Source organism: Microtus pennsylvanicus, chromosome 5 (genome assembly GCF_037038515.1).
Source record: "Microtus pennsylvanicus isolate mMicPen1 chromosome 5, mMicPen1.hap1, whole genome shotgun sequence".
Lineage (NCBI taxonomy): Eukaryota > Metazoa > Chordata > Mammalia > Rodentia > Cricetidae > Microtus > Microtus pennsylvanicus.
The window spans coordinates 49,779,466-49,831,830 of record NC_134583.1 but is presented as its reverse complement, the minus strand read 5'-3'; the positions used below and the strand labels follow the sequence as shown (position 1 = coordinate 49,831,830).

Here is a 52,365-nt window from a genome sequence, read left to right as displayed (position 1 = left end):
GGGAGGTAGGGGGGTAGGAGTGGATTTGTCCAGATTCACCTTGGGCCCAGGCTGAGGCCAAATTCCTGTACTAGGCAAACTTTAGGAAGTTTCACACAGCAGACTCTGAAAACCCTGAAATGTGGAAAAAATATCCAGATTATTGTATTAGTGGGGAATCAGGATCCATTTATTTGTTAAGAAAAAGGTTTTTCGACAAGACCCCAAGCTACAGTAGTAGGAGTTGGAGCTTTATTTCTCTCTTTATTAACAGATTGAAGTCCAAATTGGGAGGGTGTGGTAGAAGCAGGAGGATCGGGAGTTCGAGCCTAACTTCAGTTTCATAGCAAGTTCAGGGCTACATGAAACGATCTAAATAAACAAATTTTAAAAATCAGAATTGGTAGGGCTGTTTCGCAAGGCCACTCAAGAGTCTAGCATCCTTCCCTCTTCTTCCTGTGAATTTCACAGCGTAACTCTTAACTGCATAGAACACAAGATCCTAGCTCTGGGGAGAGGAGAGTATGCTCTGGACAAGTAACTTTGTGTATGCAAGAGAGGTGAAACCAGCTGATCTTTTCTGCTTACACAGTCACTAACCTGCCTAGGGAGCTGGGAAATGGGTCTCCAGCTGAGTAGCCACGTGCAGGAGCAAGGGGAAGACAGCTGTGAGGAGCATTGCTAGCGGTCCTCATTGCTCAGAAAGAGGCAATTGGCCTTAGATCTGCAAGGAGACTTGAAACTTTGGGTCCAGGCTTTAGCCACTGTCACCAAGATGTACACCCCCTTGGTTGCATTTGCTGGCCTTGACACTGAATCAGCAGCCTGTCCCCCGGGTGGCTGAATCTGCTCTGTTTGGGCAAGTCTAGTGTGGGCTCTGAGTAGTGGCTGCTCATGACCCACAGCTCTGATGGGACTCAGATATCTCCGTGACTCACTACAGGAGGTGGCCCAGATACAGGGGCTCGCAGCCTGACTTGGCAGAGTCCAGACAAGCCCTGGGTAACACTGACTACGGAGAAATGGAGACTTCTAGAATGATGGCTCTTTACCAAATTTGCATCACTTAGGAGTTGGCAAGGCTTCTCAGATAGCTTGGGTGCTAGGTGAAGAGGAATTCCTTTGGTATCTTGGATCACAAGTCAAAGATGAGACGTGAAGACCCTACCAGAAAGTAGGGAAGGAAGGAATAAGTTGGGTGGGTGTGCTCTGGAGCCAGCTGTCTCCACATACCACAGCCCCTGCCTGCAGCATTGGGGAGGACTCTTTCTGAGCTTTGCGTGCTGTCGGGACTTGCGGCTGTAGCTTGGAGGGGACCACCTGTGTGTGGGTGTGTTCACTCTGATGAGTTTGTCGGGAAACTGTCTGTTCTCCAGGAGTGAGTCACAGTGCCCAGCTCCATGGACCAGCCCGTGGCAGTCCGTGCAGCGTGTGGACCAGCACCACCCTTGGGAGCATTTGGCAACATCTGGCCTCTCAGAACCAGTCCAGGATCTCTGCAGGGCTTCAGTCTTCAGTGGACATGTGAGAGGGAGGCAGAAATGGGAACGGGTGACCCCTCATTGTACAAAAGGGGAGTTTAAGTAGAGATTCTGAAGCATCAGGTCAGGCTGGAGCTCAGTTGCTGGGTATTTATAGTCTCAGAGGTGACCGTTGGGGTTCTGGTGACCTTTGGGGAAAAGGTCCTGAACAATAGAAGCTACAAAAATGAATCCATTTAGAGACTAGAGATCACCCTAGCTTTGTAGATGCCCATCATGTCTCCAGCAACTTAGACTCTTGTAGTAATCAATTCTGGGAGCAAGCTAGTTGGCTAGATAGATGAAAGAGTCGAGGGAGATAAGCGGAGGGCAAAGGTGGAGACGCATGGAGAGCGAGGTCAAGTTTAGAATCTCTGACAAGGGTTACACTGCGGAGACCTCGTCTGACATCATCTGACCCATTGCTCTCCCAAGTCAGAGGCTGAGAGGGATGATGTGCATACTTCTAGCTTAATAGTTTTCCTTTTATCCTTGTCACACAAATAATTATACAAATAACTATGTAATTAACTAGATCGTTGCGATAAGTGCTGTGAAAAAAAAAAAAGAAGGCTTCAACAGGGAGATTCAGCCTACTCTTGCAGAGACGGGGCCACCCTGATGTTAAATTCCAGACCTCAGGCGTGAGCAAGAGGGGGTCCAAACGAAGAGAGGAAGGACGTTCCAGGCCAGAGTCAGAACTTCTACAAGCCTGGAGTTGGGCAGTGCTTTGGGCAACTTGCAACAGGGTCAATAAATTTCATCATAGGAGCAAGGAGGGGGGTGTTTGTGATGGGAACATGTCAGGAATCAAGGAGAACCTGCTGAGGATGGGGGAGAGGGTTGCTTGCTCCAAAGAGCAGCAGGAAGCCACTATATGCTTGATGGCTGACAAACTCTGATTTGTATGTTAAAAACATCTCCTGGTTGTGCAGTGAGCTCAGAGTGAAAGTGAGGTACCGGTGAGCAGATCTTGCAGTCATGGGCAAGAAGTCATGGTCCCTGAACTGAGGCAATAGCAGCTACCAGGATTAAGAGTGTCAAAAATAACTTCCGGCAGGTTGAGGGCACAGCTTACCTAGCATGCGTGAAGCCCTAGGTCCAGTCCTCGGGGCTGCATAAACTGGGCCTGGTTGCATGTATCTGTAATCTCAGCACTCAGGAGATAGAGGCAGGAGAATTTGAGGATATCGTTGCTTACATAATGAATGTAAGACTAGCTTGGTCATGTCTGAAAATACCAACACAAAACAAAATAAAAGGGACTATTAGATTTATTTTTTATCAAAATGGTAAGTCCTTTAGCCATTCTAAATAACAAAAATATTCTAAGCACTCCTCCCTCCTCTGTCTTTCCTTCTTCTCACTAAGGCCCCCAAGTTTGACAGTCTGACCAGAGGTAGTCCTTGCCATCATCTCTCATGACAATGGGACATTACTCCCTGTAACTCTAGAGGCAACTCCCCACTGCAATGCATCGCAGACAAGCATTGTTATCAGTAGCTACGGTTCAGCCCATTGTTCAGGGGTATGTGGTACTTACGTGAAGAGTTAGGCTGCACAACGATGACATTAAGAAACATCTCCCTGACCTGTGGGAAGCCCAAGGACCGCCCTCCTCTATCCAGGTCTCCTAAGGTGAGCATCCAAACTGCCTAGGCTCCCCCAAAGCCGGTACGTGCCGTAGGATCAAAAACCCTTACGTGCCGTAGGATCAAAAACCCACTGCGATTGTTCTTGAGTTCCCATTCTTCCTCATGGTCTGCTATGTTCAGCTAGTCCGGATTTATCCCATGCTTTTTCAGACCCAGGCCAGCTGGCCTTGGTGAGTTTCCGATAGAACATCCCCATTGTCTCAGTGTGTCAGGGAACCCTGATTGCTCTTCGAGCAGATGAGGGAGGGTGACTTGATCGTGGGAGGGGGAGGGAAATGGGAGGCGGTGGCGGGGAGGAGGCAGAAATCCTTAATAAATAAATAAATTTAAAAAAATAAAAAGAAAAGAAAATGAATAAATATGCCATTCCCAACATCATACATTAATAAATAAGTAGTATGCCAAAAAAAAAAGAAACATCTCCATCTCCAGAAGGAAGTACACTACAGGCTACGCAATGGCACGTGAGATACTTTGGCCATGTTATGAGAATGAATGACAGCAGATACCCAAAGATAGCACTGCTTGTAGGGGCGAATGGGATACAGTGAAGAGGAAGACTCAAAAAAACGCTGGGTAGACATCACAAAGGAAGACTGTGGAACCTTGGGTATGAGAGTAACACAAGCATCTAGGACTGCCCAGGATAGGAGCAACTGGAGAACCGCCATAAACAGACGTCCATGCCTGCTTAAGCATTGCCGGGGCATAAATGATGATGACATGGCACTCTACAGCAGGCTGGGGAACAACGTTTTTAGGGTTTGTTGTTGACATGGCACTCTACAGCAGGCTGGGGAACAACGTTTTTAGGGTTTGTTGTTGACATGGCACTCTACAGCAGGCTGGGGAACAACGTTTTCAGGGTTTGTTGTTGACATGGCACTCTACGGCAGGCTGGAGGACAACGTTTTCAGGGTTTGTTTGTTGTGGGGTTTTGTTTGTTTGTGTTTTGAGTTAGGGTTTTACCTTGTAGCCCTGGCCGCACTCCCTGGCCTTGAATTCCCCATCCTCCTGTGTTTACCTCCTAAGAGCCGGGATTACAAGAAGATTACACCACACCCAGACACATTTGCCCCAGACTGTAATAGATCATGCCAGGTGCCCTGTTCAGCAGCAAAGTTTTAGTAAACAAGAACACTTTGCTCTTTTACACTTTTTCCCCCAAAGTTGATTAATTTGAATAATGAAAACTTATTTTGTTTTAACTTGCATTTTCTCAGGGGATAATGAGGGTAAGCATTTGATGGGCCCTTGAAACTCCTGCTGTGAGAACCCCTTTCATGCCTGGTGCAACTTTCTTTGGGGCTTTCCTCCTTTCTCTGCAAACTGCAGAGAGACTTTATGAAGGCTGCAATGTTTTTCTTTTATTCCCATACGTTTAGCAAGTATTTTCTCAGAAAATTACTTGTATTCTTCATTTGTTTATGTTATTGTTTGACGTAGAAGCCTTAAATTATCAGGTGCCCTTCATGGCAGTACATGCCTATAACTCCAGCAATCTGGAAGCTGAGGCACAAGGATTGCGGATTCAAGGCCAGACTGAGCTTCATTGCAAAACTGTCTCTAAAATAAGTAGCAGCCAAAAGCATATGGAATATTTTCTCCCCCTTTGTTATTCTCAACAAATTATTTGTGCTTTTACTTTTCAAATTCATTAATTTCTTTCTCTCAACATTTTTCTAACACTTTGTATTTTATTCTTAAGGTAAATATATCACTTGGTACATAAGTTTTTTTATATTTCAGGGAGCAGGAATCCCTTATTTCTAAAGATAGATGAAGCTAGGCACAACAGTGCATACTTGGGAGGTAGAGGAAGGAGAATTGGAAGTTCAAGGTTATCCTCAGTGACGATAGTGAGTTCCAGGCCAGCCTGGGTTGTATGAGAACCTGTCTCAACAATGCATAGCCTTTATTAGTATCATTTTTGAAACTAATTAAGATGTAATTCACATTTCCCATAATATACCCCTTTAAAGTACACAGTTCTTAGGAAATCATCAGAGTCTGTTTTAAGATATTTTTATGACCTCAAAAAGAACTCCATATCTTTTAGCTGTTCCCTGGCATCGCTAACCTACCTTCCTTCTCTACACCCTCACAAATTCTGGGCAGTTCTTAGGAATGGAACGACTCGTGTGGTCTGTGTGACTGCTTCCCTTCACATCCTGTTTGCAGCCCCCCTTCATCTTATGGCATCCTTATTTATGGCCAAATGGCATTTGTTTTTGGTTAATAGATATTCTATTTTCCTTCCGTCTTTTGGTTTTTGTGAATAATACTGCTGTAAACATTAATGAGCAAATATTTGAACAGACACACATGGTCAGTCCTGGGGATATAGAGTGAAGTGGAATTGCTGGACAGGTAGGGACTCTGTGTTTAACTTTTTGAGGCGCCATCAGGCTGCTTTCCAGAGTGACTGTAGCATAGTATACTCCCACTAGCCATACGGGAAGGTTCTGATATCTGTCTATGTCTTTGACGATATTCATTACTGAGGTTTTTTTTTTTTTTTTTTTTTTTTGGTTTTTCGAGACAGGGTTTCTCCGTAGCTTTTGGTTCCTGTCCTAGAACTAGCTCTTGTAGACCAGGCTGGCCTCAAACTCACAGAGATCCACCTGCCTCTGCCTCCCGAGTGCTGGGATTAAAGGCGTGTGCCACCACCGTCCGGCTTCGTTACTGAGGTTTTTAAACAAATATTTATTTTTATTTTTTCTGTGTATGAGTATTTTGCCTGCCTATAAGTACACGCAGTGCTCACAGATGCTGTAAGAAGGTGTCAGATTCCCTGGGACTGCATTTACAGACAGTTGTGAGCCACTATGTGGGTGCTGGGAGCACATCTGTACTCTTCCCTGTTGAACATTCTCTCCAGTCCTGTCTGTCTTTGATCTGGGTCTAAGATGGAGCTGACAGTCCTTTCAGGTGCTTGTTGGCTTTATTGTGCAAGTCTTCTGTGGAGAAACCTTTGCAGATGACAACACCACTGATTATTTTTTCCTCTAATGAGTGGAAACAAATGTTTTGTCATAGTTTAAATACCTTTCTGTATTTGAATCCTGAATTGGCTCTCAGGTACTCTGACTTAGTCTACTTTTCTGGCTTATACCATTAGATTAAGGGTAACTTTATATCCAGTTCATTATCGGATAACGCAAGTTCTTCACATAGGCCTTTCTTAGATATGTTTTCGTAACTAACCTCAGATATTTATTCTTTTTCAAATGCATTCCAGATTAGGACTGGTGTGATGGCTCGGGGGTGAGGTGCTTGCTACACAAGCACGAGGATCTGAGTTTAGACCTCCAGAATGCATGTAAAAAATTAGGGACACTGTGCATGTCTGTGATCCCAGCACTGGGAGGCAAAGACAGGTGGGGCTTTGGAGTTTGTTGCCCTATTAGCCTGTTGTGCGGGTGAGCTCCAGGGTCAGTGAGAGATCCTGTCTCAGAAAACAGAGTGAAGAACAACTGATGAGATTAAAGATATCGGTCTTTGGCCTATGCACACATATGCACACCCACATTCACGCTTCTGTGGGAGCATGTATAACACACACGCATATGTGTGCACGCACACACACACCTAATATATTGCACATGAAGTTTTTAGCTTTAGAGGTTTTGAATTGGAGATTCTAAGGAAAAATTGCATTACATCTATATACTAACTTAGGGAGGATTGGCTTTTTGTACTATTCCTTCCTTTCTTTCTTCCTTCCTTTCTTTCTACCATGTGACTTTCCGTATGCTCAGAACTTGTCATATGCCTCCAGTATAATCTTGTCACGTTCTCCAAAGGAGACCTTTACTTGTCATGGTGCTTCTTGCTTTTAAACAAATCCTAGATAATCGATCCCTTCGTCACAAATAATCTATCTCTTTAATTATTTTTATTTTACATTAGCATTTGGAAAACTCTACAGATTTCACGTACTTATGTATTTAGCTACCTTCTCAATTACTGAGTCAGTTATGCTGCTTTTAAACTAAATTTTATTGGGCTCTCATTATACAATGACATAACTTGTAAATAAACATGTTTTGTCCTTTTTACAAACCTACTGCTTATTCTCCTTAGTTCCCGTTCTCATCTTACTGAGTTATAGTCTCCAGAAAATGTTGACTAATAGAGCCACTCATGGGCCTGGGCTAGAGTTCAGTGGTAGCGCACTTACCCAGCATCTGCGAGTCCCTGGATTTGAACTCTGTCCTGCACGATGAGTGGATTTCTTTTATTTCCATGTCTGAATGTTTTGTTAGCAACATATGCTGAATCTGGTGATTCTTGACTTTTGTTTTTGGCTCTTTTGAAACAGACTCTAACATAGCCCAGGCTAGCTTCAAACTGTCTACGTAGCCAAGGTTGACCTTGAACTCCTGTCCTCCTACCTCAGCCTCGCTAGTGCTGGGATCATAGCATGTGCCAGCATGCTGGGTCTGATCTTCAGACATCTTTTACTGCTATGTTTTGTTCCTTTATTTGTTGATGTGGGTATTCATGTAGGTAGGTGTTCTGATGGTGATTCAGGTTTGTAGTGTGTCAATAAACCTACCTCTTTTATAGTGTGCTATTATGTTGGTACTTCCCCATCTCCAGTTGGTTAATACCTTATTTCAGACTTTATACTCCTATCAAACTGTTCTGTGTTTTTTTCCCATTCTTTTAAAAAATCAATCTTTATAAGGTTAGGGAATTAAGAAATTGCTAGCTCATAAAACAAGCCAGGAAGCTCTCCAACTTTTTATATTGCTTGGGATGGTTTAAGTAGCATTACATTGGGCTTTAAAATGTGTAAAACTTCGGATGATAAACAGGCTGAGAAAGAAATCAGAGAAACATCACCCTTCACGATAGCTACAAATAGCATAAAATATCTCGGAGTAACGCTAACCAAACAAATGGAAGACCTGTATGACAAGAACTTTAAATCGTTGAAGAAAGAAATTGAAGAAGACACCAGAAAATGGAAAGATCTCTCATGCTCTTGGGTAGGTAGAATTAACATAGTAAAAATGGCAATCTCACCCAAAGCAATCTACAGATTCAATGCAATACCCAGCAAAATTCTTCACAGACCTCGAAAGAATAATACCAACTTCATATGGAAAAGCAAAAACAAAACAAAACAAAACAAAAAACCAGGATAGCCAAAAAATCCTGTACAATAAAAGAACTTCTGGAGGCATCATAATTCCTGATTTCAAACTCTGCTACAGAGCTACAATACTGAAAACTGGCATAAAAACAGACAGGAAGACCAATGGAACCAAATGGAAGACCCAGATATCAATCCATACGTCTATGAACACCTGTTTTTTGACAAAGAAGCAAAAAATATAAAATGGAAAAAAGAAAGCATATTCAACAAATGATACTGGGATAACAATACCAACATGTAGAAAAATGCAAATAGATCCATATCTATCACCATGCACAAAACTCAAGTCTAAATGGATCAAAGACCTCAACATAAAGCCAACCACACTGGACCTCATAGAAGAGAAAGTGGGAAGTACACTTGAACGCATTAACACAGGGGACCGCTTTCTTAATATAACCCCGGCAGCACAGACACTGAGAGAAACAATTAATAAAAGGGACCGCCTGAAACTGAAAAGCTTCTGTAAAGCAAAAAACATGGTCAACAAGACAAAACAGAAGCCTACAGAATGGGAAAATATCTTCATCAACCCCACATCAGACAGAGGTCTGATCTCCAAAATATACAAAGAACTAAAGAAATTGGTCATCTAAAAAAACAAATAATCCAATAAAAAAATGGGGTACAGACCTAAACGGAGAACTCTCAACAGAGGAATCTAAAATATCTGAAAGGCACTTAAGGAAATGCTCAACATCCTTAGCCACCAGAGAAATACAAATCAAAACAATTCTGAGATTCTATATTACACCTGTAAGAATGGCCAAGATCAAAAATACTGATGACAATTTATGCTGGAGAGGTTGTGGGGTAAAGGGAACACTTCTGCATTGCCAGTGGGAGTGCAAGCTTGTACAGCTGCTTTGGATACCAGTATGGTGATTTCTCAGAAAATTAGGAAACAACCTTCCTCAAGACCCAACAATACCACTTTTGGTATATACCCAAAAGATGCTCAATCGTACCACAAGGACATGTGCTCAACTATGTTCATGGCAACACTGTCATAGCCAGAACCTGGAAACAACCTAAATGCCCCCTCAACTGAAGAATGGATAAGGAAAATGTGGTACATTTACACAATGGAGTACTATGCAGCAGAAAAAATAATGACACCTTGAAATTTGTGAGCAAATGGATGTATCTAAAAAACATCATATTGAGTGAGGTAACCCAGACCCAGGAAGACAAACATCATATATACTCACTAATCAGTGTCTTTTAAACATAAAGAAAAAAAAACCCAGCCTACAGTTCACAATCCCGGAGAACCTAACAACAATGAGGACCCTGAGAGAGATATACATGGATCTAATCTACATGAGAAGTAGAAAAAGACAAGATCTCCTGAGTAAATTGGGAGCATGGGGACCATGGGAGAGGGTTGAAGGGGACAGGAGAGGAAGGGAGGGGTGCAAAGAAAACGTGTAGCTTAATAAAAATCAATAAAGAATTTAAAAAATTATAAAAAAATAAAATATGTAAAACTTGCTGCAATACAATCTCTGCTTTGAGTTTTAAAATGTTTTAATTGTGGTAAGATATATATAAAATATTCATTGTCCCTATACTCCCCAGGTTTATATGTTAGTTGTTCATATTTATATTGTTGTGGAACTATTTTTTTGTCTTGAAAATCAGAAATGGTGTGCCTATTAAGCAATAACTAACTCCACACTGCTCTCTCCTCCCTGTCCCTGGCAGCGATCATTCTGCTATGTGTCTGAGTAGACCAGTCACCCCGTGCGCGACATATTGTGAAGTCAAATAATATTTTCCTTTTTGTTACTGGCTGATTTCACTAAGCATCACATACTAAAGGTTGTCCATGTTGGAGAATGTTCCTTCTTTTTAAGGTTGACTAATATTTCACTGTAGGGATAAACCACACTTAGTTCACCCACTTACCTCTTCGTGGGCTCTGGAACTGCTTCCACCTACTGACGAGTGTAAACAATGCTGCTGGGGAAGCTAGCTCTCAGTTCTTTGGGGGTGCATATCCAAAAGAGGAATTGCTGGAGCGCATGGAATCTTGCCATGTTTTAATGACAGAGTGTTGATTTCTTTATTAGTATCTTCTGTCTATGGGGTGAATGTGAATTTTGATTTCTATGCTTGGTTTTTATAATTTTCTTTTCTTTCTTTCTTTTTCTTTTTTTTTTCGAGACAGGGTTTCTCTGTGGCTTTGGAGCCTGTCCTGGTACTAGCTCTGTAGACCAGGCTGGTCTCGAACTCACAGAGATCCACCTGCCTCTCTGCCTCCCGAGTGCTGGGATTAAAGGCGTGCGCCACCATCACCAGTTTTTATAATTTTCTACATTGCTTGATGTCATCCATTTCCTCTGGCTTTTCACAATGAATTTCACAGGTCTAGACATACGAATGTTACAACTCTTTAACATGTTCTGTACCAGCGATGATCTCCTGCCACCCTCTACTCTCACGTGCTTGTTTGTATTTGATATTGTACATTTTTGCTTCCTTTATTTCTTAGTCAAGTTTTCCAGAAGGACTTTTTCTATTTTGTTGGTCTTTTTTTTTAATAAAAGTAGACTAGGTTTAAATTTTTCATATTAATTATTATTTTTGATATTTTCAATCACTTTCTAATTTTAATTTGCCTAAGTTCCTTATGGTTTTTATAGACTTGTTTGCACTTTTTCATCTTAAAACATTTAATTACATTTTTGGTTTTTTTTTCTTTGTTTGTTTGTTTGTTTCAAGACAGGGTTTCTCTGTAGCTTTGGAGCCTGTCCTGGAACTAGCTCTTGTAGTACAGGCTGACCTCGAACTCACAGAGATCCACCTGCCTCTGCCTCCCGAGTGCTGGGATTAAAAGTGTGCACCACCACTGCCTGGCTTAATTACATTTGTTATTGAAGGTGGAGAGATGTGCAAGCATGCATCAGTGCATATGTGCAAGCATGCATCAATGCATATGTGCAAGCATGCATCAGTGCATATGTGCAAGCATGCATCAGTGCATATGTGCAAGCATGCATCAGTGCATATGTGCAAGCATGCATCAGTGCATATGTGGAGGTCTGTGGCCACTTGCACGAGTTAGCTCGCCTTCTACCCAGTGGGAACCAGGGATTGAACTCCGGTCCTTAGGCTTGGAGGCTGGCATCTTGACTATCTGAACCATCTGGAAGGTCTTTGTCTGTTCTTTTCCTATTTCTTATATTGTCTATATAGATCATTTATTTTAGGTCTTTCTCTCCCCCCTCCATTTTCTATTTTCTTTCTGATATTAAAAGCATTTAAGGGTATAGATTTCCCCCCTGACTGCAGCTGTGTCTCATAGGTTCTGCATGGCATGCTGTTGTTGTCATTTCCATTATTAGATGATTTCTATTTTAGGTTTGATCTCATTTTTGATTCAAAAGTAACTCCAGAGCGTATGCTTTCATTTTCAAGCCGTTTATGCTTTTAGCCTTGAAGTTTGCTTTGTTTGACATTAATATTGCTGTTTTTACTCCCTCTCTGCTTGCATTTGCTTGGTATATTTTTTGCCCCTTGCTCTATTTTCAGTCTTTTTTTATCACCTTGTTTTGGGAGAATTTCTTGTAAACAGCATTTGGTTGTATTTTAATTTTTAACTTACTCAGACAATCTGTTTTGCAGTAGGGAAATTCACTCTCTCTGCATTCCCTGTAACATACATGGAACTCCATTGCCACCAGGGGAAGTGGGCAGTGGGCCTGCTTTCTTGGTATTGTTCTGGTCCATCCTGGCAGACAAAGCCTTTCCCATCCTGTCCATTGAACAAGTGAAGCATATTGGAACATAAAGACGATATAAATGCTAAGTGCCAGTCCTAAACAGTTCCAATAATTTACCCCAAATTCTGTTGCTCCAATTCTTTTTTCCAGGACATCTTCTCCACAGCGTGCAAGACCTTTTAAAAATGCTTATGTGTACAGCTCAAATGCCCTCTAGACACCACTAGATTTCAAGTTCCCAAGAGTAATTTCCTGACAATCCAAGGGTAGAGAGGTAGGATTGATGGGCTAGGAGGATCAATGCCTCCCTACAGTTAGAGCAGCTGTCTCGTTCTCTGCCAATGCCACCACGCTGCTGATCCCTCCCTCCCTCCCCCACCCCTTCTTAGTCCAGCAAGGTGACACCTTAGCTTCTAGGGACAAGTTGTTTCATAGGGGCTCCCAAAGCAGCATTATAGAGTTCCTAGTGACACAGTTTCTTCCTTTCTCTATGGTCCCTTCTTGGCCTAGCAGCATGTTTGAAACCATTGCTTTCTCCAGACTAGGCCTTGCAGCCTAGCTCAGTACATTGTTCCTCCCTCCGTTTTCAGCACCCCTCCCCATGCAATCGGAACCTTAACCCTTATGACAGGTCTACTCATGTCCCAGTCCCGGCTATGAACTAAGTTCAGTATCTTTCACCAAGATTTTGGGCCCCATATAAATGCAAGATGAGGCTAGCTGTCCTTTGTCATCAACAGGCAGTATTAGTTGGTATTCTGTAGCAGTTAGGTCTCTCTCTCTCTCTCTCTCTCTCTCTCTCTCTCTCTCTCTCTCTCTCTCTGTGTGTGTGTGTGTGTGTGTGTGTGTGTGTGTTCCCTCTCAGCTGGTCCCCTAGGTTCATACAGGTTCTTGCCACAGTCAGGATGGCTGCAAAGAGGCCAGTGCTTCATGCTAGCCCCTATGGTGGTACTTTGTATTAATATCAAAAGATGACTTTACCAAGAAGGAGTAGGTGAAGCCTATGCCAGGTATATGGCTTAGGCAGTGGTGGGCAGAGTTTCAGGTCCCAGTTGCCCCCTTCACCAGATGTTCAAGTACAAAGACCAGTTAACACCAATTTTAGGCAGTGGCTCTGCCTGGTCACGCGGAGAACTAAACATAGAGAGTCTTGCAGATTGCATTTGTAGAAGAACTTTGCTGTAGGTCTCTAGTACCAGGCCATCTCTTTGACATCCTGGGAAAACTTGGTGTTCTGCCCCTGAGCCTCCATTTTGAAAGGCACAGTCCAAAAAAGGAGAACTGAGAACTGAACGCTGACCCCAAGGCTGACCTCATTGCCCATGTCTCCACAGACTCACACATCACTCAGGAACCTCCGCCTTCATGTGCACAGCCGCTTGGGGGAATGCAGAGAACCAGGAAGGGGCGTCTGTGGAGAGGGTTATGTACGAAGAGTCACTGAGGCAGGAGTGCAAGCTGACGAGACTTCATAAACATCTAAACTGAAGCAAGGGGTGTGGTGGTGGCCAGGTGTCCCCAGAATACAAGGAGCCTAAACTGATGGATTAAGCACTTCTAAGTTTATCTGTTAAACCCTGGAGAGCCATCACAGATGGTCTGAGCTGGACCTGAGGAGATAGCTCAGTTGCTGACATTCCTGCCTCACAAACCCAAGGCTCTGCGGTCCAGGAATTGAGGAGGCAGAGACAGGAATCCCTGGGGCTCACTGGCCAGCCAATCTCTCATTGTTGAAGCCTTGTGTCAATGCAGGTGGACAGTGTTCCTGGAGGGGATATCTGAGATTTCTCTCTGGCCTCCAGATGCATGAGCCCACTCACATATGCAAATGTATGTGTGCTCAAACCTATGTACGTGTGTGTGCACACAAACACACACACCTACAGGCACACACAGACATATGGGAATACGCACAAATGCATACAGAAAAACTGTTTAAATTTTTAAATCACATTTAATTAGTTCGTTGGTGGGGCAGAGAACACATTCCATGGAGCACATATGGAGGTCAAAGAAGCACCAACAAGAATTCATTTTCTTCTTCAGCCATATGGGTGCCCAGGATCCAACCCAGGTTGCCAGTTGGCTGTAACTGCTTTTGCTTGCTGAGCCAAGTCCCTGCACCCCCCACACTCCCCTCCCCTCAAAAAGATTGTTGGAGCAGGAGAGGCACAAGGTAACACTTGGCACCAGGAAGATGACAATTCTGGAACTGTTTAGAATAGAGAGAGAAAGGAATTGGCAAACCCGCCATGGCACGGATACACCCAGGGCCCCAGCACTCCTGGTCACCTATGCAGCCAATTTGGAGGCACCCTCTGAAGGGCCTTCTTTTCATCACTAAAGTGAACATAATTTGTGCGATAATTTCAGAAACTTTCCCAGATACTTGGAGACCATTTGCAAAGATGGAGGAGGGCAGGAGGATCAGTGTGAACACCCCTCTTTCCCCCACCCCTTCATCAGAATGTGTTTTGATAAGTGGGGGCTTGAGGACAGCATAAGGGCTACTAAGCCCCCACCACCACCAATTAAATTTTTTAAGCCTCCATGGAAGGAGTGAATATTAGTTTCCTGATTTATAAAAGCCAAATGGATTAAGCTCATTCATTGCCCGAGGAAACAAAAAGGAAATCTTCAATACCTCTGTGCACATTGAGAACTTGAACAATACCAGTCTTTGGAAAGCAGAAACCTAATTTGGGGGAATCAATTACCCTCTGTGTCCCTGCCTCTGTGGGCTCCCTCCCCGGCTCCCTCAACAGAGATTTCCTGGGAGGTAAGATGGAGAGTCAGGCCACTAGAAGCACACCCTCTCTCCAGCATTGTGGCTGGGGGAAACTAGGCTGGGGCGGGTGGAGCTGCCCTGGTGTCAAGCATATGTGGAAGTGGGGGCCTTCGTCTTACAACAGAGAGTGAGGGTAGCATTAAATGGGAGAGGCAATGAGAGGGTAAAGGAGCAGGGTTGGGGGTGGGGTGGGAACGTGGGGTGCATGTAGCAAAACTCACTACAGGAGCAGGTGACTGGAGCCCGGGTAGATATTGTGGCTTCAACTGGCTCCAGGCTCACCCCTTCTGTCCTCGCTGTCCACCACCCCTGCCCCAACCTGGTTTCTCTTTCCTAGTCCGTGCTTTCCAGGTTTGCAGCTGCAATCGCGGGCTATAATGAAAAAGGAAGGGGTAAAATGACGGGGAGACAGAACCTCAAAGTCACACACAGAAGCACTCTGCATTCCTGTGCTGGGTCTCCATCCTGGGTCCGCAGTCCCAGAGCCAGAGCCACACCCACACCACTCTCACACACAGAGTCCCACACTCACAGCAGAACGTTCATAGATTGCAAAATGCATACTTCCACAGGCGATGGCACAAATGCCGCCCTCCCCACCGGTGGTAAACTCTCCGAGAGGCCCACCACCCCACTCATCCCTCACTCAGGCATGCGGTCACACACGCACACACACATGCACACAGTCCCTCACACGCACACACTCTGGCTGTGCTTTTGTGTTTTGTCAGAATTAATGAGAAAAGTTCCCGTGCCCTGCGGGTAATTAGTGTCCTTGGAGTTAAATAAGCTAATGGCGGGCACCTCTGGCCCAAGCAATTATGTTTGTGTATTGAATAATTGATTCAAAGGGGGGAAGGGCCGCTAATCAGATCTGAGCATAATGAATTGATTTAATTAACAGGGGAATCTGAGGGGCTCTGGGAAATGCAAGCTGCACTCTGCTGAGAACGGGCGCAGCAGATTGCAAGAGGGAACCCGCGTGCGCGGCTGTGAAGGCTGCTCCGGCCCGGGCTCCGGCCCTAGCTCGGTTCAGGCTCCGGCTCGCCTCGGGCCGGGTCCCAGCAGCTCAGCCCACAGGGCTGCAGCCCCGCCCGGCGCCCGCCCCCCAGAGCGCCGCGCCTTCTCTCGCTCCTCCCGCGCGCCCTGCCCACGGCTCTGCGCTCGGGGCGCCGCTCCGTCCGCCCCCGTCGGCGGCCGCGGGGCGCGGGGCCCACGCGCGACCGCGGAAAGCAGTGCAGGCGCCCGGTTGGCGACTGTCCGAGCCGCGAGTCTCTCTGCGTCCTCCTCCCGCGCCCGGCTGGAGCCGCCTGGGGACTATGGTGTTGGACCAGGAGGACGGTAGGTGCCCGGGGACGCTTGGGAGCAGCGGGAGCTCTGTCGAGGCCATCTCGACCCGAGTGGCAGAGGCCCAGACACCGGTCCCGACTTGGAGCCGGTTGTCGTTTTCCGGAAGCTGATGTGTGTGTGTGTGTGTGTGTGTGTGTGTGTGTGTGTGTGTGTGTGTGTGTGTGTGTGTGTAAGGTGCCAGGCTCTGCGTCCGGCGATGAGGAGTCGCCCCCTCCCTGCCCTGCATCCCAGAGCCTGTGAGGAGAGCATGCTCCAGCAGGGAACTTTCTTGCTCCTGCCCCCCTCCGGAGCGCACAGAGACCCAAGAGAAGTAAGCTTTCCAGTAGTACCCATCGCCAGCCAGTTTCTGGGCCTCTCTGAGTATTTTCATATTTTTCCACACCTCGGTGTAGAAGGGATCCCTCAGGGGATACTCAGAGAACTTGGCTGGTGAAGGTGCATTTTAACCAGCATGGCCCTTGGGTCTCCCGTCTCTCGCCTAGGGTCCAGGACTTCAGGGCCTACTTGATAAGTGATGCTGTCTCCCTGCAGGACTAGGAGACTGCATGCCATCAGTTCACCGAGCTACTGTAGTGAGTGTGCGGTGGACTGGCCAAGAGAAGTTTGGGATTCCCGGGGTCTCTTTCTGTTGCCAGATCCCTGGTGATCAGTTTGATTAGCAATCTCATATTCCTCTCTCTTTTTTTTTTTTTTTTGCCGCGTGGGTTGGGCTGGGAGACTCGGGACAGTTGGTAAGGTCTTGATCTGCAGCCTGGACTGGTCAAAAACTCTGTAACCGAGGATCATACACCTTTTATTAAAGAACCCTCACCCCTTAAACTGCTGTAAACTTGAGGCCTCAAAAAATCTAAGTCTACCCATGGATCTAACTAAAACCCCTTCCATCGTGGGTATCTCGTCGTCTCTGCATCATCCTCAGGGCTGAGGACAGACACACAGGCATGCCTGGAGTATGACACAGCCGGACAGGAGGCTCAGAAATTTAGGGTTGGGAGCGGCTGATTAGCAGGAAGAGGGTCTGTCTGTCTGTCTGGCTTCCTTTGGTCTCACTAGTTACTTGTCTTATCCTGCAATCTCCCTCATGGTGATCAATCATCCTGGCTTGTCCAGCGTCTTGTAGCACAGGGAACCCCTCAGTCTTAGGGCAGCCCTGGGTCCTCCTAAACCCCTAGCTGACTAGGGCCTCTTGTATGGGGGCTGGGGGTGGCTTCCATTTAGGGACAGGGTAGATTTGTCCTGGTTTGGCATAGGCATGTCTAAAGCCTAAGTGTTTGTGAATGCAGTTTCTGGAAAGGCCTCTCTAGAATCCCAAAGAGGGAGTCTGCCGACTGTGCACTTCTCCAAGATAAGTTGGTTGTGAATTCCTGTGCATTGGCTGCTTCTGTGTCTGCAAGGGAAAGGCAGGGGACCCAGACTCGGCTAACAGGCATCCTGATGGCATTGCAAATAATGGTTTACTCTGTCCTGTAACTGTTATGTGCACAGGGAAAGGGTCCTTGTCACCCTAAATACCTCTCCAGTCACCACTTGTGAGGCCGGTGTGTAACCCCAACCTGGAGATAACTTCACTGTACTGAGAGCAGGGCCCTCAGGCTCAGGCATGTTGGCTATCCTCTGAAGAGTTCTGGATTATCTGGTCTGCCTGGGCCCTTAGGCATCAAGAGGAATTGCCCCCCACCCCCAGTGCAGAAACCCTTTTCTCTGGATGTTTCTGCCAGGCATAGGGATGAACTGCTGGGACCTGTTTGGAAATATGTCAGGCAGCTAGCAACCACCCCCATTCTCTTCCAGGCATCCTTGGGGACTGAAAAAAATGGGTGTCCCCCACTGTCCTCAGAGGCATTTCTGGAAGCACTCTTGGTGTGCTGAAGTGAGAGTGATGGCTCACCACCTGTGGAATGCACGGAGTGAAAACTACCTCTCCCAGCCCCAGGGCATCTTAGGATTCCACTCAACATTGTTGGCATGTCCCTGGACCTGGAAGCTGTCGGAGAGGGGGAGGGCAGGAGGCTGAGACCCACCTATGAGCTTAAGGCTACCCTACAAGTGAAGTCACATCTGGCTTCTTCCTAGGTGTGAGCTTCAAGATTCTCTAAATCCCCAAAGACTTGCTAGGCAGCTCTGCCACTTAGTTCTGGGGTTCTCGCTTCAGATTGGGATGTCATGCTCATAGCTAGGGTATAAAGGAAGCCACCCGTGAGGACGAGCCATCTTCACATACAGCACCAATCCCCTGCTGATGTGCCCACCCTACCTGCTTTACGTCTCGGACTTAGGAAGCAGGGGTCCTGACTCCTCAGAGGGATGTCGGCCATGTGGTTCTCAGTTGGATACCTTGGAAGCTTGGGTTAGTTAAGGTTCAGACAAGAGAGTGGGAATGTGGTTCCAGCTAATTGAGTCCTGATTTGTGGGTCAGGGTCAGACCCCCAAAGCAAGAAGTGGGCCTCTGGAGACCAGGAGGAAGACCGTATGTCTCCAGATAGCGCAGAGATTTCTTCTTCACGATGCTCTCCCTGCTGGACCCTGTACTTGCTACATTGATTGGCCTCAGTTCAGAGAAGGGTGGGGGCTGCACCAGATGGGCGGCAGGGGCAGCAACAATGAAGCTCCCCCCCCCCACACACACACCTCGAGGGCACTGCTCTGGCTGCAGTGGCAGGGGAGAGATCAAGCTTGCAGTCCTGAGGGACAGCGAGTCTGAGCAAAATGATATATTTAACATCAAATATACTCAAGGACTATTAGGATTAAGTATTCAAGATGAAGGGGAACGCGAAACCCTCTGAGCTGCGGATGAGGCTTCTCATTAGAAACAGCTGCACTTCAGTTTCCTCAGAGCTTGACTTCCCTGCCTCGGAGTAAGGATGGGCTGCAGCTCCCCCATGCTCCTGTAAAGTAGGGGGGCCTCCCAGGATGGGAGGGGCAAGACTTAGCCTTCAGGCCTCTCTTGTATGAGACAGTGCCCCACCTCATATTATCCGGAGCACTAGTCTGCCTTTTCATGGCCTCTTTAGAGACAGAACAGAGGTGACTAGTTCATAAACAGGGAAACTGAGGCAAAAAGAGAAGTGACTTGCTAGCTCTGTCATTTAGTAATTGGTAACAAATGACTAGGTTCCCATCTGATGCCCCCCCCCCCCAGGAGACTGCCAGAGTGGAAGTCCTCTGCAACTGCCAGGACCCAGTTCTGAACACATCTCTCTGGAGCCCTTCTTGAAATGAAGAAAAACCATTTTCACTCCATTTTGGAGCTCTATAATATCTGGGTGGGGGGACTGCTTGGGGTTTTAAAAGTTTATGGGAGCCTGGACCAGGTTTTTCCAGGAAGCATGCTGGGAAAAGCACGGGCCTGTCTTCTTTCCTGCTTTGTGAGTGACAGAGCAAGAATTAGCTCCACAACAGAATCCTGCTTTTCTTCTCTGCTGTATCCCCGGTGCCTTAGAGTAGTGTGTGGCACATAGTAAGTGCTCAGTAAATATTTGCAGAAGGAAAAACGCCTTCAGACACCTATGCTTGCTCAGAGGGAAGCTGAAACAGGACTTGCTTTCTGCACAGAATCAGGACACTGATGGGTGGTAGGGACACGGTAGCAGAAGCCTCTGTCCCTGTAGGACTCACAGTAGGAGGTTTTGTGCCCTGCAGAGGAGTTAACTTTGCCAAACAACTACAGAATCAACTAGGAACTCTAGGCAGAGCTGGTAGAAAAGAGTCGTGAGGGAAATAGCGCTCCTGTGAGGAAGCAGAAACCAGATTTGAAGGGGCTAGGACCCGCAAGGGCCCACCAGACTGACATTGGAGACCAGGAAGTAGGGACTCTGGGACTCCAGAGTAGTCATTCGCCTAGCTGGAGCTTAGAGACCTCCAGGTGGCGCTGCAGAGCCGGGCATCCGCGCGTCTCCACTCCCCATTAACCCGGCAGGGAGGGGGTCCTCGGGAAATGTGTGCATTTATTCAGTAGCAGGAGTGCAAACCTCATACATTGAGGGAGAAAGGCAGCGGGAGTCGGCCGCCGAGATTCCCCCATCTCTTTGAATATAATTTCAGATTGAGATTCAGATTAAATCCGAGGGGAAAACACTTTATGAGGCTGAAAGCTGTGTCGTTGCCAGAGCCAGGGTTATGAGCTATCAAATGCAATTACATTAAGACAGATTATACTGGGCAAATTGAGCCATTTAGAAGGTGAGAATCAAAGAAACGGCTCTGATCCTCTCTTCCCCCTTCTCTCTCCCTCTCTCTCTAAATTGCAGTTCGTAGTTCCTTGCAATTCTGAGGCACAAAAGTAGGTGAGACTGCTTTTGTATCTGCGAAGTGCTTCACTCCTGAATGTAATTCTAGCTGAGTGCAATCTAGGTTAAGAGCCGGACAAGCGGGTAATTAGAGCCCGCTCGCTGCCGGCGGACCGGCCTCCCAGCCGAAGCGCGCCCGGAGTCGGCGCCCTTTTCCCGGCCGAGTCGAACAGCGGCTGGACACGGAGCGCCCGAGATGATGGTGCTGGACAAGGAGGACGGTAGGTGGCGGGCAGGGATCCCGATGCCCCCAACGCCCTGGTCACGGTGCGCGGGATGCCACGCACCAAGACCCAGGCACACAGACGCGGGGCCACGCCGGGTTGTGGATCCAGCCGGCAGCCCGGGGCGGAAAGACAGACCCGGGTGGGGTGGGTGAGCTCCTGGCCTAACACCCCCAGGTCCCGCGGTCCCCGGGCTGGCGGGCGGGGCGAGGCGATGCGCCGAGGGGCGCCGTGAGGCTTGGGCTGCCCTCTGGTCTCCGCGCCCTGGCGCTTGGCGCTGAGCGTTCGGTCTCTGCGGCTGCTCCTCGCTCACCGCAGCCATCACCCCCGCGCCGGCCGCGTAACTCGAGAGGCGCTGAGCGCCCAGCAAATCAGCAGCTTCGGGGAGAATCGGACTAGAGAGCTTGGGGGCGAGAGGGAGCGCGGACGACCGCGCGAAAGCCGGGATGCCTGGCAGAAAGGGGAAGGCCAGCTGGGCCCTCAGGGGGACAGCTGCCCACGGGCATGACTTGGTGCGAGGGACGTCTCCTGTGCTGGCCACTATCTCACCTCATGTCTCCTTGAATGTGAAGGCGGGAATTTGATCCAGAGGAAGAATCGTCCCGCCACGGGCCAGTAGCACTCCAGAGGGAGTGGTTTGAGGGTGGCCCGGATGTATGGTCAAGAGCCTGTGGTTTGAGGGTGGCCCGGATGTATGGTCAAGAGCCTGGGTGCATTCAGAAGGGTTTGGGAGCTGGGAGGGTCACATGGCTATAGTACGCCACTAGCAGGTAGTCTCATAGACCCCTGACGTCTTTTTAGCTGGGAGAGTGCCTTGCAGTAAGTGGCCTCAAAGGTTGGGGAATCCCAGCTGCTTTGGAGAGAAAACTCAGCACGTGCCCTGTGACCTAAGACAGGCACCAAGGTCCAGGGAGTGGCTGTCTCAGGCCCTTGGGCCCTGTAGGTAAGGCTTGTATGTTCTAGGTGCTGTAGGGAGAGCTGGGCAAGACTGTTGGCAAGACCACTGCTGCTGACATTTGGGTGGGGACTGGAAAGGCTGGGAGGAATGGGACATCCCCAGGAATCCTCCACTGGGTCTGTGCCTTCTGACCATTGAGACATTGTTGTCATGGCTACTGCTGAACCAGGGAAGTTAAGTGACTTGTTCAAGGTCATACCGGATGTTCACTTGGCTGCTGTTTCATCCAGCTATCCCAGACTAACTATACCATCTGAGGTATCAGCAGCAAAGGGCATTTGAGATGTCTGACCTGGGTGGGTGTATGCAGGGAAGACATGGGACCATAACTTCCCAAAACTGGCTCTTGGCGTGATTGAAGGAAGAGGTAAAAGAGGGGATGTAGATGGTTCTGGGCTGGCTGGAGGGAAGCATCATCTCCAGCAGATTCTCCTCCATTCACAGACGCACCCCTGGGGCTCCAGAGGGCCATCAGCACTGGGCTGGAGCTGTTCTAGATAGATTGCAAAGGAGAAGGAGAGGCCTGGGGACAGGCCAGATGGGGAAAGAAGAACCATTGGTTTGGCTGGTTTCATCAGTATTTCCTTATCCGGTGTAACTTCAGGTCGGTCATGCCCAGCTCCAGAGTTTTCTTTTTTAAAAAGAGTGCAGAGGGCCCTTCTCTAGTGTCTACAGGGACTGTCACTATGAGAGGCGTATGGAAATCAAGATGTATCTTTGACCACAGTTATTCCATATTCTTGGCTCCCCAGGCCTAAGCCAAGAACCCAAAAGACCTGAGTTTTTTGTATGTAGGAGTCCTCCGTCCAGAAAGATTGGCAAATGGTGTTTCCACCTCTCCCAAGGATCTGTGCCCTAGAGGGGGTTGGGCTCTGGGGATGTCTGCAGACCACAGAACTGCTATGCAATTGGGTATCCTGGGCATGTAATTCCTTTCGTTCCCACCAGAACTTCAGAGAGGAGCTCAGGATGTCCCTTCATCCCTGACCTGTGCAGTCCAACAATATGGTGGCCTTCACCGTTGGCACTACTGGTCTTTGAGATCCATGACAACATAAGGAAATCAAATGACTGTGGTCCTGGAGGCGGCCTTTTCACTGGGAACTGAAGAAGAGCTGTGTATAAACTTACCTGCCTCTCTGTCCTACTACCTAACTTCATATACACTTCCGCCTCCCCAGAATGTGACCACCTGGACTGTGCGGCAGATGTGGTACTCTAGGCCCGAGGGGTGTGTTCCACAGTGCTGCACCCAGCACCCATTGTCTGGCAGCAGCAGAACCTCAGGGCTCCTATTAGTCTCCCCCAACACCTTTTTTGTACCCGACAGCATCTTGTTGAGATAGTCTGGGCTCTTCTGGTTGAAGTCGGGTCTGCCAGCTGCAGAGGACCAAAGCCCTCTCTCTGCTGGGCTGCAGGGCTTTCATGTTGCACTTCTGAAAAGATAATAAAATATCAATCGTTTTGCCCTAGCAACGGGTTTAAGAGACTTTCTGAAGTATTGAATCGTCAGAAAAAAATTTTTTTTTTGCTTTTAAGCACAGTGCATTATTAATAAAGTAATCCATTAGGTCGAGCAGTGAAGGGTCACCACAGAGACAGAAAGATCTGTTTGCAAATGGTTAAACTTCGGGTTTTAAGATTAATTGCTTTCATTTGGACGCTTGCTCTTGGCCTAGCCATCTCCACTTTACTGGAACTCAGGGTCTGGGCTTTCTAAATGCTGCCGGTTCTCCCTGTCAGCGAAAGCCAGGCAAGCTCCAACTCTCCTGGAAAAGCAGCCCCTTCCCTGGCACCTGCAGCTTGGGCTGTCACCAGGCTATGGACTTTGAGTGTGGGCGGGGGAGACTGAAGTCTCAAGGGAGCAAAGAAAACTCCTGCCCTGAACCCTGCAAATCAAATTTGACCTTCACTGATGGAGAAAAGGCCCCCAAGTGGGGACACACTGAACAGTAAGAGCTTGAGCTGTAGGGGAGCCTGGGCAAGAGAGGATGCTGAGGGCACCCAGCTGGGAGTGCAGGCATGCTCCCAGATGCATGCTGGAACAGGGCTGGTCTGGGTTTAAACTACCTCTGTAAAGCCCAGCGGGATGGCTTGGGTGACCACAGGAAGCAGCAAGCACATTGTGGAACTAAACACCAGACATGACTCCCAGAACATTTTTAATAAGTAAAAAATGCTTAAGGAGGAGTGGGGCTGGGTTGAAGAAGACCAGACAGCAGCCGGGTCTTCAATTGTTAATGACTGCTAGGAACACAGCCTCGACAGCCTACTCAGTTTGTCTGAGAGGTTACTGCCAGCAGGGCCTCCTGGTCTGTCCCATCATGCCCCAGACCACAGAGAGAAGAGTGTGGCCTTGGTCTCGCTGGCCCTGGTGCTGGAGACGGGGAGCAGGCCTCAGTATTGTCACAGACCCTAGCCCATTGGTAAAAAGGCAGAGCCGGTGGGAACTACAGCCCTCTGAGAGCTAGTAAAGGCCTGGCATGGGTGGCAGGGCAGGGGCTTCACCTGGCACTCACCAGGTGCCTGGCAGGAGGGGATGTCTTCATCCACACCTGCCACAACTAGTTTCAGCCGCAGCACTCTGCTGGGAGGGAGGTGGCACGAATCCCAAGCAGCAGGACAGTCGCTGCCCTTTCCTGTACAAATTCAACCAGGCAGAGTGTCTGCAAAGATGGGGCTCCCCCACCCCTCCTGGAACGCCGGGCAGAGAGGCAGGTGTTCCACTCAGTTCCCCTGCTCTTCCATTCATTCGCCCACACAGAGGACTAAGGGGGGTGGGGTGGGGGACAGGGAAACAACATAAATTGGTCTGTCGTCCAGAATCCATGTCTCACTAATGTACCCAGATTAACTCAACTGTAAATTGTCTCCTTGGATGGCGGTGTCTTGCTAAAAGTTTCCCATATGATTCATGATTTGGATTGCTTTTAACGGCTATTGGCTAAGCAAGCCGGTGACTGTACAAGGTGATGCAATTGGCATTAGCGAGGGGAGGCACGGGAGCGTGTAATGCAGTCAATACTGCATTAACTACTGATGCCCAATTACAGGGAGCCTTTCAGGAGCATTAAGACCAAGGGAAGCTGAGATCACTAGCCGCTGCTTGCCTAAAAGCTTCACCCTTTGCGCGCCGGGCCTCAGCACGGGCCTGGCCACCTGCTTGGCCTCTGTGGCTGCAGGAGCCGCCTGCCCCCTTGCTCCCATCTCTCTGAATGTGCCCACAAACATGCTTCTATCCCATGGAAATATGTTAGAGTCTGCCTCTCACCTCTTCTGAGAACTCATCCCTCCCAGCCTCTGCCGTCCCAGAGAAATCAGACCTAGTGACAGTGCGGTCCTGCCTTCCTCAGTTTGAAGAGCCTCTCAGTATTTATGGACAGTGCTTGGAAGTGGTTTACTTTGGTCCCTCCCCCTTAGGACAGAAGGATGATTGCTGATGGGCATTGGTGGCAAGACCCTCTGTGGTCCTGGGAGAAGGACTCGAGATTCATCCTCATCTGGGCTGCCAGCTCAAGACAACCTGTGCTGGGAAATGGCCGTGGATGCATGGGCTGGGCTGTCTTTCAGCAGAAGACAGGACTGTGGTGATGTAACTGGGGAAAGGGGAGCTCATAAATGACTTGGGCCATGTTGAAAAAGTTCCAAGAAAATCAGATTCAGTGATTTGGGGCTTCCCCCCAGAACTGTGCCCCCCACATGGCAAACCTATCTCTATCTATGTAACAGGGAGGCCAAATTATTGCTTGGATCGATACGCCAGCCACAGGGCCTCCTAGTAAATTCTGATCAAGGCATTAGACAGACTGAGAGTTAGGACAGATGGTAGAGAAAGGGGTATGGGTATCCTCCCCAGTGTGCCAGGTTATTAGACCTGCTGCAGTCTCTACCATTTGCTGAGCTCTGCCAGTGCAGTGTTGTGTTCTGTGTGCCACATTCTGCCCGGTGCTGAGGCTGCTGTACCTCCGAATCCTCCAACCTCTACAATGAGAACAGCTCCACCTACCTAGATTATCACCAGAATTAAATGAGGTACTGTCTGTCAGTGCACACACTCTGCCAATAGGAAATTCCATGGCCATTTGAGGCATTGCTGCCCCTGCTAGGTTTCAGTACAGTCTGTAATAAGCCCTGGGCCCAGTCCAGTGGCCTGTTCACTAGTGAAAACTGGGCCCTCCTGGCTTTTGGTCATTGCTGGGAGACAAACTACCTTTACTTCTTACTAGTGTCTGGATTCCTGAGGCAAGTGGCTTCATGGGAAAAGCCTTCATGAACACTCTTCCTCAGTGTCTTTCTGGTTTTCATGTCCAGGTGATGTGCCCTTTGTCTTGGCCCCAAGGTATGGTGAATCTGGGCACAGATCATCAGATGAACTGGAACAACATGCCGGTCTGGGTGTCCTAGTCATGGCCTTAGACAAGTTACCGACTTCCCAGGGGACTGTCCTCAGATAAGATAAGGCTTCCTATCTGTCCTGGGCATTTGGACTGAGAAGACCCACACATGTATATGACATATAGCCCATCCTGTCTTCCTGCCTCTCTGAGATGCGTGGAGATTAAATACACTGAGGCATGTAAGAGTTTTCCCAATACCAGGCTTCCTAGCTCTTCCTAAAATGAGACCTCCTGGCAGGCCCCTACTCATGATACAACCATACCATGAAGGCAACTTGGAATGCTTGCTAGAGCGAGAGGTTTTTGTGCATTGCTTCCAACTCTGAGCTCAATGACATGACATCAACAGCTTGAAAAGGGTCATGGTGTGGATAGTTGTACCCGGCAACCTGGCAAACAGCACATCAGGTCCTTTTCCTGGGTGCTGATGGCTTAGCGTTTCTCAGCACATGTCCAAGTTGCATTTAAGTGAGATTTTGGACCTACCCCTCTCTCTTCTGCCGCTACCATCTTCCATCTCATCTACCACCTGTCTTCTGGTGCTTATTACAGCCAGACAGCTGACCTCCGCCACTCTGACATTCATTCTGCCAAAGGCTGATGGCCACCCCAACCGTCACACTAAGCCCTGTAGCAATACATCCATGCTGGCTTGTGTTCCATGGAGTCCCGGTGTTTGTCTCCATCCTTTAGCTCCTGTCGCTCCCCTTGCCCTACACGCCATTCTCCCTTAGCTGGCCATGCTCAGAGACAGTGCCTACCTAGTGATAAGCTTGCCTCTCATCGGTTGGCTTGTGTTTATGTTCTAAGGCAGAAGCCCACTGGGACTGATATAGATGGAGACAAATAAAAGCAGATGGTGAGAGAAGTGAGCAGGCTGGACCAGGTTTCAGGGGCAGATGCCTAATGTGAAGGCCTAGGAAGCCACATCATTAGCTCCTTCCTCATGTGCCTTCTCCTAGGGATCAGCGGGGCTTTCCTGAGGAACCTGATGAGTTCAGTGCAGTCTACTAGCGTGGTTCAGAAGACCTGTGTGGTCCTAGTTGGAAGTGGCGTGACTTCAGGCAACTTACTGGATACCAGTCTTCTTGTCTCTACAGCACGAGTAGTTCCTGGTATCTGTTGTCCACAGATGCCGTCCACCAGGATACCTCATGCCTGTGTGAGCTGACATTCCTCTCTGCGTATGATTTTCTTGCTCCTTGGGTATCATAAGCATACAGCAGCTTTCATTTTACTGAACCCTAAACATAAGGCACTGTCCAACTCATACGCATCAGTGATGGCTACATCATCACCTAAAAGTCAGTGGGTTGAAACAATAAGCATTTATTTAGCTTACAAATCTTTGGGTTGGCGATTTAACCTGGGCTTGGCTGAGAAGCCTTTCTCTTCTCAGCTGGGTGTATTCAAACCTGGAGGATGGAGGATGGCTGCTCAGTAGATGCTGGGGTAACAAGACTCAAGACCCTCATCTTCTAGCCACGTCATCTGGCTAGTGATCATTACAGAGACAAGTCTAGAGAGAATGGATGCATACCAGGCTTCTGGGGCCACTGTTTAGCATGGGATAGTGTCACTTATGACACATTCCACTCGTGAAAGCAAATCACAAGGTCATCCCAGGTTCAAGGGGTTGGGGAACAGACACTACTCTTAAAGAGGGGGGTAGCATCTTGTATCATGAAGGGCGTGGCTACCAAAAGGTATGAAAATCAGGCAGTTTTGGAACCAACCTTCCATCCATCCCAGCATCCTCCTTAATCTCATTCAGTGCCCATGTTGTTAATGGTAACAACCTCAGGAAGAAGCTACTATTCTTCCCCTCATTCCACAGATGAGGAAACAGTGTGAAGAGCCCGGTGGATTGGTCCCAGACTCCACAGCCTGCTATGCCTGGGCTGGGCTTTGAAACAGGGGATCTAATGGTGGAGCCCTGAGCTCATTCTCTGACTGGCTTTCCCATCTGTCCCCCTTTGGTCCTAGGAGAACTCCTGGTAGAGCCTGTTTGAGGATGACATGAAGTGGGAAGGAGCTCTCTAGGTGGGCTTGTGTGTTTGTGCACTCCCTAGAGCTCTGGGCCCATTCCTCCAAGGGCAAGCTTGGGGGTAGGAGCATTATGAGCCCATCTCCCCTGCTTCTTCCTGTCTCTACTGTGTCCTATGAAGACACAGGACAGTCTGGAAGGGGGTGAAACTCCATGGTTAGCCTTAACTGGAGCACGTATGCAGATGCTGGGCACACCAAAGTCATTGGTTGGCCCCTTGGCCTCAAAACAGGGCAGTAAGTGGGCTGGTGAGAGGCCTGTGTACATTCATAAACCAGCTGATTGAAAAGCAATATTTCAGATAAATACAAGCCAGCGATCTATCAGTGGTTGTAATAAAACCCAGGCTTCAGGCTGTGATTTTATTTTGAAATAATAAGAATTGCTTGATTCTTTTTACTTGAGTTACCATGGTAATTCCGGCGTGGAGCGGTGTTATATTGATTTAGAAAGTGGACAGTAATATTTCTTTTGTGTTATTCTGTTTCTAGGCCTTGATTTCTAATTTCTACTTGGAGATTACTTTTATAAATTTCTTAAGTCCTTCCACTTTCTCCCCCCCTCACACACACAGTATAATTTTCCTCTCATTGCGCCACGATGTTCTGAGCTTATTGGTTTGCTCTTATTTTAAATTAAACTTGCTGGTTTCAAATATTGAAATGACATCTTTGTCTGTGTCTGTACTTTGGTTTAGCAAAATATTACAGTCTGACGCTCTCTGCTTAATAATTTAAGGGAGGCTTTCTGTCAGCCCTCACTGGGTGCTGATAACTCATGACTCAAGCGACGCAGGCCTTAAACTCGTGACATTTTAATATTGTGTGGCGGGAGCAGCCACCCCTCTGCTCTTAGTCTTCGTAGAGAGAAATCTGCGTGGTACCCCAGAAAGGAGTTTTAATAATTCAACCTTGCTGGTTGGCTCTCTGTAACTCCATTGAAAGAAAAGGGAGAGACCCATGCTTTCCAGGGGAGTCAGGCAGTGCTAGCCTGAACTGTGAGGACCTACAGCCGGCACCCTGCACCAACCCAACTTCTCTTCTTTCTTGGGTGTATAAATAAACCGCCATCCATAGTGCCGGATGGGTAGGGCTGCCTGTGACTGCCAGAGAATGCTTGAACTCTCCGGTTCACTGTTTTACCTTGGAAGACAAGTGCATCTCACACAGCTGTTAGTCAGGCAGCCTAGGTTCAAGTCCCACTTCCTCACACTCGATAGCAAGGCCTGTCCTCCAGAAGGAAGATGGTAGCTCCAGACTTCAGGGTAGGATACATCTTAGGTGCCCTCAGTGGCCTGGATGGTGGTAGATTAGTTACTGCTGGGTAATCGATAGCCTGAACTTGGCACCTTGACACAATACACAGCTGTCATTGCATTTCTGTTGGACAGGAGGCTGGGACGGTTTGGCTGCGTCCTCAGAGCACCTCAGAGAGGGGAATGAAGGATGTCTGCCAGCTACTGGGGGATGACCACTTTTCATCTCTTATTTGCCTGTAAAGATTCAGTTCACAGGTGGACTGGACTGGAGGCCTCGCTGGCTGCCTACAGTCTACTGTGGGCCTCAGCGCTGCACGACAGCCTCTGCACTATGGCACTTGCTTCCCGAAAGCCACCAGCAGACTAAGGAGAGAGTCATGGTCAGCTTCTGCAAACGCGCCTGAGGGACCAGGTGTCCAGCAGGCTACCTGCACTGTCCACTGTCCACTGTCCCCTGTTCATCCTCTATCCAGAAGCCACAAAGTCTTCAAACCAAACCAAACAAACAAACAAAGCCTGGGTTTCATGTGGTCCAGGCTAGCCTTGAACTCCTGGTCCTCCTTCCACTGCTCCATCTTGATCTTGTAGAGCAATAGGTCACTCCCAGAGTAGGAAACACTCATCTGAAATATCCCAGAAAGTGGATGAGTGGTAGGGCTGAGATGAGGCCCCTGCCTGTCAGGAGCTTGGGGAAATGACTGGCTCTAGGGTTATGAATGGATGGATCTCTCTCTCTCTCTCTCTCTCTCTCTCTCTCTCTCTCTCTCTCTCTCTCTCACACACACACACACACACACACACACACACACAAACACACAAACACACGTGCATGCATACACCTACTCATGCACACATAGATGGTCTCTCTCAATCTGGCGGTTTGGGGGCTTTTGTTTTGTTTTGTTGTCCTGCAGAGCAGCTGTCTGATAGGACTCAGTTGCCCAGAGCATGCCCCCTCTCTCAGCACCTTGGAGGAAGTGAAAGTGGTCGCTTTTTGAGCCAGCCTACCTGTAACTGTTAGCTGTTAGGACTCCCATCCCAAGTGGCTTTGCTAGGTGAGATGAGGACAGAGCTGTAAGGCAGCCTGGGCAGAGATGGCTTCACAGCTTCCTGTGAGGGGACAGAACTGGAGACTAGCGCCCTCCCCCCTTAGGTGCCTGGGAAGCATGGAGCTGAAAGTCAAAACTCCAGCATCCCCAGGCTGGCCTATTGCCCAGTAGTGTGTCCTTGGGCAGGTCCCGTCCCCATTTACATTGGCAGGGTGGCTGACTGCAAAAGCAACCTGGACAGTTGGGCTCTTTGCTTGTTGATGGGAGGCTGCCTCTTCCAGGCAGCTGCACACCTGCCTCCCCTACCCAGAAGCCATTTGCCATCTGTGAGGCCTCTTCTTGGCAGGGGCCAGGACCCTGGGGAGCACTGGGCAGGGGGCAGGGCTCCCTGGGGCACCTGGTTGCATCCTGGCACCCGCCCAAATGCAGAGTGTGGTGTTTTCACCTGCCTGTTTGCCCCAAGGATGCCTTCATGCTGCTCTTTGATCTCGGGCGGACTTTATCAACTTCATGGCAAAGCTGTCTTACCCACAAGAATAATATCTCATTAGTATTATTGAAAATGCAAAGTAAAAAAAGAATCCAGGAAAAATTAAAATCAGTTGAAATAATTAACACAGAGTAAAGCTGGCAGCAGTTAAGCCTGCACCTGGTAAAATATGTTATTGACTAAAAATTGACAGAAGAATTGAATCTTCCTGACAAAATTTAGATCTGCAGAAGTTGGCTCTGGAAATACTTTCTGTGAGAAACCATTGTCACAAACGAAGTCTCAACGGTGACAAACACTAATTTATAAGATTTGATATGAGCTAAAAACAAATCGTAGACTAAGAAGTCACTAAAATATCTAAAAAATAATTGATCTTGATGAAAATAATGCCAATACATTTAAGATAGAGGGTGTAGCTTCATACTATTGAACAGAAAAATTGATCATGAAATCCAATTGACCTAATGAAGCTTATTAAGAATTACTTTCTTAATTAAAACCACCACCATTATTGTCAAAATGCAGAGGTCAACATCCAGGACCTGATAGCAGGCGGTTAGTGACTTCATTTGCATGGGTTGTGAGCTAACAGGTGAAGGAGATCCAGAGTGGAAGGGCAGTGAGAATCATAGGATTCATTTGTCCCAGAGAGAGGGTGAGGTGGTGACCAAAGAGGTCAGTAACTAGAGACCAAAGCATCGTTGGTATGGCCACACTGGCGACCACTGGCAGAATCACGCTATTGTGAGCTGTGCCTTGGTTAGGACTAAGATTCACGTTGAGGTCAGGAGTACTCAGGCTTTGTGTGGGATCAGGATACTTTATCAGATCGTTTGGGTCACTCTGTAGGGAGTGGGCTAGAAAGGATAAAACTAAAAGCAGAGAATAGGGCATACAGTAGGAGGAAGGGGTCCTCTTTCAGCCTTGCAAATGCCAACTCTCCTCCCCTCCAGCTTACATGTCCTTTGTATCTTCCTTTAGTTCCCTTCCTAGCTTGTAGTCTGGACCTATGGAGAAGGCAGTGGAGAGGGAGGGGTCTGCTTTGGTTATGAAAGAGGCAGTTAACGTTGACCCACAGGGGAAGAACCTCTAGGGTCATATGTCCAGACACTGCAGATTTGAAATCTGTAGAGATCTTTGAAAGAAATAACAGCCCCATGCAGGTCTGACTACTGCAGAGGTGACTTGTTGGCCTAGGAGGTGGCAACTGCAGCTCTTGTCCCATTCCTCCTCTGCCATCCTCTGTCTGTGAGATCTGCAGGGTGACTCTGGGCAAACCACTTCATTTCCCTACTCCTTGCTTTCCTCACATATACATCAGGACCTAGAGCATGCTCAGTGTTCCCTGAGTGGATCTCATCGCATGAGAGACACTGTTTTCATGTGCTTTGTTGTCTCGGTGGCACTGTTGGTGGCTTTGGAAAATCAGGAGTACCAGCCATACCTCCAACCATCTCTTCCTCTAGACATCGCAGTCTTAGGCTCCCTGGGACCTGAGAAGGGAATTCTCGAGAAGTATAGAGTAGTTTTTGTAAGGTGCAGCTCCCTAAGCTGGTACCCATGACAAGTCATGGAGACCTACAGGAGCCAGCCTCAGGCTTAGAAAATGACATGAAGGTCCAGACATCCTTCTCATAGACCAAAGCCGTGCTGCCCCCTTCTCGAGGCCATTTCCACAGAGAGGCATGGAAGCTGGCCTGCCTTTGCGGAGAGGAGCTGTTGACACAATCCTCAGCCCAGATTCTGGGGCAAGTGGCTGTTTCCTGCCACAGTGTGCACCTGGCACCCCTTGCTGGCTAGAATGCTTTATTATTTTGACCCTCTTAGACTAGCCCCTCCAGGGGCATCCTTGCCTCCTTCCCTCCTGGCCCTGTGTCTGGGATCTGAACCTTCACACCCTGCCCAAGGTGAGGCACACAGACCCCAGAAAGGGTAGCGTCTCTCCCCAATCTTCTCTATAACCCAGTCATTGTGCACATGCCGTTCTGTACCTCTGATGACCCACACAGAGCTTGCCACTCTTCACATACCGCTGTGCGTAGTCACACCGCCCCATATAGAATGGGCTCAAGATTCTGAAAGGGACCCTGCCCACAGGCGTGCTCTCTTTGCAGATAGGGAATAGTCCTCGAAGGACACCGAAGCTTCAACAGTGAGCCCATCCTTCGTGGTCTAGTGGTTAAGATTTGGCACACTCAACAGAGCCCCGGAAGATAAACTAGTACAATTAGTTCATCATTCCTTTTCATGATCCAATAAATTCTACTGTGTATAAGTATATTTTTTATTTATCCATTTGTCAGATGATACATGATAGGCATTTGGATTATTTCTACCTTTTTGACTGTTGCACACATTGTTCAGACCAATGTTTTCATTTCTCTTGGACATACCTAGGAGCAGAATTGCGGGGTCCTATGAAACTCTGTACTTAGAGATCTTTTGTTGGTGTGTGTACCCATGTGTTTGTGAGGGGTGTGTGTATGCGATGGCACATGTGTGGAGGTCAGAGGAAACAAGGTATTGGTCCCTATTTTACCTTATTTGAGATAGGTGTGCACACCAGGCTTAATGGACTTCTGGGAATCCTCCTGTCTCCACCTCTAGCCTTCCTGTGTGAGGACAGGGGTAACAGACTCATGCACCACTATGTCCAGCTTTGGGGCTTCTGGTGATCAGTGCTTTAACCCATTGTCCATCTCCTCAGCCTAAGATATTTGTTCTTAAATAAGTGTTTCTGGGTGAAGTTCTAGCTGTCTGAGTTCCAGAAGTGAGGTGACCTGCCATCTGATCCCTGCTGGGTTCTGGGATTCACTGTATGCCTCAGTGTTCTGATCTGTGAAATAGGGCCATGCCCCTTCAACTCACCTCAAGGACTTTGAAACGCAATCACTGCTTGTGTGGCACGTGAAGAATGTCAGGATGTTCCTGCTTCCACTGTTTGCACTCTTGGGTCCTGTCATTTGGGTTTGGCTGCTCCTGTTTTGCTGAGGCAGAAGCTGAAGCTCTCAGAGGGGCTAAGGAACCAGTTTATTTTGTAAGTCCGTGGGAGAACCAGAGCACGAACCCAGACATATCCACATCCTTAAACTAGGACTGATCCCTGCCTCGGATGCATCTCGGCTGAAGGCTCCCTGAAGCCTCCAGTTCTCTACTTAGTCCTGAGCACAGGAGATGAGACCCAGATTCAGTCAGGTGTAGACTCCAAGGCAGAACGTGCTAGAGAAGGAGCAGAGCCTTTGTCAAAGTCCTGATTTTTAGCTGTGAGACTGTGGATAAATTGCTGAAGCACCCACAGTTGATCATCAACCTGGAGGGGGTACACAGGAAGTGTCCCTCACAGAAGGCACTAGGTAAAGCACTCTGGGTGCTTGAAGGGGACAGTATGGGACCATCATGGAGAAGTGACAGGCGTCTAGGCTGCTCAGAGCAAGCTTGAAGGAAGAGATTCTACACAGACTGACTGGGAAGGTGGGAGGCACCTGGCAGATTCCAGTGTTTGCCAGTCCGGGGCTGCCAGGAACCTAGAGGGCTTTGCAGGAGCCCCAGGAGATCTCACTCTGGAGAAGAGATGTAAGCAGCCCTTCTGGTGCTCCTGATCCTCACCCCCCTCCTCACACCCTGCCTGCTGATGCCTGAGGTGAGGGGGCTTGCCTGACTGCCTCAGTTAGCCCAAGCAGTAATAAAACACTTTAAATTTATTGTGACATTTGGATTTAATTAAAAAGTACATACTTAGAGAAGTAGAACATAATGGGGAGAGAGACAGGGTGGCTTTTCCCCTCCTTTCTTCCCCAAACTAATTAGCGTTGTATTTTAAATTGTTTATGTGCCGCTAATCATCGTAATAAATCATTTATACTGAAAAAGACACACTCGGCTGTGCCCGCCGCGCGGGTTCCGCTCGCCGGGCTCTATCGCGAACAAATTGATCTAGAAGTGAATTTATTAACCACTGGGGAAGAAATCATTAGTGCTTTCTCTAAACATTCCCCAGGTACGCTTTATCGCTGCAGTTTATGCTGTAACTAAAAGGAGCATTACCCAGGCCTTCGCTGCAATTTCCTTACAAAGCCAGCCGCCCACTCCCAAGCTAGGGGGCCCCTGTCTCCTCTCCCCTATGTGGTCTGGGAACCCCAGCCTCTATCCCCAGTGTTTCTTTTTAAATTAGGAGCTCCCCATGAAGCAGGAGCAAGACCCTGATGCTCCTGTGGCTATTTGTCTCCTGCTGAGTGCTTCATGGTTATTGGGGTTTATGTTGTAGGCACATGGCATAAAGAGGCCTGAGGTTTTGGAGAAGTGGGGAGACTGTGCTTGCAGGCACACTGTTAGAGGGTAACTTCCCAACCCAGAGCCTGGGAAAACATCAGCTGTAAGCTAAGAGGAGCCCTAGTAGGAGCGCAGAACCAAGCTGGGACATGTGGAGCACACACTGATGATCTGGGCCCCCAAGGCCTTCCTCTTGCAAGCTCTGGAGTCTTCTCCATGGTTTGGCTGAAGTAGTCTATTCTGCCCAGGTTTCTGGTGCCCTGTGTATTGCTGCCACTTCACAGTGCCCCAAGAATGACCTGACAGATGACAGACAGCTTGACCAACAGGCAGCTCCCAGCTACCAATACCATGTCGCACAGCTGGTGGCTGTATTCACAGCAGTCTGTTCTGCTGACTGCCACATAGGTCCCCCTGCTTCCCTGCGGCTGTGCTCCAGGCCCCCTACTTCCCTGGGGCTGTATGCCGGGTCTTCTTCCTCCGTTTTGCTGGAAGGGAAGTTTGTTTTGAAAAAGGATCTTCTCCCCAGGAGCCCGTGGCTGGTCTGGAAGCCATAGCTATCCCACTTCAAAGTCCACCAACTAACCTGCTTCCCAGAAGATTGGGCCGTTCCCAGTCCTGCAGGGAAGATCTCTGGCAGCCCCCAGGATGTCAGTAGGAATCCCAGCTCTATGCTGTTTCAGCTATTACTGAGAAGTGTTCCCTGTCCTTTTTGTCCTGGTGACAAGGTGCGGCCCACCCCCTGCTGTCCCTCTTGGAGGAGCCAGCAGATGCTGTCTGCGCTCTGCTGCTTCAGGAGAGAAGCAAAGCCAGCAGCTGGGTAGGCCAAGCCCGGCTGGAGGATCCCGTCTTTGTGCCTGGAAAACACATTTAAAACTTTGAATTCAAAATTGATTTTGAAGGGCCCTAATCTCTGCTCTCCCGATGCTCACGGTGTGTCTGCGGCTCCTGCCAGACTCTCGTTTTCTGGTTCAGCGCGTTGGTGCTCACGTCCCTGATGCTGTGAAATTGAGACTCCTCGGAGAGTCTGGGTCCTCCTCCTCCTCCTCTGAAGATTGTAGGCCTTGTGGGAGCCCCGTTTCATTAGATGGGTGATGCTGGCTTTGCAGAGACCCAGGATATAGCTGAGTCACCATCTGGGGAACACAGCTTCCAGACACATCCTCTCTGGTCCTCCACAGATGTGTCGCTCCAGACACCACATCTCTCAGGAACGTGGGGGCTGACTTCTGCATCCTGGGATGAGATTGGAAGACTCTGGACAGAAAAAGGCTTGGACCTGGGTTCTCTACAGAAAATGCCAGGAAAGGCTCAACCTGGGCTATAAGGGGAAAGAAGTCACATTAATATACCTAGAGGACCTTCAGATCAAGGGAGGCCAAGTCTGTGTGACGAGACAAGGGGTCCAGGACAGAGCTGAAGAGGAAAAGACAGAACTGTTGGCCTCCCACCAACTGACCCCTGAACCCTACAGTGCTACCTATTACTCCCTGAAGAGGTCAGAGTGTTAATGTGTAAAAGAATCATGGAGTAGAGCCCTGGAATTCACCTCTTAAAAAATGTACTTCAAGAGAGTGCTTGCTGTATGAACACGAGGACCCAAGCTTGGCACCCATTAAAAGCACAAATATATATGTATACATACAGGAGAACAAAAGTTGCATGTGGCAGGCAGGACTAAGTCCTGTCTTTTCTTTTCAAGAGGGCCACAGAGCCACAAGTGTCTTGGGCTATGTGGCGGGGGGCAGCAGTATGCCATCAAGGCCCCCCTCTCTGGGGACCTGCCTATATAAATCTACACACTCCAACCAGAGACGCTTGCCAGTAATAGCTGGATAGCTGCCATTAAGTCTCTTCATTCATTTATTGAAGCGATGCTTAGGACTGCTGTCAGGTTCAGTGCTAGGAGAACAGTGGTAGATAAGACAGGAATTGCACCTTCCTAGGGGCTTCTATTCTTGGGAGAGAAGCCCATCATTTCCCCAGTAAATTCTCCAAAGGAAAGCAAAAGCAATGACCAGTTGCTATTGAAAACTCAAAAGGAAATGACAGGCAGGGAATGGGTGGTTTAAATAAGGAAATGGGGGTTAAAAGTCCTCTCTATTGACAAAGCTCAGGATGGAAAGCAGGAACCACCGACAAATCAGGGAAAGAATCTGCACCGCGCAAAGAGCCTGAAACAAGGAGGGAGAGCGGGAGTGGGGTGGAGCTCAGCATGGACGGGGAGGCAGGGGGCCAGACCACATGAAGCTATTCCAGGCTACATGCCGAGCAGGTGTGCCATGCTCAGGGTACCAGAAGCCATGGAGAGGTTCCAAGCTGGGCAGTGACCAGCCTGGTTTATTTGGAAAGGCTTCTCTTACTGCTGAGTGAAAGAAGTGTGGGGGACCTATGCCCAAATTATAGTGAAAGATGGGAATGGGGGTCTGGGGATGTGCCTCAGTTGAGAGAGGTTTTGATGAGCATGTATAAAGCCCTGGGTTCGCTGCCCAGCACTGCATAAACTGGGAAGGGTGGTACATGCCCGCAATATCATCATTCAGGTAGAGGCAGAAGGATCAGAAGTTCAAAGTCATTCTTGACTACATAGTGAGTTCCAGGCCACCCTGAGAGCCGTATGAGACCCTGGCTCAAAAAGATAGAAGTTGGCTCTGGAAATGGAAAGAAGTGACTTGGATGGGGAGCAGGATGTGTGTGTGTTGTGTGTGGTGTGTGTGTATGTGTGGTGTGTGTGTATGTGTGTGTGTGGTGTGTGGGTGTGTATGTGTGTGTGGTGTGTGGGTGTGTATGAGGTGTGTAGGTGTGTGCTATGTGTGTATGTGGTGTGTGGTATGTGTATGTATGTGTGGTGTGTGTGTACGTGGTGTGTGTGTGTGGTGTGTGTGTATGTGGTAGTGTGTACTGTGTGTGTGTGTGGTGTATGTGGGGTGTGTGTATGTGGTGTGTGTGGTGTGTGTGTGTATGAATGAGGTGTGTGTATGCTGTGTGTGTGTGGTGTACGTGTGGTGTGTGTGTGTGTGGTGTGTGTATGAGGTGTGTGTGTGTGTGTGGTGTTTGATGCTGAGTTCCTGTAGGAACAGAGGGAAGGGATGGGACTGATGGATACCCTGAAGGGGAGATAGAACACAGAGATCAGGTTTGGGTTGGTAATCAGAGCTCCTAGCTTAGATCTGTAACTTTTTAGCTATGCCTGAGATTGCAGGGGGAAAAAATAAATAAATAAATAAATAAATAAATAAATAAATAAATACATAAAATTGAAGACACCCAGTTCTGACACAGAAGGAGAGGCCACATTGGATATCTGTGCCATTAACTTAGGCCTCCTTCTAGTTAGGGGACCCCAATGAGCATGCACGGCTTCCTGTATGTCCAGGCCCTGGTTAAGGACCCACAGAAGACCTAGGGAGACTGTGGGAGGTTAGCCCATGAAGCTGCCCCGGAATCTTGAGTGTTTCCTCCTGCTGGCCCTTCTACAAGGTCTCAGCTGGCTCCTGGAATATATATGTCTCCTCTAAATCTCTGAGCTTAATCCCAAACTCCGCAGTAGTGCTGTTAGGAGATGTGGCCCTTGAAGGCAGAATCATGAATGGGATTGGTATCCGCATGCATGGGACCCCTCTGCTGTGTGAAGTACAATGGGAAGGTAACTGTCCATGAGCTAGAAGCAGGCCCTCATCAGACCATTGATGGGTCAATGCCTTGGTCTTGACCTTCCCAGGACTTGGACTGGGTAAATTAATCTGTTATTTACAATCCACCAATCTGATGCTCTGTCAGAGGTGCCCCCCTCCCCCATGGATGGAGAGTGTCTGCAAGGTGTTGTCTCACACTCCAAGCCCTGCAGAGTCCAGCTTTCTCCTACAACCCTGGCCTCGGCGCTTTCCACCTCTAAGACACTAAGGTCACAGTGCTTTCAGGGTTTAGATGCAAGATCCTAAGGACAGCTGGCCTCCCGCAACCCCCACCACAGACGTGCCCCCTGCTTCTTACTCTTCCCTTACTCTCCCCCTTGCTAAGCCGGAATCAGCGCTCTACCCGCAAGCAGCCATCCTGTTAGCTGTCTCTGCAGTGTAGCCCAGAGCTTTCTGTCTTAGCACTGTTCACATGGAGCCCAAGAAAAAAATCACTTTTCCCCATTGTTTAGGAAAAAGTGCGATGCCACCATGATCCCAGGATAGAGCAGGCTGGACATGGGTGCTCCCTCACAGTAGCCAGCCTCCGTGGCATCCTTGGTCACTCCCAGACTTGCCATGGGGCAAATAGCGTGAGATTTCTGGGCATTGCTTCACAGTGAGTGAAAGGGTGACGTGGAGTGTTACCATCCATCTGCGTGAGGCGACAGCAGGTGCTAGGGACACTCTTGTCGACTGCCCAGAGAAACTGGGCACTTTAGAGAATACACGTACTGTAGGACTACATTTCAGTGTCTGACCCTGTGCCAAGCCGCCTCCAGAACTCTCCAGGGCGCCACCCATCACCCACACACAGGCCTGCAGCCGTGCATTGAGCCTCCCCTCCGCCCTGGGTTGGAATCGCAAATTTTCACCTCTGCATGTAGCTCTGCTTCTTCACCAGGACCCTAGGAATTGAATTGCTGGCTCATAGCATGCACGTGCCTTCTCTTAGCTGGTTGTCCTAAGCTATTGTTTCAAACTTAGTTAAAAGTACTTCATGGCTATGGCCTAAATCAATCTTCAGAACAATCATTTAGCACAGTCTACCCACCTTTAGTAAATGAGTAGATGGAGTCAAAATTGGAAAATAACAGAACCAGAGTTCCAGCTGAGGCCATGTGTCTTCAAATATCTACTCCCTACCCATCTTCTCTAACTTCAGAGGCAAAAGCATCAGTCTGTCCCCCGAGCTGACCCGCCTCCCAGTCTTCCCTCCGTGCCTCAGTAGGGAGCTGGAGGCCATGGGAGCCTCCATTCCCCTCCCTTACCTGACCCAGTAAGCACCATGCTGCGAATGGACTCGCAGAGAGGTCAGTAATGAGTGCGGACTAGGTGACCATGGCCGTGGGTCCCAACGGTTGTTCTCTGTGGCTTTTGATTCCAAATGAGTAGGAAATGCTATTAGCTCAGGCCTCGGCTGCCACGTGGCAGGGCCTGGGATAGGAGTGCAGTCAGACGAGAAATTGTGGAGATAAAACCAGTGTGAGATGGAAGCCTTCTTGCAGGCTGCACAGGCCTGTGCAGAATAGAGTTACTTCTGAGAAAACGAGATTGAGAGAGATGTGGCAGAATTAGATTACACTTTCAAATTTCTTTATTCGAGGGGCTTGATGCCTAGGAGGGGCAGAGACAGGATCCACTGGGGTACTTCTCTGCAGCTCCACATCTGGGATGGGGCCCCAGTGGAGGGCAGGAGCCCCGATCTGTGAGACCTCTGAGTCCCAGGCTGACAGGGCTGCCTGCTGGGGGCTCTGGGGCTCTGCAAGGATTCAGGTGACTGCTGCTTCCTTCTGTCCCAGAGGTGTCAGGTTTTTTTTTTTTTTTCAAATCAGAGTTTGTTTAAGAGTGGTGGCTGTGACAGCCGGTGGCTGGGTGCACCTGTGCTTCAGCGTGCATTTACATCAGTGCACCAACATGTGTGTGGACCCAACCATGCATATGCGCACTTGCACGCATGAATGTGTTTTCATGTGCGTTACTGAACACCTGGTGTGTGTCAGTTCCAAGCTGGGCTTTGACGGAACTGATATGGAGAGAATGAAGCAGACAGAAACCCTTCTTGTGTGGCCTTGTGGGCCTGTGTGATTCCCTGCCCGTGGAGGCGTGTTTGTGTGTTCTGCCTGTGTCCCGTAGCTGAGTGCGACTTCATACTTCTCAGTCTTTGTCCAGTCTTCATGAAGGCTCCTGTGTGAGTGTCCTTAGGACCTCACTGAACAGCCCTGCCTTGGGTCAGAACACTTGGGGCCCAGAGACAGACTGCCAAGGTTCAAATCCCAACTTTGTCTGCTTTGCAGATGAGTTGGGAGCTTTCTTACACCTTACCTTTCTGGTGCTGGGATGGAAGGAATGTAGCCCTAACTCAGCAATGAGCAAAACCCTTAGGGTGTTAGGTCAGACTGCCCATCCCAGGTCCCTGCTTATCACAGGGGCAGGGGTGCTCGTGGTGAGAAAGGGGAGCCCCGGAAGGTACCTGGCATCCATGTTGTGTTGTGAGGCTCTGGGTAGGGCCTACAGCTGAGTCTCCTTCTCTGGCCTACTATGGACCCAACACAGAGGTTCATTAAGGGATTAGGAGGGATACCAAGGTTCTTCATGCCTGGGCCCCCAGAACACTGCTCAGACTCTCCGAGAGACCTCCCTGAGTCCTGTAGCCAGCCTTCCCTACTCAGCTGGCTGCTGGGGCTGCCTTTGGGCAAACAAGTGGGGCTGGCTTCCTCCTGGACAAGCTTGCTCTGACTACTGTTCTGGCTTCTGGATGACTCTGAAATCTGGCCAGAGCCCACTTCATTTTAACCACAGTCAGTGGCAGGTTCATATCTGACTTCTGCTCTACAAAGGAAGTGTCTGTCCCTAGTGTCGGCCCCTGAGGTGGGGCTGTGACTGAGCTTCCCAGTGTGCTGAGTCAGAGACTCTCATCTTCGCTTGACCTTCAGGCTCAGCTCATCCTAAAGACTCCTTTATAACTCATGGGGGCTCTCTGAGTTGAGGATTCTTTTCTTTATTTCCTTTGGTTTCTTTGAAACAGGGTTTCACTACATAGTCCTGACTGTCCTGGAACTCACTATGTAGACCATGGTGGCCTCAAACTCGAAGAGATCCACCTGTTTCTGCCTCCCAAGTGCTGGAATTAAAGGCACCACCATGGCCAGCAAGAGTATTGTTTTCATACCCGTTTTACAAAGAGGAAAAGTAAGGCCCAGGGTTAATGAAAAGGTATCAGATAATTCTAGATCAGAGATACTCCAGAAATAGCTGGCTGTTCTGCCTCAGAAGTGCTGATGGATACCTAGGAATTCCTCGAGTGAATGAGTGTCTTAGCTAGAGCTATGGTTGCAGTGATGAAACACCATGACCAAAGCCACTTGAGGAGGAGTGAATTTGTTTGGCTTACACTTCCACGTCACTGTTAATCATCAAAGGAAGTCAGGACAGCAGGGCAGGGACCTGGAGGCAGGAGTTGATGCATAGGTCCTGGAGGGGTGCTGCTGACTGTCTTGTTCCTCATGGCAAGAGTTGATGCTGAGGTCATGGAGGGGTGCTGCTGACTGTCTTGTTCCTCATGGCAAGAGTTGATGCCGAGGTCATGGAGGGGTGCTGCTGACTGTCTTGTTCCTCATGGCAGGAGTTGATGCCGAGGTCATGGAGGGGTGCTGCTGACTGTCTTGTTCCTCGTGGCTTGCTCAGGGAGAACCTGAGATCACACCCTAGAGCCCATGCCAGGTGGCTCACAACTTCTTGGAACTCTGGCTCCAGGATCCAATGCCTCTGGCCTCTACAGGCATGGGGCTCACATGCACGTATCCACACACTGACATACACAAAATTAAGATTAACCTTAAACCGGGTGGCGGTGACACACACCTTCAATCCCAGCACTCAGGCGGTAGAGGCGGATGGATCTCTCTGAGTTCAAGGCCGGCCTGGTCTACAGAGTTAGTTTCAGAACAGCTAGGGTAACACAAAAGATGTATCTTTACAAATAATGTAAAGCTCAAAATGATAAAAAGTTTAGAAGAAGCAAGTACCCTAAGGAATAGCATCCTAATGGAGTATATATTGTTCCTTACCCCATTTCAGCCTCTGGGCTATGGCCTCAGGTTCCTAGCTGCATCTTGACCTACAGTCTGAGAACAGTGAGAACCCTTGGCTTTGTGTCACAGGTGCAGGTCAGGAGGGAGGGGCTGCTCCGGGCCTCTAGCTCTCCAGAGGGCCTCTAGCTCTCCAGAGGGCCTCTAGCCCCCAGTTTAGGGCCCACAGTTGACTCTGCCCTTTACGGCACAGAGGACATAGCCTAGACAATGGCATTTCTCCCAGAGCAGTGGTGAGTACCACCCTTGGGGCAGAAACTAAGCAAGGTCCCTGGCAAGGCTCGAATGGGAAGGGCACCAGAATGCTGCCAGGAGCAGCAGGATATACTGGCTGGCATCTGCAGTCTCTGTCCCCAGGTATCTGTCACTGGCAGCTCTGCAATCCAGTAGGAGGCATACCTGAGGTGTGGGCTGCAGGGACCTGCAGCAGAGTGGAGTAGACACATCAGGGGCAAACTGGCCTTGCAGAAGTGTGGGGGGGGGACCTCCTGTGACTCAGGGCTTTCTCTCTACTGTCCACTGTGGAGCCCACTAGCCTTGCGATTTGGAGATGCCCACATCCCACTGGAGAGGAGCAGCCTGGTTTGGGCTGCATAGCTAGGAGCTGCTGAGGCTATGGGGTCTGGCCGGCAGACAGCTTCTTGTGTAGAAGGCCTCTCTCCAGGGTGAGGAGCATCGTAGGAGGAAGGACTGATAGCTTCTGCCCGGCTCACCTCATCACTGGGGTGTCTGACTTTGGCCCACATTGCAGAACTGAGGGTGAAGTCAGAGTTCTGCAGAGCCCAGGAATGGGAGTTTGTACAGGCCTGGAGCCTTGCACCGACCTCTTAGGTAACTCACTGCTGACAGCGGGACCTGGAAACTGAAGCCTTCCCCCACAGCCTCAACACCTCCATCATCAGCCCTGCTGCCCCCTCCCTGGGACAGACACAGACGGGAGTTCAGCCTGTGTCCCTTCAGATATCATTCCCTCTGCACCCTGAGACTGAGGGTGGCACGTGGGCTAAGTGAGCCGATTGTGGCCAGGCCCAGTGTGTGTACCTAAGCGTGTGCCTGGACCTGTGTGTGGGCACAGGCAGCCTCCATTGTTAAAGATGGGTGTTTTCATGCGTGAGTCGTAATTACTGGGTAATGCTTTAAAACCTCTCCTGAAGGAGTGCAAAGCTGGTTTTTTCCCCCTCCTGAAGTCGGGAGTATGTTAAAAGGATTACCATGTAGATTTGATTTTTAGATAACGCTAAAATGGATCCCAAATGGACTTGAGCAGAGGGCTGCCATCTCCCTAATGGAAAGTACATGGCCCGAGGCTCTGCTCCCAGAGCCAGCGGAGGAGGGGCGGGAGGGTCTGCGAAGGGCTGGCTGGCTGGCAGGGTAGAGGGGGCTGTGGAGATAGGAGTGGGAGCCCAGGCCTCATTTGGGGAGCAGGAAGTTGTAGATGTACCCCCTTAAAGCCCCTTTACTTCCCTGGGAGGTGTTTTTACCTCCCCTACAGGATTCGGCCCTGCAGAGTCAAAACCACTCCAGCGGGAAGCAAGGGGTTATTTCCATTCGCCTTCCTGGGCAGATGGGGGAACTAAGGGTCAGAGGCTAGACCATTTCCTTTGGACTACCTGGCTACAGCTTGGTCCACCCACAGGCACATGCTGGGATAAGCTTTTCCTAGGTGAAGAAATCTCAGTGATCTCTGCCTTGGTGTCCAGAATCAGGGTCGTAGGATTCTTCCACAGGCTTTCCACTTCTGTAAGAGTTAGGCAGAGCCCATGGATCGGAGTTCACACTGTCCCAGAGCCTTGCATAGACCTTTTTCAGGTAACCTATGTGTGGCAGGCGCAGCATGGGTGCAGGGAGGATGGCAATGTAAGGGGTGTAGGAGCACCCTGTGGTATCACTCCTTGTGGCTTCCAGCGGGTCCTCAAGTGTGGCCAGGCATGCGGAAGCCCAAGCTTGGAATGAATGCCAACTATCAGGCAGAAGAGCTGGCATAGATGCTTTAGAGCTGGGGTCTGCACTGTCTCTTTTTTGTTTAGGAGGATAACTTAGTGGCTGCAAGCTTTCCCTCGTATGGTGCAGCTACTCACCGGCCTACTGATAGCACCCAAGCACAGAGCCCTGGAAAGGCCAAGCCCGCTACACGCCAAGTGAACAAGGATGGCAGTCGTGTTGAGGCTATAATGGCCCTACCTTGAGATCTGAATTAGTATTTATATGAATAGCTCTACTGACTGGGTGCTCCTCCACTGGTCCCAGGGACAGTCTTCTCATCCTTGGAACCCCAGGCCCACCCCCCCTATTTTCCTACACTTCATCCCTCCCTGTAGGCCAAGCCTTAGAAGGAACTTGTCATGAGGTCTGCTTCATGGGCAGACAGAGCTGAGCTCTGTCAGAGGAGACACAGGCTGACCCCAGGACAGCCATCATCCTGAATACTATCTCTCATTCAGACCAATTAACCTTTAGAGCTGCATTAAGGAAATTAGGCGGCGAACTTCCCAGCTAACAGATGGTCCTACGATGACTGGAGGAGGGAGGGAAAGGGGGTCAACCTCTGCCTGCCTGGGGCAGCTACAGGGCGTCCTCCTCCATGCCCTTACCTGTCCCTTTGGTCCTGTGTTGCCATAGGTTTGAGCTCTCTTCCTGCAGAGAGGGTTTCCCTGACCTAGGGCCTCTCCTCCTCTCCAGCAGAAGTCAGAGGGGTTGGCAGGAGAAACATGGGAGAAGAGCAGATCCTGAAGCTGTCTCCGTCAGTGGTGTACAGTCGTCACAATCACCACCCGAACTTCATGTAGGGGAGAGCGTCTGCCCAGAAAGCCGAGGGCCATTCTGAGCAGACAGCTATGAATCCAAGGTCTCTAGGAAGCAGCTTCTCCCCTGAAACCAGAGGACATACATATTCCTTTCTGTAGAAGAAAGGGCAAAGGAGGGAGGTGGCTCAGCAGCTAGGCCTGTAGGTGTGTACAGAGTTGGGGCTGGACGTGGCAGAGATACCTGGGAACGGAACTGAATGATACACCCGGAAACAACATATGTATTTGGGACAGGATAAGGCCAGTGGAAGCAGAGACTCCAGGCCTGTAGGCAGCTGGCCTGTTGGAATGGCAGGCTTTGCTGGCTGTGCCTTAGTCATGGGTAAAGTCTGCCTCTAGCCCACCCTCTGCTCTCTTAAGGGGCTTGTTCTGCAGCAGCCCTCCTTGGGAAATCAGACATTTGGTTTCTGAGTCTCTTGTGTGGACACCGTGTGCCCTGTTTCTTCCTCAGCTGCTCTTCCCTGTGGTTCTGGGGGAAGGGACCAGGCATGTGTGTCTGTGTGCTCACTTCTGTCCACACCTGCACATCATACTGTGCACAAGGGTGTGTGTGAGTGTTCCTGCTAACCTCCCAGCAGGCTCTGCGCTCAGTGACTGCCCACTGAGTCTTGCCTGGTACTTGTTGCTCCTTATATGCTGAGAAGCTTTTGAGGGAGCTGCTGGAGGGAGATTCCTAAACAGGGAGGTTGAACCAGGCTTCAGTGGCTCTGGAACCTTCGTCCCTTCTTCCATACCTCCCTTCCTTCTACTCTCTTTCTCTCTCTCAGACCAGGACAGATAGAAATTTGACTTTGGCTGTGTGAACAGCCCCTCAGCTGATACCCTGAGCCTCCTCCTTTCTTCCCGATGTACCATTCTGTACTTGTGGGTGGAGGTTGCCATGGTCCAATGCTGAGTGACCCTTGCACTTCAAGAAATGCTGGAGGTGGGACTCTTGGTGGAACTCCTTCTTAGCTCTAATGTGGCCAACTTTGACTGTGTTAGGAGGACGTGAGACTGCCTGGATCGGATCACACAGGGCACAGTGGCTGGGAAGGGAAGGGCCCAGCAAGGCCAGCAGCCTCTAGACCTCTTGAGGGGTCTAGACAGGACAAAGGCGTGGCATGTTGCTGGAAGGCCAGACTTGGGGCCTGGGGAAGAAGTAGGAAGTGAGGACTCCAGGGATCCTCTACTTAGAAGAAGCAGTAGAGAGAAAGACGTAACCCCCCCCCCCATTCCCTGGAGGAGGGTCTGCCAGAGCTCCAGGTCACTCCCGTGCCCGTCTGTTTTTCCACTACAGGTGTGCCGATGCTTTCCGTCCAACCTAAAGGGAAGCAGAAGGGCTGTGCAGGCTGCAACCGCAAGATCAAGGACAGGTACCTGCTGAAGGCGCTGGACAAGTACTGGCATGAGGACTGTCTCAAGTGTGCCTGCTGCGACTGCCGCCTGGGTGAGGTGGGCTCCACGCTCTACACCAAGGCCAACCTCATCCTGTGCCGGCGTGACTACCTGAGGTGGGTTCTGCTGCCCCGCCCTGCGCACACAGCCCCTCTCCTTCCAGTCTGGAGCAACTCGGCCCCAAGCTCTCAACCAGACAACCTGTGGGCACAGCTATGTGGCTACTCCTTGTTTACCCCTTGTCGGCCCTGTGAGCCACCCCAAAGCAGGCCTATGTCTTTAACTCCTTGGACTTGGCCCCACACTATCCAAGCAGGCACTAGTAGCAATTGGACACCAAGATAATCTTCCCGTGGGTACCAGCCTGGCTTCAGCCTTACCTATCTCCTATGGGTATCTCGGAGGGGATACCTCAAAGGGGCCTGGAGGAGAGGATGAAATGGCCCAGACTTGCCTGGGCCTTTCTCCCTGCTGGCATCTCCTGCCCACCTATACCCAGGTGTGCTGGGATTAGGGTCTCAGTATCTTGGCTAGCAGGGAGTCATACCCTAGGGCAAGGCCAGTACTGCCAATGCTTTTTAAAGACCTGGGTTTGAAGCAGCCTTGAGCATCGAGTTCGAACCTTTTCTCTGTTTATAAATCCCCATTCCCCACCATGCATTCTTGCCCCTCTGCCACAACCTGGATCCCATCCCCTGGGGCTGCCTTCCCCAATTAACCCTCCCTTAGGCCATGTATGACATCAGCAAGGCTGGAAGGAGGCCATGAAGCAGGGGCCTTGGCTGAGACCCAGCACCTGCATTTGGCTGTCGCTGGCTGCTGTACGGTGGCTGGGCTGCCTTGGGAGGAAGGGAGGCCCATCACATTAATTAGCAAAATGGGGTGAGAGCTGGTGGGACTTCTGCTCAAGTAAGGACAAGTTGGAGGGGGCAGGGTTATCTAGAACCACCCACCTTCCCTGGAGAGCCTGAGATTTACCTATCTGCACCTTTCATTTCAGTTGTTGCCTTTAGCTTTAGAAACAGATTTTTTTTTTAAGTGATAGTGTTTAGGGTGGAGAGAGGAACTGAGGCTTGGAGGAAAGGTTAAGGATATGCTTAGGAAGTTAATTCCCAAGGGCATGGAAAGGGGACCTTCAAGTCTGGAGGTTTGGGACATCTACCTGGGTAGTTGAATTAGCAGACTAGGGAGAGGTGACTACAATTGGTGACCTGCTATCAGGACTGGGAGGAGCATCATGGTGTAGTGTGGCCTTGTCAGGAACTCCAAAGCATTCTGGGCCCTAGTAGCCATAGGGGCTGGTGGCTTTTGTACCTATGCTCTAGTAGAGGTAAGGAATGACTTCTGGAGGCAGGTAGGCCAGTAAGTTAGGGAGGGGTGACTACCCAGAGCTGGCCCTTTGCAGCAACTCCTGGTGGCAGAAAAGGCCCCCATTGGCAGGCAGATGGTGTGACCCAGCCTTTGTCTGCCTTTATCTGAGCCACCAGGCAGCTCAGGCCAGGGAATAATGGAGCCAAGCTGGTCTGCAGGTGCCTGAGCCCCATCGACAAATCAGGGATTAGAGGCCCCACCACCCGCCTCTCAGCCCCCTTGCACCATTCGAAGCTCCCTCAGCAGAAAGGAAGCAAGGCGGAGCTTGCTTTGCTCAGCCGATTAGAGTGCCCAACCAAGGGTTGCTATGAATGGGGAGGGAGTGAACTTCCTGTCCCCCTGTTCCCAGAGCTCTGCAGCCAGCAGCGGCAAGGAGGGATGTCCTCCCAAAGAGACCACTGTGCCAGCTTCCCTTGGAACTTACTTTAGGGACAAGTTCAGGGTGAGAAGCATCTTAGGCAGGCTGTGCTGGTCTGGCAGCTTCATTTTACAAAAAGATAAACTGAGATTCCAAGAAGGAAAAGGACGCATAGGTGAGTGACACAGTGAGATTATGGCAGAACACGATTTCATAAAACACCACACCCTTATTTCTGAGGCGTGTCAACTAGACTGGCCTCGAACTCCCTGCGTAGATATGGATTACCTTCCGTTCCTGCTCCTCCTTCCTCTGCCTCCTGAGTGCTAGGATTGTAGACATGGACAACCACATAGGACTCATGTGGTACTGGGGTGGAAACCAGGGCTTCTCGCTTGCTAGGCAAGCGCCCTGACTGAGCTACAGCCCCAGAAAGCACTGCATTTAAGCAAGAAGTCAGTGGCATAGATCACTCTCCCAGAGGAGCCAGGCATGTGCCCCCAGTGAGCTATTTAGCTCGCTGTGAGTCACTCTTATCTTGAATGGGGATGACCTCAGAGGGCTGTGTTGAGATCAAAGGAGGTGATTTTTTTTGTAAACTCTTAGCATGTCTCTGAGCTACAGGTTCAGTTAGGGTTAAGGTTAGGCGTTGTTAAGTGCATAGTCCTGTGAGCGATACATTTTAGTCTTTGACAGGATAACTAAGGCTCTGGGAGGTTCCAAGTTTCTGCCTGAGGATACACAGCCCATGATGGGCAGATTGCCTCAGAGACTTAGGCTTGTGAGGGTCTGGAGCCTTTGCTTAGGGGCCAGCCTTGAGGGAGTCTGGTGGAAACCTGAAATGGGTGTAGGGGGATGCCAGTTTTTTAAGCTTAATCTAGCAGTTGTCCGTGGGATAGGCTCACCTGCTATCCCATGGGCTAGAGAAAGGGGCAGGTCCTTGGATGGAGGCAGCTCCTTGGCAGGCCCTTGAATCCTCCATGCCCTTCCCCTGGCAGGCTTTTTGGCACCACAGGAAACTGCGCTGCCTGCAGCAAGCTGATCCCAGCTTTCGAGATGGTGATGCGAGCCCGAGACAATGTGTATCACCTTGACTGCTTCGCCTGCCAGCTCTGCAATCAGAGGTGAGTGCCAGGCCATCCGCCAACCCAGCACACTTCCCAGACCCCAGACTGAGGCCTGCTGCTTGGGCCAGGGGTGCTGGAGAGGCATGCATGCAAGTATGGCTTCTTTTGTGTATGTTGCTAAGTATGCATGCTGTCATTGCCATACGTGTGCATGTGTGTATCTACACCCTGTGGTCACATATGGGTGGCAACTTTCTGTATGAACTTAATGATGGCATATGTGTGCATTTTCACACTATGTATATTAAGTAGATGGACATTTGGGGAGGGCTTTTCGTGTCAGGGTCTCATGTATCCCAAGCCACCCTTAAACTTGCTGGATAGCCATGGTTGACCTTAAACTCCCGCCTCTAGCTCCTGAGTGCTGAGATTACAGGCCTGTATTGTCATGCCTGGTGCGTTCATTTCTGGGACTGAACCCAGTTGTGTGCATGCTGAGCCAGCTCTCCACCAACTGAGCTACATTTCCAATCCAACCTCTATTATTTCTGTTTGGTGACAGGGTCTCAAGTAGGCCAATACCTCAAACTTGCAATGTAGCTGTGGATAACTTTGAACTCATGATCCTTCTGCTTCTACCTCCCTGGTTCCGGGAGTGCTGGGATCGTTGGAGTAGGCCACTATGTCCAGTATATATGTGCTTGTGTATGTATTTTAAATGTCTGTGTACACATGGATACTAGTGCATGGGATTGGTGTGTACTTGTTCATGCTCAAGAGTGTGTGTATATTGTGTGTACACAATGAAGTGAGAATGTTTATGCACATGCTTTAAACATGTGTGTACTATCCTGTACCTGTGTGCATGTGTTTTGTGTCTTGTCTAGTGAGAAGGGGTTTCCAGGCCCACAGGGTGAGAGATCTCTTCAGGGAATATCACTCCCTCCTCACTCCACTCCTGTGTACCTGGTTCCAGTTCTCTATTTCTTCTTTGTGAATTTTTGGGTCCCATACACTCTCCCAGTCCTGGGGGAAGCCTTGAGGGATTTAAGGCCTTCACCCCTGGCTTGGAACCTACCACCAACAATCAGGACATCTCCTCAGGAGCCCCCAGGTTAGGTAGGCATTCATACAAACGTCTCCAGGTTGAGAGATCCAGAGGCAGCACAGGGGACACTAGGCTGGCCCAGTGCGCTGGCCAGACCGCTTCCTAGCACTGTGAAGTTCCATCGCCACCTGGTGGTTGGACTGAGAGCCAATGCTGGGATTGAGTCTCAACCACCAGTAGATAGATATCTTTGAGGAGAAGCTTGAAATCCCTCAATACTTCCTGAGGACAAAGAGACCAAAGTATGATCTCCCTTGTGTTGGAGAATAAACTGTGGGCTTGGGTCACACTTTCTTTCGAGGATTCAAGCCCTAAGCTGGGATGGCAAAGGGATTCGTCTCCCTCCCCATTTCTCATCTCTCATTCCCTACCTGTCTCTTCTCTGTCTAGTTCTGGTTCTGTGCCCTCTTGCACCTTCTCCGGGACTGTTCTGAGTTATCTGAATTCCTCCTGCACCTCCTTGAGTAACACAATGGTGGGAGGCCCGTGGCTTTACTGTCCGTCCCACCACCCCAGGCTGCAGGGGTCTGTGGAGAGTGATTGACCAGGCCTGCTCTGATGTTTTTTCCATATCTCTGGAAGATTCCCGGAACTAGCTCATCAGCACCACCACCTCCCCTGCATGTCCCACCTCCTGGTCCCGGCTAGGACCTCCTCTTGCTGGACTTCACCTATAGCCTTTTCTCTCTTGCTTGGATTTTTCTAGATTTTGCGTGGGAGACAAATTCTTTCTGAAGAACAACATGATCTTGTGTCAGATGGACTATGAGGAGGGGCAGCTCAATGGCACCTTTGAATCCCAGGTTCAGTAACGCCCTGCATCTGGCCTCCAGGTCCATCTGTCCGTCCGCCCGCCTGACCACCTGCCTGGCAGGCTGGCCAGCCACTCTGCCTGCGTGGGCTGGCCAGCCGCTGTCCTACAAGTTAGAACGTCATCGCCAATGGGAAGGTGGCTTTTCTCCATCACCACCGCCCATCTCTGTGGGCCCTCCTGGGGCCAGGCTTGGCCTGTACAGTCTGTCTTATGTATATAAATGGGAACATTTATTTTATGAGAAATGTAATGCGATTTTATTACTGGCGTGGATTAAACTTATGAATGTTTCCGGGGACATGACTCTGCATTGTTCACGTGACTGACACAGCTGTACCTCCCCACCTTCTGCCTCTGGTGGATAGGGCGTGGGGAAGCAGACTCCAGCATGCGCTGGAGGAAAACAAGCTTAGCTTTGGAGATCAGAAGGAAGGGAATAACTTAGAGTGTCCTAGGCACAGGTGAGAACTGGGGTATTCCTTCTCCTCCTACATGCATCCTGGTGCTATGCAGAGCCCTAAGAAGGGGGC

At 49.4% G+C, this 52,365-nt stretch overlaps 1 protein-coding gene across 2 annotated transcripts; it reads left to right on the top strand.

Annotated features, from left to right (window-relative positions):
- Window positions 1–15,979: 15,979 nt before the first annotated feature.
- Window positions 15,980–52,126, top strand: Lmo1 (LIM domain only 1). 2 transcript variants are annotated; one of them, XM_075974822.1, is made up of 4 exons: window positions 15,980–16,178; window positions 47,020–47,233; window positions 49,845–49,970; window positions 51,728–52,126. In XM_075974822.1, the coding sequence occupies exons 1-4, from the start codon at window positions 16,157–16,159 to the stop codon at window positions 51,831–51,833; spliced, it is 468 nt and encodes a 155-aa protein (XP_075830937.1). In that variant the 5' UTR covers window positions 15,980–16,156; the 3' UTR covers window positions 51,834–52,126. The 2 variants fall into 2 exon arrangements, with proteins under 2 accessions (XP_075830937.1, XP_075830936.1); XM_075974821.1 differs by lacking the exon at window positions 15,980–16,178 and adding an exon at window positions 20,141–20,697.
- Window positions 52,127–52,365: the final 239 nt, after the last annotated feature.

Coding starts and splice junctions, on each gene's coding strand:
- Lmo1 (XM_075974821.1), top strand. CDS start 20,673: ATGATGGTGCTGGACAAGGAGGACG. Junction 47,234..49,844: donor TGCCGGCGTGACTACCTGAG/GTGGGTTCTGCT, acceptor TTCCCCTGGCAG/GCTTTTTGGCACCACAGGAA. Junction 49,971..51,727: donor TGCCAGCTCTGCAATCAGAG/GTGAGTGCCAGG, acceptor GGATTTTTCTAG/ATTTTGCGTGGGAGACAAAT.